The sequence below is a fragment of the Atractosteus spatula genome, chromosome 9 (assembly GCF_055471065.1).
Source record: "Atractosteus spatula isolate fAtrSpa1 chromosome 9, fAtrSpa1.hap1, whole genome shotgun sequence".
Taxonomy (NCBI): domain Eukaryota; kingdom Metazoa; phylum Chordata; class Actinopteri; order Semionotiformes; family Lepisosteidae; genus Atractosteus; species Atractosteus spatula.
In genome coordinates, this window is record NC_142714.1 from 38,243,257 (window position 1) to 38,304,204 (window position 60,948).

General features: G+C 36.6%; 1 protein-coding gene across 1 annotated transcript; it reads left to right on the forward strand.

Moving 5' to 3' along the window:
- Positions 1-23,530: 23,530 nt before the first annotated feature.
- Positions 23,531-53,114, forward strand: htr2cl2 (5-hydroxytryptamine (serotonin) receptor 2C, G protein-coupled-like 2). The gene is made up of 3 exons (XM_088925422.1): positions 23,531-23,925; positions 46,461-46,661; positions 50,894-53,114. The coding sequence occupies exons 1-3, from the start codon at positions 23,568-23,570 to the stop codon at positions 51,736-51,738; spliced, it is 1,404 nt and encodes a 467-aa protein (XP_088781548.1). The 5' UTR covers positions 23,531-23,567; the 3' UTR covers positions 51,739-53,114.
- The last annotated feature ends 7,834 nt before the right edge of the window (positions 53,115-60,948 follow it).

Here is a 60,948-nt window from a genome sequence, read left to right on the forward strand (position 1 = left end):
TATATAAAAAATATTTTACAACATACAAATAGTTGTTCATGTTTTCAAAATGTGTTAATAATTTTATTGTACTTACTCTGGGGCAGAGGAGAACAATTAACCCAAACTCCAGTCTTTGCAACTTGAGACCTTAACTTTATTCATAAAAGAAATGTGAGGGGTCAGACTCATATTAAAACATGAGAGAACACTCAATGCAAAAGACCCTTCCAGCCTTGATGTATATCAGTGTACAACCACATGAGCTGCTGTTTGGTACACAAGGTTTCCCATATTACCAGTGGAGATAATATATTACAATTTTATTACATGCTATTCTTGTTGTCTCAGGTTAGAATATCACTTACAGTATCTAGTCATCTTAAGAAAAAATTAATAGACCACTTCAAGTACATTTCTGGGAAATTGGCAGAAGAAGTTAACATTGTGAAAAGTCCAAAAGACTTCTGGGGCAGGTTAAGCTATTGTATTATTATATAATAATGCTTTATGTTCTTTCAACTTCACATGGCAAACTTAGGTAATGATTTATTCAATTTTGCAGTCAGTTTTGTGGAATCCATTTAAACATTATCTTGACGGGCATATTAAGTGAATGAGAATGCAAATCTTAAGCAACAACAAAGAACCACCCAGAACACAGAAAATGAGGATCACTTTGGTCTAAGATTTTTTTTTTTAACAAAATAGGACACAATTGAATAAAAGAGGATAGAATTTAAGCTCTGTGGCTGCCTCTGAGATTGCCTTGCAGCTGTCTGAGTTTAAAAAGAAAATCTGTTTTTGACGGAATATTGTGGTTTCTCAGAATTTAAGGTGGAATTCTCAGTGTCAACCAGTGGGTTGACAGATATCAACCACACAATGCATCATACAGCAAAAAGTATATAAAAGAATAATTTTGTGATCCTATGCAACAATGGCAAAAGATACAGATTACTTAAATATAGGCTGAATTGAAAGATGATATTTAATTTTACTAGGTTATTTTAACATACCTTTATGAACCTGCATTTCCTTTCTACTTACACCCTTACTAATTAGCTTTTTGCTCAGTTCAAAGTATGCTTGATTCTGCTCTTAGTTATCCGTTGAACTTGTATTTCCTTGTTAAGTAAATCACTGGCTACTTTTCAAGAATCAGATTAAAAATGTAATCCTCCTTATATGAAATATGCTTATAAAAGCATTTTGATGAGGGATTAAATAAATATTACCTTCAGTTAGCTTTTTTGTGTGACATTCCTTTGAATAAATCCTAGTTTATTTATTATTTGCAAAGATTGTTTTTCAAAGGACAAACAGTTGTTCATTCTCCATCAATGTACTGTAAAGCTCATGTTTTGTGGTATTTTTTTCATATAATGCAGTTTGAAAGCTCAGAAATGCCTCCCAAACATTCAAAATGTAACAAAGGTACGTGATGAGTTACTTGTACTAGGCGTTGGATCTATATAAAATGTTTTCCTATTTGTAATAATACTGTATAATGACATTTATTTTCTTTCTTATAACAGAAGCAATGAAATCATTTGCAGAGATGATTTCCTAATCTTTTCTGGTTTATGCACAAAACTTTGCTGTATCATCTCAAGACTGAAATACAGCTACTGTATGTGAGTGTTCCCTCACACCAAAGTTTATCGATGTAAGAGGAGCTCATAATAACACTGCTGTATCAGTCTAGCTAATAAGTGAATCAGTTACAATAATATTACATATTTTATCATATAATTGTGATGGGCATCCATCCATTTTCTAACCGATTTATCCAATTCAAGGTCATGGGGGAGCCAGAGCTCTTGGCAAGCAAAAGGTACAGGGCAGGTTGTATCCTGGATGGGATGCCAGTCCATCTCGGGGCAAACACAGATACAGACGCACACACTGCCACTAGAGACAGTTTTCCTGAAGCTTATTATCCTACCAGTACTGCAGATCTTTGGACTGTGGGAGCAAACTGGAGTACCCGGAGGAAACCCACGCAAACAGAGGGAGAACATACAATCTCCACACAGATAGCACCCGAGGTCTGGAATTGTACCCAAGACCCCAGCACTGTGAGGAGGCAGTGCTAACCACTGTGACACCTTGACACTCTGTAATGGGCATTTGTTTAGTTAATCCAGTAAAGCTACAATTATCTCTATACTAAAGTGTATCGAATTAACTCAAAAGGAGATGAACTTCAATCAACTAAATTTTACTATTCTATCCCTTTGAACATCTTCTGACTGCCACAGAAAGTATTTTAATTTTTAAAGTTTCAGTTCTGAGCCATGTGAGTGAACGATGAGGTACCACTGGTCTTATAAGCATGCACAGCAGTATTGCTAAGGACATTTTACTGAGTCACGTCACTCAGTAAATTATGCACAATGTTCCAATACTTATCTCCGTAATGCAATGTAATCATAATGCAAATGGACACTTCTCCTTGAACTCAGGGATCTTCATATAATTAGAGACTCACCTCCAGCTACTTAAGAATCATATTACCAGGACTGTCATGCTAAGACTTTGGCACATCTCTGACTCCAATCTGCTAGCAATAAATTTGACAAGTCTGATTATGTCTCCTGTAGCACTATAGTAAATTTGATTACCTAAATCACTTGTAGTGATGGTAAATAATATGACTGACAATCAGAAACTGTCAAAGAGACTCATGTATACATGTTTTTTGCAGCAACAGTTGTCATTTCAGATTAAATTTAATAATCCAAAATAACTTAATGCACCTGTTCCACAAAAAGTACCAGGGGCATGTGAGTGTTCTCATTGGCTATTCCTTTTTTTAGGAATCTAGGTTTCTATCTAGGAATTTAGGTTCTGACTCCCGTGGAGTGCGTTATTAAAGAGCCTATGCGGACGGTAGAATCCAGAAAAGACAACTGAGGAAGGTACAACGGGGTTAGGATGGGTTGACAGACAGGAGGCGGTGACTGTAGTAATCAGGTGCTCGGGGGAAATGCGGAAGCAACCAAGTCCAAGGAAGTTCAAAAAGGGAAGTCGAGACTCCGTAATCCAAAGGCCAGGAGATCCATCCAAGACAAAAACTTAAAAACAGGGACCAGGTCAGACCTGGCACAGGAACAGGAACTAAAAGCATAACGGGACCAGGCGCTCTGAATCCCGCCCCAGACGGTCAGGACACCGGGGAATAAGGCCTGCCCTCGGCTACCCGTGAGCCCGGGGAAAAGGCAAGCCTTGTGGCGTCCATCTTCCAATACTAAGCCCAGAAGTGCAGAGATGCTAGGATTTTAACCAAAAGCCAGACGAGATGCACCAAGAAATAATAATAGCTAATCATAACAGAAAGGGGATCGCCCCTAACAGAAACATAACAGAAATAGGATCGCCCTCTAGAGGAGGGATGTGGAACGTAACAGACAGTGTGTCACATTTATAATAATAATTGCTTACACTTATATAGCGCTTTTCTGGACACTCCACTCAAAGCGCTTTACAGGTAATGGGGACTCCCCTCCACCACCACCGATGTACGGCATCCACCTGGATGATGCGACAGCAGCCATAGTGCACCAGAACGCTCACCACAGAGTAATGGAGAGCAGAGGAGAGCAGAGTAATGAAGCCAATTCATAGATGGGGATTATTTAGGAGGCCACGATTGGCAAGGGACAATGGGAAGTTTGGCCAGGATGCCAGGGTTACACCCCTACTCTTTACGAGAAATGCCCTGGGATTTTTAATGACCACAGAGAGTCAAGACCTCAGTTTTACATCTCATCCGAAGGACGGCGCCTGTTTACAGTATAGTGTCCCCGTCACTATACTGGGGTATTAGGACCCATGTGGAACACAGGGTGAGCACTCCCTGCTGGTCCCACTGACAGCAGGGACCACTTCCACTTCCAGCAGCAATCTTAGATTTTCCCAGGAGGTCTCCCATCCAGGTACTGACCAGGCTCACACCTGCTTAGCTTCAGTGGGTTGCTAGTTGTGAGTTGTAGGGTGATATGGCTGCTGGCAAATTTCTTACTGAAAACCTAAAACTTCTTGATCAGGGTTTTTGCTCACATATTTTGTGAGTTTGATAAATGCTGTAGCTGATTACATTTGTCAGAGCTGAGTGTATTTTTGTACGTTTGTATAGATTTAATAGGAAGTGTAAGTATGCATCATTAAAAAACACACCGTAGTTTCTCACCGTAGAGAAAAAATAACTAGTAACTAGTAAAATTTTAAGGCACAGTGGCTTACAATTGTTGCTGCTTAAAGTCAAGGAAAACTAAAGATTTGTAGCTGCAGAGTACAAAAGAGCAATGCCTATAGTATACAATTAATTGAAATGTAACTTAAATGGTTGTAAAATTACAGAATCCGTTCTTTTAAGTATGCACAAGGAATTAAGTGAGGCAAATGTTGCATATTAATGAAAAATTTGCATTAATAGCTCTGAGCTATATTTTCAATTATTGTACCTGCAATATATAATAATTTAGTTTTCAGTTCATGTTTTTTGTTGTTGACATTTAATTAATTATCAAAACAATTACCTTCAGCTGAAGTAGGGGAGTCAAAATATTCTATTATAATCTTTACAGTTTCTTCTTTCTTGATACTGTTGATATACTCTGTTGTGCTACATGTTGAAAAAAAAAAAGGGCGGAGCAGTAGCTCTGTGGCTGAGGATCTGCGCCTGTGGCTGGAAGGTTGCCGGTTTGTATCCCGCGGCCGGCAGAGAAATCCTACTCTGTTTGGCCCTTAACCCCAGCTGCTCCAGGAGGACCATATAAATGGCTGACCCTGCGCTCTTACCCCAAGCTTCTCTCTCCTTGTCTCTGTGCCTGTGTGTCTTATGGAGAGCAAGCCGGGGTATGTGAAAAGACAAATTCCTAATCCAAGAAATTGTATATGGCCAATAAAGTGATCTTATCTTATCTTGAGTCTTTTATTCTGCGGGAATGTAAAAGTTAACCGAGTAGTAACTCTAGTTGGCCAAATTTGTACTGCATATATTAAGAGAACTAGAAGGAGAATACAGTATGTCTCACCCTTGGAAATTGTTCCCTAGAAATAATGACATCCAATGATAAAACGCATTATGAATGTTTATTTCAAACGTCAGGCAGGTTTGGACTTAATCTGATTGGCTGAGGTCCAACCACCTGACCTGGCCTGACCCAAGACGTAGCTGCAGAGGTTGAGATGGGGTGAAAGAGGGATTCAGAAAGATACATTTCCTCTGCACTGCCCAGGCATACAGTAGTTCACCATCTCCCGGGTCCTGTCGCATGCACTCGTGCTCCACCTCCCCGATGGCGCAGTCTCCGGCGTTCGCTTTCACTGTGCCTCTGGGTTTCACTCCACCCTCCAACTCATGCATGTGTTAGATTCCTTAGTTCATGTTTCAGGGCGGGTCAGGTGGAGAGCCGAATTCCACCCGCAGATCCCTGGCACCCATTCAGGGTCCATTCCCCAACCCGGCCGCGTAACACGGTTGGGGCACACTTAGTTCAGTCTGCCCCAGTTAGCAGTCACATCGGTGAGCTCTGTCCAGCCCTCTGGTGGTGGGTGGGTGGGGATGAATGTGAGGAGGAGAACTGCTTGCTGTGATTTTGTAGCCTTTTCAAGATGAGACACCAGAGAAGATGCAAGCAGAAGAAACGAAGGGGATGCCAATTTGCACAGGTTAATATTTCATTAGTTTCCATGTACAGTACAGTGTTTCCATTATGTTATGTGAAAAACAAGCATATCTCATTAGCTTGTTGTGCAGTATAATTGTAGATCAGTTGGAATAATTTTGTATTTAAAGGCCACATAGGGACTACTTTCAGTTTAAAATATGCAATATCCTATCTTGCTGTGTTCATTCATTTTATACAAATTGTTTCAAAACACCTGTATAAATCCACAGTAACAGTGAGCCAAATAAACACGATCCATGCAGCCTTCTCAGCCTTCAATCTGGCCTTCTGCTAGACTTCAAATTGTTCCAACACAGATTAATGAGGACTAACTCTATTAAAACCAGCATGTATTTTACAGTAAAAACATGAGACCAATTTGAGATTTTACAAGATCTTTAAGCATTTAAGAAAGTATATAAAATCCTTTACTAAATATTTAGGGATTTTGTGAACCCAGTTGCAAGTACTTACAGTAGAATATGTATACAAAATGCATTAGACATGTAAAAAATGATATTTTGAAGCAAAATGATTTTCTGATCTAAATACGATACAGACTTAAACCCCACTGCATAGCTGTGGGTGTCTCATTTCTCCAGTAAATAAATTAAATTGAAAATTAGAGTCTGACCATAACAGCTGCTTTTGGCACTAAGGCATACTATACACAATTTTAGGGTCCTATATTTAAGAAATGCTTAATTTCATAGGAATTATAGCCAGAGATATATCAGCCAGCTTTCAGACTATTAAAAAGCCAGTTCTGAATAGTAAAATGAATTATGTTGGATGATGTTCCTATACCTTTGTACATATACTATGTATTATAGTCCTTAATTGCTGTTAGAAGTTACACTTGTACATTTCCCTGGCCTGATAATAGCAACAACCAGCTGAGAGGTGATACTGATGGATATCTCTAAGCTGTGAGAATATCACAGTGTGAAAATAATACCAACCATAGAGAAAATTTACTGTAGTGTAAATGGAACTAGAATTGCTTTGATTTTAGATTAACTACCAATTTGCTTTTTAAATGTAGCCAGAATTAATCTGTTATATACTCCCTGCTGAAGATGGTATGATTGTTTTTGTTAATGGAAGATTATTCTCATGAGTGTAAAATATACCTTATTATTATTCCAGGCCAGAAAGTAATGTGCAAACGGATAGCCTAGAGCAAAAAGGAATCCCTAGGGTCGATTTTTGTAGCCTCCCAAGTAATAATAAATTATCACACTTTGCTATGAACAGCACTTCCCAATCAATATAGTGAAAATATATTATTATATTCTATGACATATTGTTAAATTGTCTTCTAGATTAGATTGCTTGAAATCTTGCAGTTCAAATTTCAGGAGATACTTAAAAAAACATGATGTACTATATTATGTCAATCAATACTAAAGAGAAATTTCCATTATTATATTTTTAATTTCCAAAACCACAAGCCTTCAGGGTGAATTAATTCATTGCTGTATAATGCAGAAGTTTAGAAGGTCTTCAATCCTACAGTAAATGACATTGTGATTCTTTAAGGGCCAGGTATTTCAACTAAAGTCTGTGGTTTTAAGTATTGCACTAGGTTTTGAATATCTTAGATGTTAAAAAATATATAAATACACATGATATATTAGAGCATTGTACCTTGAATTGTAACATACTATTTTCAAATTTTGAAGCTTTTCTATATGCACCTTGCTCATGAGTCTTGTGATTAAATATCACATGCTACAGTACACTGTATATAGAAAATATAGAAAAGTTGACTATTTACATTTTATGTGGTTCATTAGATAAATGTGGGTCTCTTCCTCGATTTTACACCCATTTCCGTGTATCATGTGAAATCCTAGAGAGAGGTTATTTTAAGGTTTGTCATAGTTTACAAAATTAACAAAATTAAGGTGTGAAAATATAGGGGCCTGGAAGTTTAGACTAGCAGGCGGGACTACAGCTTGCACAGGAAACACCAAGGTTTGAGAAAGCCACACTTCAATCTACAAATACTGTATACTGTGTATGGTGAGCTTGTGGAGGTGGTTCCTTGTAAATATCTGAGTACATGCATTAAAAGAAACTAAGCTTCTCAAACAACACAGAGTAAGTTTTATAAAAAAAGAGCAGAGATTATTTCTCCTCAGAAAGCTGAGGGGTTATGATGGAACCTACTATACACAAGCCTGGTAGAGTGAGCTCTTTTTAAGATCTTTTAACATGCATTGTATTGTTATGTATTGTTATGCACACATCTTGTAAAACCCACATGTTGTATGTGAACAAAAGAAAATTTCCACTGTACTGTATTGTATTTGGACAATCAAGTAGATAAAATAAAATAATGTTTTTAGAGTTGGAGGGAAAAAGAGCACTTGGAGAAAATCCACGTGGATACAGGGAGAACATTCAAATTTCACGAACTTATAAGGTATTTCTAGAGGTGTTACATTAAGAAATTGATCAACTTCCAAAAACAGTTAAACCATTGGTCATTACAGTACTACAGTGTTTTTGTTAAGCTCTACCTTAGTTAAAAATTATATATTGAAAAAAAAGATTACTCCAGTGATGCTGACTGCTGATTTTAATTAATTGATTTCATTGCAGAAATGAAGAAATTAACTTTTATCTTGAGTTTTTTTTTTATGTGAGCAAAGCTGACAAAACTTGTTGTGTGATGAGGAAATTCTGCATTGCTGCAAGTTCTGCTTTGTCAGCTAATTCTGACAGGAATGGTCATATACTGTACATTCCATGTTACACAGAAGACATTTCATTTCCAATTACAAACAATTTCCATGCTGAAGTTTAGATGTGGTGGTGAAAAATTTGAATTTTATTATATGTAAATTATTCAGATACATCATTTTCCTTTGACCTCAGAAATCTAATTTGCTCTTTAGGCTTGTTAGTGTTTTTCATTGTCTGCCATTTGAAAGGCCTTGGAAAACAAATTAATATAGAAACAAATTAGCATGTATGTGCCTCACATCATACTTGTAAAGTATTTAAATGCTGGATTTATTCTTCAAACTCCTATGCAATTTCACCCCTCTTCCATTACTGCTTAGTTGTGATAAAAATGTGCATTTATTAAATATGTCAGGGCAATCCTACTGTCAGGCAACAATTTTATTTTTGACAAAATTCTTATTCTAATTACGTGCAAGTCCTTGTGATAGTCACCTATATATTGAGCAGCTCAGTCACAATGACATTCGATTGAGCAGACAAATGGAGCATCTTAATATAAATGTCATGAAGAGTCTTTGGAGTTTGTGATGACTCTATGTTTTGTGTATGTCTCTTTGCTGTCTTTATAGTGAGAGAGGAACGTTGTACAAGAAGCATTTTTAAAGCTATTTTAGTTTTTCACAATTCTGATTTTCTCTGATTGGTTCTGCATGGCGGGGATGCAAAATTTTACATCAGCAGGGATGTTCAGTGTAACATAATGATTGCAAAGCTGCTCTTTAATTCCTACTTAAAACCAATTTTGTGGCTGAGCAAAGTACTAAGGATTAAAAATCAACAGGTGATGCACAAGTTCTTGGAGATCACTGTTGAGTGATTACAATAGTAACCTTTGCCTGAGCCAGTCATAAACAGGGTCCAAGGTGTTTAAAGAGATGTGATCTAACAGGAATCTGCAGGGATTTCAAGAAACAAGTCATTGTTTAAAGGGAAGGTGATTGGTCAAATATATTATAAATTATAAAGAATTTTAACCTGCAGGATAAAAATAGGAGTAGCTTTTTACATCTGGTTAAAACTACAATATTTCTAGTAATTGAGCTGGGAAATTGTGAATGATTTCTAGACCTCTCATAACTTAGCATTCTTATGAAATGCTAAAAATCTATTTATAAGGTCATCGCAATAGGACACTGATGTAAAATGTCTAAACATCTTTAACACCATTTATTTGGGTCTGCTGACAGTTCTGTTTTTAAGCTTCTGAATAACTTCTTTGTGCGGTGTGTACACTGTATCATTATAATTTCTCCAACACTGCATGAAGTAAAATGAGGAAGTCACAGACGTATAATTTTGGTTGTCCGAAATTCACGATTTTCCAAAATGAGAGAACAAAACATCAGGAGGTTCACCTTCCCTGTATAGTTCTTTCAGGTACAGACATCACAATACACTGAAGACAGGAGATTCCTGTGCTGCACAGAAGTATCCTAAACTCTGCAGACAGTAATTAGTCTTACACCATTCTGTTTTCCATTCTTTAACACTTTATATTCAGTTTAACATACAGTACTTCACTTCAGATATGACTTCTTCAAGATCATGATGAATCATGTTAATCAAAACAGAATAAAAGATTATGAGAAGTACAGTACAAGCTATTCAGCCCATGAAGGTTCACCATTTCTCTTTAATATACATATGAAAATCTAAGATTAAATACAATCTGAAAATGTCTAGGTACATACAAGAGGATGTGAAACAAGTTAGCTGAGAGAGTATAATTGGACACAACAATTCCTGATACTTTATTTGCTCTTGCTCTACTGTACATATTTTTGAATGTACAGTAGATGGAAGGTCTAGTGTTCTTCATTCTTTTTCCACTTTCAAGTGAATGCAATTAGTGCTGTAATTTCACTTGCATACAGTATATACAGTATATGGACCTTTATATAAAACTAAATACTTGTCTCACAGCTACAAGAGGATAGGGAATGTGTAAAGATGGAAAAAGCTTAACATCCTTCCATTTTCTAAGAATTTAACCCAATACAGGGTCATGAAGGAATTGAATCCAGGGTCCCAGCACTGCAAGGCAGCAGTTCTAACCACTGGTTCACCATGCCACCAATTTAACAGGCATGGTGATTTAACAACATGGTGAAAGAGATTTAACAAGAGATTTAAGGAGTTAAATGTATAATCTTGATTGTCAAGATTACAAATGTTAGTGCATTTAGTGACCCTGAATCAAACACATCATTATTTAACTTAGCTGTAAAACCTGACACTTCCAGATCTGAACCTATTTCCTGTCTGCCTTAAATGGCAATAATCCCATCTAATTACATGTTGCAAATACAAAGTTAATTTAAATTTTAATGGGTTCAAATATCATAAGCATCTTGATGAAAGAAAGGGCATTGAGCCAATTCAAGGTTTTTGAGAAATAAATTGTGGAAGCCTATTATATTATAACTATTATAGATTGATTGATTTTCATTTCTATTGCTTACAATTCTTAAACTGGGTTATCAAGAGGTTTAGAGACATGTCCGAGACCTAAATTATTAGAGCTTAGCTGAAGCCTATAGGTGATGCAGCATACTGCAGCTGCTGAACTCAATAATTACCTAAGCAAGTTATTAAAACTCTAATTTTGTACTTTTAAAAAAAAGTATTTTTATCATCATTATTTTTAGAAAGGGATTGGATCAGAAAAAAGAGTGCACAAAGTGCAAAATTCACCCTGCCACATAAGGCGATTTCTTCATAAATATTTTTACTGTACTTATGCTTCTATGAGCATGAACTTCATATTTGAATGCCAAATGTAATTCTTTTAAAGACTACAGCCTGTACTACAGCATCAGCATTTGAAGTCTAGTTTCTTAATTGCAGTAGCATACAGTAAACAGCACAGCCTTGATGTAACTGTAGTACAATTTGTAATTCTTTTGATATAAGTGCTATTGGCAGTTAATATGGTTTAGACTATAAATGTATTTTTGGGAACAGATGCAACAGTCTGGAAGGCTTCAGATAATTAGTTATGCTTTCTGTTTGCCAGGAGGATGGGGATAATCTGGATTATTTTGTTTGATTCAGATGTTTGTCATGCTGCCATGGCATTTATGACACTGATTGGTACCCAGCTGCTTATCAAGGAATGAATGAACCAGTACATAAGGATTAAAATTCATTAACTAGACCAAGCAACATCCACGTAAAAACACGAAGAAGATTTGACACATTAGTCAATTTCAAATTCAAATTGTCAAATAAATTCATGCTAATAACTTCTAATTTGGTTTGCTTAAATGTAGAAGATCAGGAACACTTGACAATCTTTTAAAATTGCACTGCTCTGTGAAGTTCAATATGCACCTAATGACAAAAAATCAACGGGAAATTGAAACTGATTTGTTTTGTCCATCACTCTCTTAGAAGGGATAAGTTGTGCATAGATCAGGAATATTTGACAGTCTTTTAACATTGCATTGCTGTGTGAAGTTCAATATGCACCTAATGGTAAAAAATCAGTGGGAAACTGAAACTGATTTGTTTTGTCCATCACTCTAGAAAGGATAGGGTGTACAGGCAAGCAGAAAAAGAGAAGCAGGTTTTCCCTTATTATCTTCCCAGAGATTCCCTTATATAGCCGACATACTGTAAACAACTAACAAGAACAGCCAATTTTCTTTTCTCACCACTTCTATTAAAAACCAACTCATAAGGTGACAACAGTCAAGTCTCTTATCATTGGCACAGACCGTGCCACAGTACTCTACCAGACTGTTAAGATGACAATCCAAAATTAATTCCCTGAACAACAATACAAAACCTGTGATACAGTTACTGATTTTGAGATCAATGAGCTTGAAGTCAGATATTGCATGTCATCGGGATAATCATACTTTACAAAACAGAATTCTTCCAAAGAGCTTGTCCTGTATAAGCAACATGGATTATATTGTGCTTCTCATACGTTTCATCATACAGTATGTGCATGTTTCTTAATTGTCCATGTACTAAAATAAAAGTATTCTGTGTAGTACAAGAGGCCACCAGCATAAATGTTTGTTAACAAGACACAGGTTGTAAATGAAAACAGATGTAATGTAAAAAAATGTCACTGGATCTTTGATAATCTTTGCTAAATAAATGTAGCTTTGATGCAGAGAAGTCTGACCTTGCCAGGTACTGTATCTTTCAACGGGAGAATATTATAAGTTCAGGGAGAATTTATAAGTGGGAGACATTGGTTACTCTGTTTAGATTTTTATTTTTATTTTATTGTATTGCAAATGTACTATTGTGTGATTTCATTCATAGCCTTTGGTGAAGACATATTTCTTTGTTATTTGAAACCTTGAAACTCACATTTTTATGTTTGCAGCTTTTTTCAGTTGCACAAGATGTATTTAATTAACAGCTGGTAGGTGACATGAATATTAGACAGAAGAGGATGTACTTATACAGTATGTAAATAAATTAAGCTAACTCAGGTTTCACACTAATGAAATAGTGAAGGGGTAAGAGCAACATGTTTTCACTACAGTACAGTATATGTGTTTTCTCATAAATCCCATAATATTATTAGAGACATACAGTACAGTACATCCCCAGATGGTTTCACATTCTTTTCCTTTATAGCACACAAACATGCAAAACATTACCTGAAAGCTGATCTAATTTTCTTTATTAAATTTGTCCTCAAGACAAATTGTATAACCATTACTCTTGATTTATCATGGGCATTTACATTTGAGGCATATCAATGTTAGGAAGCAGTGAATCTGTGTCAAGAGAAAAAGCCTTTTGTGTATGAGGGATGTGTAGCTCATGTACTGTAATTGTTAAGTTCTCTTTGCAACAGGAGAAGCTTGTTTATCAGGTTTCTTCTACAAAAAACTACACTTTCTTCCTTTTAATGTATTTTTTGTAGGGAGCTTTTCACTAATGGACTATAGTGCAGTGAAATGTACTAATTTCACTAAAACTATACGTGCAGCTCAGTGCTACATGTTCTTAGTATTATACAGTGGGCTCAAAAATTATTGGCATCCTTGATAAAGATGAAGATAAAAAGCCATAGAAAATAAACAGGATGAGCTATATTTATGCCCCCAAATTATTCTAAAAATTGCAATTAAGTCAAAACTAATTAAATGAGTAATACTATTTTTTTTAAATATAGATGTCAAAATTATTGGATCTCCTATGTTTTTTGTCAAACATAATGAAATCAGCATTGAACTTCTGCTTATTTAAATACAACTCAGTCTTAAGAAACATTTTTTGGACTTTGTTTCACAGGGCTGTAAAAAAGAGGTAACACGTGTGTTTTTCTCATTTTGGGGGGCATGAATTATAACAAATTATCTATGCTGTTTATTTTTTTGCAGCTTATTTTCTTCATTTTTATCAAGGACACCAATAATTCATGAGCCCACAGTATCTAAAAGAAACACTTGCTGGATCATCACACTTCAAAGTTTAACATTTCACTGCACCAAAGGAGGAAAAATCTACAAAAAATATAATTTAACTGTCAACCTTGTCATTTTTTTAGATATCTCTGCACAATTGTTGTCAAAAGTTGTCTGTAAAGTCAGAACTAGGTTTTTAAAATCCCAGATACCACTACAAATATTCCAAATTTTGTTGTATGAGGTGCACGTACCCTTTTTAAAGTTCACATATTAAAACTTTGACTCCACATTAAAATAAAATTAACATTGTGATTAGAAGGTTTTTTCAGAAAGCTATGTTCAATTATTTCTAACATGGCTAAACATGTAGGCGAAATAATACCTAGAAACAAATGCTGAATCTATATTTTTGCCATGTATTAGTATTTGGTCTGAAATACAAATTTTATTATTGCACAGCCAAAATTATTAATTTCACTTCATTGTCCCAATACTAAGCTTTGATTAAAATTGATAATTTTCCCAAATACAGATTCAGAATTCCCCAGCCAATACAGATGCATTCTTATTTCTATATTAATTGGTCACAATTTAGAGACATATTAATTAACAGCCAGCACTGCTTTGTAAGCTACCAAGCAAACTTGACAAATGAACGCAAAATTTTGACAAAGACAGTAATTCTCAGTGATTATTTGCTCTCTTGGGAAGGTTTGCTGTCTCATCGATCTAAAATATTGATTCCGCAGTACAATCCTAGACACAGATCAGTGATGGTATCATTTTCATTGGATCAAATAATGACTCACTCTCCTGTGATTCTTGAGCATGTCTTTCATTTTAAGTGTGTTCCTGAGGGTTCCAATACAGTTGTTATAAAGACAAATTTTTCCTTCAAAGCCTAAAAGGTAAATATAACATTTGCTCTGTTTTTTTAAAATAATTCTAAATGTGCAGCTGTTGGATTACTGTTATTTTTATTATTAAAGACAGTAGCTCAAAAAGTATTAGAATAGTGAAAACAGTTGATAGTGCTGGTTCCGACACTCTCAGCTCTTACATTGTTAAAGACCGAAGGTGATATGGGATGTATTAAAATTGATTTGAACAGTGAATAAGAAGTCACTGTATTTTAAAATTCACAAAATTGTGAAAAAGACACTATTTTGTTTAACTGTATTTCGATAAATGAAGCCCTTCAGTCTGACCAAGGCTTAAAGACCTGCAGTGCATTTGAAAAAATTTTAATCCTGTTTTGGGACCAAAATGTCCTGTCAGTTTGTCCACTTAGTCACATAGCTCATATTTTGTCATGAGTGTCTTCTGACACAGTGAAAATATGACCCACTTCTGCCAGCAGCAGTTCATTGTGAAGCATCCAAAATCTAAACATAACTGTTGGTTATGGGGAACTTTTCATTTTAGTTTCTAAAGACGATGGAACTCTGTCTCTGAATTTTAGATTTTACTGAAAATTAGATTCTCAGTACTGATTTACTGTATTAGCAGTATATTTAATTGTTAATATTCTGTTTAATATTATTTGTGATGTGTCAGTTTTTGGGATAGATGCTGTTAGCCACTGCCTAGATTATTCTGATTTAAGATTAAATGGAATACGGATTTATTCTGCATAATCCAATACAAAATATGCACAAATATTTGATGATCATACTGTATTTACATAATTTGACATAACCATCTCCTACTACCACTAATAATCTAATCTGATTTATGAAAGGACCTTGGTCAGATTTTTTTGGTTTCTCACTTGATGCTAACTCCTGTTTAGAAATGTTAGACAAAAAGAACATATCTTTTCAAAACTAAATTTCTTTTTCCCCAGACAATTATAAATGTCAAGTTTAAAGTTTTTTCAGACTTTCAGACTTTCTTCGAGAAGAAAAGAAGCAGTTTCACATTCGGGAAGAGATTTGAACATTTCTAATGTGGTGGTGAGAGACTGGTTTCAATCTCAGTAGCCATCTGGGGTTTTCTGGGTGACCAGAATGTTAGGCCTCTGAAAGGCCTTGTTTGTAAATACTGTACATAAAGTAACTTGTGTGTTGTATGTTTTGTTGTGTGTAATGTAGTTTGTGTTTTGCATTGTAATAAATATTTAACAAAGCTGTGCCAGAGAATAAAGAATTCACGTGCCTCCAATTTTATCAACCTCTCAGGTACTGTATATAAGAAATCACTTATAAATTGGGGGTTATGAATAATTATTTTACTTATTGACTAAACCGCTTGGTCAAATCCTGATTTTCACCAGTTTCGTAACCCCCAAATTGTAACAATATTTTAATATTTGGGGAAAAATATTAAGCTAGTGGCTAAGAAGCATAAGGTTTGAAGAACATAGACAAGTTCCGCCTTATGTAAAGTCTAAAGCCAGAGAATTTTATCACTGTAAAATTAAACGTTTCCTAAATTAACAATAATCCTAAGAGTGTAAAGAGCGTTCTTGTGTGACATGTGACATTCATTATGCGTCAGAAGTCCCACTACCCCGTAGTACAAATGAAAAATTATTCATCGGTATGGAAATTTAGAGAGATAAATTTTGTGAATGCAAACTGGAATTTAGCCTTGGCTCCATAACATATATAAAACATTTATAAAAACCGCTATGGGATCTTTAGTGACCTAGAAGTAAGAACCCCAGGTTATTGTCTCATCAGAAGGAAAGTACTGTACCTCCTACAACAGGTCACATACACCTCCTACACCATGCATACAAACCATATGGCACTGGTTTGGAAATTCTGATCCAGAAGAAAAGTGCTTCCTACAGGTCCCCTGTCACCTCTTCCAACAGTAACCTCCCTTTCCTCACAGGTCTCCCATCACAGTGTAGACCAAGTTCAGCCTTCCTTTTCTTGTGAGATTAGACATGATCAGATGGCAATGCTGCTGATCGTCACCTACTGGTCCACCAGCTCCACTTACAACAACAACCTTGTTGTCCTGAGGTGTTTCCTTATCTTGAAACAATTATGATTCACAGAAATACTGGAGTTTTTGCTCTGAATAAAGATGTTCTTTTTCAGTTGGCTAAGATAAATATGCAACTTTAAAACAGTAACTTTAAAGCTAGAAAGTGAGCCTTGGCATTTTTCACTTTGTACTCCTTGTACTGGGGGCAATGTAGCATCGTGGGTAAGTCTGTGGACTAACAGGAAAATTAAAAATATTCCCTGAATTTATAATAATCGTAAGAGTGTAAAGAGTTTTCCTGGGTGATTTGTGGCAGAAGGTATGCGTCACTACATGGCAAATCAAATGAAAAATTATTCATGAAAAATTGAATCAAGAGGGAAATTTAGGGAATTTACAGTGACTGCGTGAAGCCAAACTGAAATTTAGCCAGGTGTGCAGTCCCTGCAAACAGGTGAGGTACCTTACCCCAGTTGCTCCAGTCCACCTTACTGTTTAATTGTGGCCAATCCATCCTTTATCACTTCAGTGGATGCACTGGTGTCCCTTCTGGGAAAGGGTGGAGAATCATGTGCTGTATCATCCACTTAATATCAAAGAAAACAGGATATGCTCTGTCCCAGTGAATCAATGTGGCACTTACAGTATATGGAAATTACTTAGCTAACTACTCCTTTTATTAGCACAGTTTCTTTTAATTCTTTTAATTTCTACAACAAATCCAGTTCACGTCTCATGTTTAGACAAATGCTATGGTAATCTTGTCCGTGTTCAAGAGGTTTGTGTCACTTGTTAATCACAGCAGTTGGCAGAGGCTAAAGATATAATCTATGAAAGTGTTTGCTGTGGGATGTTTCTCTATGCATTACAGCAGCAGGATTGTTTCACCCTTTTTATCAGACCATCAGCATGCTTAGCAGGCTTTCATTCATAGCCAGTGTCAACAACAGTGACTGCAAAAAGGATTTGATGCATGTCCATGGTGAACTGAGAAATTCAGAGTTGTTTTCTTTGGTTGAGTGAATTAAGCTTGTGGTCTACTTTTTGAAAAAAGGGAAATAACATCTTCTCTCAAGTAATTGCTATATATCCCTCCAAAACTTAACTGAACATATTCCTTTGTTGTGGGTGGAAAGGTGGTACAGTAGTAAGTACTGTTGCCTTGCTGCAGTGGGGCTCTGGGTTCAATTCTGGACCCGGGAGCTATTTTCATGGAATATTCCCATGTTTGCGTGGCATACTGGTATACTGGTATACATGGCATACTGGTACAGATGCAGCCATTCAAAATGCGCGGGCGATACCGCATTATTTTCCGGTACGCTGTACGCAGTCTACCGCAAGCTACCGGTAAATACCGCGAGTTACCGGTAAATACCGCTAGCAAAATAATAGTATCCGGAATTTCCGCAAGGTGGAGCTAATAAAGCTCAACCTCTCATGTTTGAGCTGTAGCCATCAAAGTCTTTAACGAAGATATTAATAATAGTATTAATAATAAATGACCTTGGACAAGCTGTAAACTCAAAGTATTGCCCTGGTCCACATTCTTTTTTTCATTGACCGTCTTTGTAAAAGTAACGCCACAGCATTTCGCAATCACGCATTTTTTTCCAATCATGCAAAGTACAGTGATTCACCATGCCTTTCACATGCTCATAAAAGAGATTGATTTAGGGACATAAACATATTACCGTATGCAAACTGTACTGTATACAGTATGTATATGTATATTTAATGTCTTAACTGTGCCCGTTTAAGTATTGAATATTCATATCTAATTTTACCACTGAAGGGAAATCTTAGTAGCTGAGCATAAAAACAATAGGAGCATACTGCAACGCGTGTGAAGGCCATAAACGATATTAATTTTGGAACATAAACATACAGTATATGGCTGGTCTCGGTACTTTAAAGAAAACATACACGAAACATGGTTTCATTATGACCAGAATCTTGAGATATTTTTAACTTGATTTACAGTATTTGAGAGGTATGTCTTAACACCGATACTACAGTGCTTAAGTACTACTCACGTATATGTTTCTAGGTTTATATTATGCATTTCATACGGTCAAATTACTTTTGAGCAACTAATAAGAAGCGCGAAACGGTATGCGTTTTACTTTCGTTTCGTGCTGGGACCCGTGGATTGATTAGAGATATCAAGTACATACAAGTCATTTTTTAAATGTTGTAGTTCGTCTTGAAAAAATGTTACGAGTACATCATCTATCAACAATTACACAGGTTCTGTTTCCATATTGCGGATTTTGGTTACGTAATATTATTTTCTAGATTTCACGTTGTGAATATATGATTTGGGCAAACAGAGCTGCAAAGAAGTACATTATGGGTTGTTGTTTTTTTTTGCAGTTTTATCTAGAACAAGCGATGCTTAAACCTTTGTCTGATTCTTGTGAAACTATCCACACGACAGTTACAGTACCTAGGAGTTGACTTCAGTGATGTCACTGATGGGATGTTTCTAAAAATCCATCCTCTGTAAAACGTCTTCTCTAGTTGTCCTGCATATGTATTCGCTAATGAAGCTGTGTGTTCTGAGCCTGGATCTCTACATTTCTGTATGAACCACCTTAGAGGGCTAAAGACAGCTTGTGTTTAAATTGAGTGTAAGGCAATTTATGCTTCTAAAGTCATGGTCAGCATTTTTGTACTGTGCTGTAAACTTGTTCTGTGCCTAGTCACATTATTTTATAGCGTTTTCATAGCGTTATCAAATCTGGTGGCGCTGTGTTAGTTTCCTGACTCCCATGTCACATGGTCTGTGATTGTAACCTGTAATACCGGTTTAATTCGTCACAGCCAGCACTCCGGTTGTAAAGTAGAAGCAGGCGAGATTTCCAGCGAAAAACACCTCCCCCTTCTTCAGGTGTGAGGGTCTTCTGCTCAGAATGAAACGCTAAAATGTAATGTAGGCTCTGAATGGGTTCTGACTTGCTTTAACAAAATATGTTTACAAATCCTTTCACCTGGCATTTTCGTAGTTAGAAATTATGGAACGCTCTGTTAAAAGCAAGGGAGTTTTTATGTCCGTTGCAGTTCTTTTGCAACATGAATATAATTATATCGTTATTAATTTCTTGAGATACGCGATTCCATATTATATTCCCTTTTAATCAAATTCTAAAAGTATGCTTGTTGACTCCGGTATCATGTTAGTTAAAGACTTCAAAGCTTAAAATGTTTAGGGAGAAATGGAATACTGGTGTGTATTTTTTTCTTTAAAGTACCAAGACCAGCTACAGTATATACTGTATGTTTATGTTCCAAAATTAATATCGTTTATGGCCTTCACACGCGTTACAGTATGCTCCTATTCTTTTTATGCTCAGCTACTAAGATTTCCCTTCAGTGGTAAAATTCAATATCTACAACGGGCACAGCAAAGACGTTTTTACTGTAAGTCTTTCTACGACAGACCAACGGACCACGAGTGCCCCTGTCGGTCAACCAATCACGTACTGCGGTGCCACGCGTCATCTTGCGTCATACTGAGCGACGTCACCTGCGGTACGTGTCTGTGACGCGCACTTTGAATGGCTGCATCTGTAGGTGAATTGGCTTCTGGGAAAACTGACCCTGGTGTGAGTGGGTGCATGTCTGTTTCTGTGTTTGCCCCTCGATGGACTGACATCCTGTCCCACACAAACTTAAATTGGAAAATGGATGGATATATACAATATATAAGAAATCTTGATCCCAACTTCATATGTGCAAAATAGAAGTCTTTAAGACTAAAAGTGCCCTATTTCTAAATGCCTCTGAATAATCAAAGACTAATTAAATGTGTTTGATCAATCATCTCATGTTATTTTTTTATGAGATGAGTTAATTTTACCTCTAAGCTATTACCTGTTTAATCAACTGAACTAATTATTATGATGTCATTTATCTTCTCTTTTACAGCCTGGCCATGATTCTTGTCTTGTCGTTTATGTGTTGATATCAGATATGGGTCAGATCTTTTCTGTGGTGTTTACAAAAAAAACAGAGCATGATTACTAAGAGGATATGGAAGGGGAGAGGAAGAAGGAAATTTGAAGACTGTTGGGAAGGGATTTAATCATATTATACAGTATGTGTTTTGTCCTACACTATATACTAGGTGCAAAAACAATCAGAAATGACTTATTTTCTAGGGTTCAAGAAGGCAGTCTTTTTTCTTGGCTTTAAGGCCTCTATGAATCATTTTAAAAATGGGACATTGAAAGCAAACATTTTCACATCAAACTATGAAGGTTATAACTCTCTATGGAGCATAGCATTTTCTCTTTGGGTCTATGAAAGGTAACAAATATATAGTGTGGCATCAAAAATTTTATTTTAAATAAAAAATTGATTTTCATTTTCTTTGTGGTTTAGTGCTCTGCTTGAGACACTTACATACAGTTTGGCAATATTCTGACTCAATTGAAAATATTATATTCATTTTAAGACCAGAAAATGTGCAAGATATTTATGCATGATAGATGTACGTGATAGATGTGCATGATGTTTCCTTCACATATACCGTATGCTGAAAAACATGTTGGGATATTTAAATGAAATCTGGGTTGCCAAGAAAATATTTTAGAAAATTTATTGATTTAAAAAAATATAGATTTTTAGCATGGTAGTACACAAAGTTGAGGTTGGATATTCACAGTTTCCTAAAGGTACTGTACCATTAGATGAATCTAATGAATGATTTTGTAGACATGTTAGAGCATCTCACCTTTTTTTCTTCACCCACAATTCTCAAGGGCTTACAAATCTACATTACAGTACATTTTATCAGTCTTTCCCAACCAGGGCTCCAAGATCTTTTGGAGTCCTTGCACTAGACCTCAGAAGACAGGCTCAGAGAAACCAACATGTAAATCATAAAGCAGCAAGTGGAAAATTAATAGCAAAGCACATCTCATTTACTGCTTTTCTCTTTTAAAGGGATTAGTTATAGGAGAAATTAAAGTGTAAGTTACAGATGAGTTTACATGAAGAGATAAGATTTTAAAAAACATAGGGAGCATATCCATGCTACATATACTGTAAAAATGAATTTACTTCTCATTGATGAAGTATGAAGTACAATTGTTTTAAGGGTATCATGACATCACCACGTAGTGATTTATCAGTATATGGTCCATAATGTTAAGCAAGTCACAATGTCAAATTACTGATTCTCAAATATTATTATTTGCTCTTTGCTAATCAATTAACTGGGCAGTTATCACGACAAATTTAAGATTTCCAGATTTTGTCCACTTGTTAAACCTTTAAGCAAGTACTTCATCTGAAACATGATATACAAAATATCTAAATAAATATTTCCAGCTTGGCAAATAATAATGTGGGAACAAATAAAATAATACCCTATAATTTCCAGTGACTGAAGTGTAGGATCTGGTTTATAGCTGATAAGCCTGCTTTCTTTTTTAGTTTTCATTAAGTCTTATTTTTTAGGTCTGATTGACAGGCACCTGACTCACTTTCCTAAACCCATTTTTGAGGTTATCAGATCTCCTCCCTGATTCATCACATCAGTTCTATTATAACACCACTAAAATGTTTTGGTCAAAAAGATATGTGAACCACAATTCTTGTATATCTCTGCGATTTACATAGATGCAAAATCGATTACGTTGTTAATGTCTTTCTTTTTTTCTGTAAAGGCAGATGGATGTGGCTGAGTTTCCCTGGAGGCGTGAAACAAATAAGCAAAGGATGAAACAGAGTGGATGCAAAACCAAAATGCAGGGCTCATGTTTAATGAAGTGGTCACTGCACAAAGAGGTAAGTGTTCTTTCCTGTACTAAATGCACTGCTTGCCAATGATAGCAGAATAAACAGGGGAGAAGAATTAAGATATACAGTGCTCTCCAGTTCATAACCCCAATACAATAGGAACAAGACACATCAAATAGCAGAATGAATTACAGATTGGATCATGTGTCAGGCTATAACATCTATAAAGGTTATACCATAATCATAATAGCATTACACAGAGCATAGACATATTTGTAATAAATAATGTACTGTATGATTGGACCTGTTTGTATTGATTATCAATATAAAGAAAGTCATTTACACAGTTTGTTGGTGTGATTCTGCTTCGTGTTCAGGTGAAGGCCTTGGAAAAAAAACATTTTTGAATACAGTGAAAGAAAATGTGTTAAATTGTTTTTTTTAATCTGTACTGCATGACCTTTATGGATCAAGAGTGATCCTTCCACTGTTTTGTAGAGGTGGAATTAACATTGTTATACAGTAAATTGTGACATTTAGTGGTGAAGGGGAGGTAATAATTATGATATTGAAAAATTATTGGATGCTTCCATTTACGTATAAAAAATAAACCATCTTGTTTTTGGCTTAAGTTCTTGATTTTACAATATTTTCTTTGAGGTAACAGGATGGAATGCACAGCAATAGCAAATATTTTTAGTGAATGCCATCCAGTTCATCCATAGTCACTCAAAGAATTATGGGCCATAAAAAGGAAATCACTAATTACTAATTAAAGAGCCTTAGATGTTCAGTTTGGGGTGCACATAAGCTCTTTTCCATGTTCATAAAGATTTATGGAGGTTTTATGGAGGTTACCTTTTTATTTCAGGTGTTGATGAACTACAAGACAGAAACTGGAAACTCAAACCTCTAGTTACACGTGGAGAGTGGGGAATTTATTTATTCTCTTTTTTTCCCATTCCTCTCGAAGAAGTGCACAACTCTTTCCACACATGGAAAATTTGCCTCCCCATGAAGACCTGAAATCAGAACTCTTCTGTCTCCTCGGTTAGACCCTTGCAATGGTCAAGAAGATACTTGGATGATGAGCAGTACTAGTAGTACTGGGATATTTAGTAGTCTAAGTACAGAAACTCTGGATGCAGCATTACACAGCAGCCTCATGGCTTTGCATCTGAACAGCTCTCATATTTCCAACCACAGCTCAGATGGCATGGAGCCTCTCAACAGTTCTGAGCAAATGGAGAAGAACTGGCCTGCCTTGCTGTTTTTAATCATTATCATTCTCACCATTGGGGGAAACATTCTCGTGATCCTGGCTGTGTCTCTGGAGAAAAAGCTGCAGAACGCCACCAACTTTTTCTTGAGATCCCTAGCTGTGGCCGATATGCTCGTGGGAATCCTGGTCATGCCAGTCTCCCTCATTAACATTCTGTATGGTAGGTCATGTTCTCTTTTTTTATTATCACCTTTAAAAGGTCACTGCTAATAGATCATTACAGATGGCCTTTGCATCATTTGCATAATGAAGTTCCAAATGCATATACTCACATGACTGCGTCATCAACAGATGGTAAATGGGTATACGAGCTCAATAGACCCATTTAGCCCTATGCCATAAAGCCAACATACAAATCAATGTCAAAGATTGTACAGCGCCTTGCAAGAGTATTTATTCCTTCCAATGTTTTCCAATCCAACTTACTATTACTCTATGGAAGAGCTCTATGGGGTCCACAAAAGCCCTTTTTACATCCATTGCATGGACTACCATTAATTTCAACATCCTTAAATTCAAGAATGGCCAATTAATAAAAACATAAGAAACGTTATAAACAAGAGGAAGGTATGCAATCTATCTAGCCCTTTCAGTAGTTAGTAGTCAATTGATCCGAAGATCCCATTTCATGAAAGAAGCCAGAATATTGGCTTCAACAACATGGCTGAATATCTTGTTCCATACTGCCACAGCTCTTTAGGTAAAGAAGTGCCTCCTGTTCTCAGTTTTTATACAGCAAGCACTGCCAACTTGTTCCCAATTGTGCCCTCTGTTTTGTGTTTCACTGTTCATTCATGACAATCTAGATTTGTTAAGTATGATCACTTTTGCAGAGTCCATGCTGACTGGCCCCATCAACAGCATTACTGTACTGTTTGGACTCCTACTGTATGTTTCCCTTTAAGTACATGTTAAGCTGACTGGCCTATAATCAGCTGATTCAGTATTGGTATTATATTCGTAAGGTCTCCTGGATTTTCATCAGCTTTTAATCATTTAGAAAAAATGTCTGTTAGAGGCTTATAAGTTATTGATCACTGTAACGATACTGGTGCATATGTTATAAGTATGTGACTGTAAATGCAGTAGGTTTTGCTATATCACAGCTTTCTATGCTTACATGTAAATAATCTATAGCAATATGGATATTTGCAACATTTTCATTAGTAAAGATATCTGTAAAGTAGTTATTCCTTTTTAATTATACACAATTTAAGTATGTACTGTATGCTTCTCATGCCTATGTGGACTTTCTTTAGACATAGCCACTCTGATATTCAGTAACATAGTTCTGAGTGCTAGTCTAGATCAAGAAACCACAATACCTCAGGCTCAACCTGTTCTACAGTAAATTCTGGAAACCAGCAGTTTCCAATCCTCAGTATTGTGTATCTCTTGTTTGTTCATTTTCTGAAAACACTCATACAAAAACAAATGCTAAAAAAGTTTAATAATTTCCAAAATAACCCACCATTATCTGGTTTATTAGAAAATATATTGGTTTATCCAAGGCGATACTACTTGATGTATTTATGTATCATATATCCTGTATGTATATACTGTACAGTGCCATGAAAAAGTATTTGCCCCCTTACTGATTTCCTCTATTATTGCATATTTTTTACACTGAATGTTTTCAGGTCTTCAACCGAAATTAAAACATAAAATAAAGGGAACCTGAGTGAACTAATAACACATTTTTTTTTGCTTATTTAATTTATTAAATGAACAAAGTTATCCAACACCAACTGGCAGTGTTGAAAAAGTAATTGCCCCCTAGTTAAATCAACCCAATTAAAAGGCTCATTTAGAGTCAGCTGATTGAACACAGCCATGCTTGATTACAGCCAGTCCTGCTCAATATAAACCTCACTTATTTTGACCCTTACCATCAGAGTCAAGTTGCCAGCACGAAGACTCAACAAACACATTATTCCACGACCAAAGGAAAGATCAGAAAAAAAAGTTGTTGATATTTAGCAGTCTGGAAAGGATTACAGAGCAATTTGTAAGGCTCTGGGACTCCACCAAACCACAGTGAGAGCCATAATCTCAGCTCAGCTCAGCATAAAATCATCCAGGAAGTCACAAAGGATCCTCAAAAACCTCAAGAACTGCAGGCTTCTCTTGCTTCAGCTAAAGTCAGTGTTCATGACTCCACAATCAGAAAGACACTGGGCAAAAATGGGCTTCATGGGAAACTACTGCTAACCAAGAAGAACAGAAATGCTCGTCTCTCATTTGCCAAATAGCAGCTGGATGATCCCCAAGCCTTTTGGGAGAATGTTCTATGGACAGATAAGTCAAAAGTGGGACATTTTGGTCCCATTATATTTGGCATAAAGCAAACACAGCATTCCAAAGTATAAACATTATATCAACAGTCAAACATGGTGGTGGTAGTGGGGATGCTTTGCTGCCTCAGGACTCGGACAACTTGCCATAATTAAAGGAACCATGAATTCTGCTCTGTATCAGAAAGTTCTTAAGGAGAATGTCCAGTCATCCGTCCGTGAGCTGAAGCTGAAGTTGGGTTATGCAGCAAGACAAAGATCCGAAACGCAAAAGCAAGCCCACATCAGAATGGCTGAAAAGAAGCAAAATTAAAGTTTTGGAGTGGCCTAGTCAAAGTCCAGACCTAAACCCAATAGAGATGCTATGGCAGGATCCGAAAGCAGTTCATGCTCGAAAACCTACCAATGTTTCTCAATTAAAGCAGTTCTGAGAAGAAGAGTGGGCTAAAATTCCTCTACAGCAATGTGAAAGAATTATAGGAAGCATTTGGTGGCAGTCATTGCAGCTAAATGTGGCACAACCAATTACTTTTTCACACAGGGAATATGGGTGTTGGATAACTTTGTTTAATAAATAAATTAAATAATAATAAAGTGTTATTTGTTCACTCAGGTTCCTTTTATCTAATACTAGATTTTGTCTAAAGTTCTGAAAACATCCAGTGTGATAAATATGCAATAATAGAGGAAATCAGGAAGGGGGAAATACTTTTTCACGGCATTCTATATCCTTATTCTTCTACTTTTAGAAGAATGGTGGTGTGGTGGTCAATACTTTTGCCTCACTCATGGATTGATGGATTGGTCATGGATTGACCCCGGCCTTGGAGCTTCTTCTGTGTGGTTTGCATGTTGTTCATGTGGATTTTCCTTTTCTGTTCCAGTTTCCTCCCATTTTCCAGAAACAATGGGAGTATATTTGAGCAGGTTTATTGGTGCCTTTATCTTGCTTCTATGAGGTGTGTCTCCATGTCCTAAAATGGACCAACATCCCGTCAAGGGCATAGTCTCATTTTCACCCTTTGTTTCCAGGTTAGGCTGTTGGGTGCCATGACCCCTACTAGAAATAATTTTCCAGCCCTTGTGGTATGAAGGATTTTGAAAAATTGAATTTCTCTGGACCTGTTTTAAGTCCAAGCTCAGATATTTTCTGTGAAATGTTCATTATTTTCTGATCCAAAACAAGGACATTTAATACAGCTTTCATTTGTCTGTTTAACAGGGATAACCATCTGTCCAGAACCCTTTTAGTAGGATTACTAATGGTCTGTTTGTGAAAAATTAATCTACACCATTAAATCCCTCACTATTGATTAAATGGTTATGGCAAGCCCTCAGGGAAGATCAGAGTTCTTTTAAAATTCCTTTTACTTTAATTCACACATTTTAAGCATTTATTGATTGTGCAGATACTGACACTGATGGATAAACCGGCTTGAAATATAATATAAAAGTGACAGTGATGATACAAACTGGTGAAGTGGATCGGGTGACTCAGATACAAATACATATATTAGTTTTTTTGCGTATTACCTCCAGCCAGCCTTTGAAAGTAACTATTAGCTCAAACCTGTCACAGAAAGTAGTACGAAACTAAACCATGACTCTCTTTCTCCCATTACTTTTAACACTTGACTCATGCCTTTAAAGAAACATTTTTACAGTATGTCCTTCATGTTTGTGTTTTAAATCAACATCCATGCCATCTAGGTATCGACTTGGCAAACTTATTCATCGGCTAGTTTTTTTAGTTTGTATTCTGCATTTTCTGTAACATTCTGGAACAGTGTTTCTGATTCATTCTGTAAAAATATTAATATGATTAGTTTAGAGGGCTTCACTGGTTAAAACCTGTTTCCACCCTCTTGGCAGAAAATACAATCAACAATACTGAATCAGAAAAAAATAATTTAGGACATGATGCCATTTGTCCAGAAAGTTTATTTGTCTTTTTGTTATTGCACAACATGCATCATTTAATACATTTGTCATAAGTCATTCATAGATAATCTGACTGTATTAAATAATTCACATTGGTCATACACAAGATTAAACCTAATTGAATATTGTGTTGGCAGGACAAGAAGAATATGTCACTCATACATACTGTATGAGTATAAAATTTTGTGTTTATTCATACACTGTGTAGAACAAAGTAACTTTAGTAAGACAGCACACTGAGTTTTTCTTCATAGGAACGGGTCAGAGCTTACCATTAATATTGTTTTGCCTACTGTGGGTTATAAATCATTTTGAGAAATGTTACCCATCACAAAAACTCTCCAGATCAAAGCATTTTTGAACCTGAAACTTTATAAACATAATTCCCCAACCAAAAGGTTGGATACAGTATGGTCTTGACATTCACGATGGCTCAGTGCAGAGAACAATCGTGAATACCAAATTCATATATATCCAAGTCAAACTGTATATCGTTGCATAATGTACTACAATATATACGTAGAATGTACAATTAAAAGACTTGCTGTAGGTTACTCCCTTGTATGATAATTAAAGTACTAATCCATTGGCTTTGTGGCAGTTCGCGGGGGAGTGCCCAGTGTGGACGCAGAGCCCTGGTAGAAGGGTGATGCCTTTTTTTGTTATTTTTGGTCCCTGCTAGCCTCACACCAGTGCTTCCGTCCCCTTTCCTGGGGCGTTGACTTTTTACCGGTGCTCGCCGCACTTACAACAGTAATTACAAACATATGGTAATCCGTTAAAATAAATGACATGAATCTCTCTTCCAGCCTGCACTTTTTCCGTCTTTGTCTCCATGATTAGCATGCCCCAACTGTAATGAAATAGGGAACAAAACTGTAAGTGTCCTGTGGAAGTCATCTCCAGCATGTCATTCCCCATGCTTCAGAAACAGAACCAGGAGAGTTTGTTACAATATTAAAAACAAGACAACATTCAGATGTGGATGCTGGGTAGTGGGTAATTGGGCAGGTGACATGGAAAGGTTCACTCACTAGTTAGATTGCTCCTCTTTCATCAAGAACCAAGTCATCTAGAGTAAATCAGAATAAGCAAATTCGCAAATATTAAATTTGCAAATGTCAAGACCCTACTGTATGTGGGAAAGTTGAGTTTCTACATTAACGAAGCCTGACAGCAATTTCTGTGCTGTCATTGTTGATGTTCACACAATCTTGCTGCCTAAAAGCTATTTTAAAAATTAATTCCAAACATGGTGCTGTATCATCAGCATGTGATTACCATTCACATCTGCCATGCTGTCATTACTGTGTATAACAAGATGGCTGTCTAACTACTAACACTAACATCTGCTTCAGACTTATACCTTACATGTTGTAGTGAAACTTTTTTTTACCCTACAGTGGGTTATCACCTGCTTGGTGAAATATGCCCCACAACACTAACTATACTTCTTCAAAAATATCTTGGCCAATGAACTTCAACTTTAGGTGTAATTCTAGTATCCCCTTAGTTCCCTTACAGTTAACTAACACTGTTAAAGTCAGGAGGGACTTGCTTAAAACTGCTTGGAGCTTACTAGTGCAGTTGTATTACTTTATACCCTCCTCTGTGATCGTATTTATTCATGGTATCTGTTTGCCCACATTTACCTGACAAATAAATTGTATTCAGATGGTCAAAGGAATATTAGCTTGTGTGTTCTAATGTACACGTGCACAGAAGAGATACATAAAATTGCCCATTGGTATAGGTAATTAAAAGATAAGTATATTTAAAGGGCAAGTGAAAATGCCTTTACACACACACACAACCTAATCGCATAACTGATGTGTAAACAGCACTAAAAAAAACATTTTTGAGATAAATATTTTAGAATGAATGTGATGATAATAACCTCATAATGCATTTATGAATGACAGATGCGGTACTGAGTTAGCATTTTCTTAGTGTCTGTGTGAATGTGCTTTCTTTGTACAGTTGCAGAAGTCCCAGGCTGACTAAACCATCCATCCATTTTCTATCTACTTCTTCCAATTCAGGGTTGTGGGGAAGCTGCAGCCTATTTCGGCAAACAAGGGGAGCAAGGCTGGGTACACACTGGATGGCATTCCAGTCCGTCGCAGGACATATACAGTACAGACACACTCACACCAAGGCCAGTTTTCCCAGAAGTAAATTTACCTACCAGTATGTTTTTGGACCCTGGGAAGAAACCGGAGCACCCAGAGGAAACCCATTCATGTGGAGAATACACAAACACTACACAGATAGCACCCCAAGTCAGGGGTTCTGGTGCTCTGGCGCTGTGATACAGCAATGTTAACCACTGTACAGTACCACCTAGTTTGACTAATGTTTGTCACAAATTGGTTTGTTGTGAATGACAACATTTTACCCAGTGAACAATCTGAAATGTTGTATACCGACTTACTGTCTTGACTTTTGCATAAATAGGAAAAGACTCAATTTCCCTTTAATTTACCTAAAGACACATTTTGTTTGATACTGAAATGGATAGAAAAACAAAAATGTTATACTGTAGGTTTCTAACAAAGAACCATTATAAGCTTTCTGTTAGGATCTTGTTGCCAGCAGAAGTGCCACATTAGGTCGTATTTTCTTCGGGTGGGGAATCTGTCAGAACAGAACTATCAGTTTCCTACACACATTAGACTGCAATGATTCCATTCACTGATCTGTAGAGCCCCTAATTATTTTCCATGGCCTTATATCATTTCATATTTTGAGGCAGAAGCAGGATCTAAAGGCCTGTTTCTTAAATAATTAACCTTTTTGTTAACTCAGTGTATATGACTGTAGTTTTGCAAATATTATACAGTAAAGAGCAATTTTAACATTTTATTCTGTTCCTTTTATCCATGCTTTGGTTGTTACTCATTTTACATACTGTAAGAAGATAAGAATGGCTACAAACAAGAGGAAGCCATTTGGCCCATCTAGTATATTTTGGCAGTTATTAGCTAATTGATCTTAGGGTCCCATTTAGCTGTTTCTTGGCACACAGCCCTTATCTATGCTCTATTTTCTATTAACTAATCAATTCTCAAGCCAGAGTATTAATTTAAAAAACATGGCAGAGTACGTTTCAGAATGCTTGTATCAGGTCTTCTCATAGTCCTCTCTGTTCAAGACTAAAAATGTTTCAGCCTTTCAGTGTAGGACACTACTTTATGTCCCAGCATGCATCATATTGTTTTTCTCTAGACTAATTCCAGCGAATATCTTTTTTGAAAAGTGGTGCACAAAATTGTGCACAGTACTCTAAATGAGGCCTCACTAATATTGACTTTTATTCTATCTTAATTATAGATTTAATTTCCTAACATCTTTTTTCCTTTTTGGATCCCCACATTGTCTATATGTTGTAAAAAATAGCCTGTCAGCCTGTTACTTGCTGGGTTAGTGTTACGTCCCCATGCATGTCCGTGTGTTTTGTTTTTTTTTCCACTTCCTGTATTCAGGTACTCCCCCGACCCCCCCCGCATTGGTCCATCATGACACCATCGCTACATGTGTGACATCATCACCAATTTACTCCTGGCCAATCAGAACCCAAAAAACAGTTTATATACCTGTAGAAGTCATCAGCTTTTTGCTCAACTGCGGTTAGCTTCGGCTCGTGTTCGCATTTGCTCGCTAGTGTTCGTTATTAGTTTCGGCTTCGTTTGTTGGTTTTGATTACCTGTGTTTTGTTATTACCTCGGCCACACTTGTAACTTTCCATTTTACCTTGCTTGTGCTCATTTGCTAACCCATATCTTGCTCATTTATCTTTTCGTGTATTACCCGTTTCCCATAACCAAGCAACTGGTTCACTCGTGTTTTGTTAGTGTTAACTGTGAACTTGTACACCAGGGTCAAAGGTATAAGTAAGGTCTTCGGGTCACATTGTGCACACATAGGTTTTTTTTTTTTCTAGACACACTAGGTTAGGGGCGAGTGCTACCTTTGTGTTTTTCTGGTTTTGAATAGTCAGTGTAGGTGAGTAACAGTGTTTGAAGATGGCGAAGACCTTTTGTTTCGTGGTTTTGTTTTGGTAAGTTAGGTCAGATCTCACTGTCACTGTATTAGCTAGTGTCATTTTGTTCTGTTATTTTCTTTTCTTTGGCACTGCTCAAATTCCTTTTTCCCTGTGTTCTTTGTGTCCTGTTAATACAGTACTTACCAGTCACTTATTCACTTTTTTGGTAAATAAATCACTTTTGCACTGAAATTTTGTTGTCACGCTTCCTAAGTCCCTCACTAGAAACCCACCTGCATCCAAACCCATCCTGAATGTTACACCCCTTTACTCCTAGACACCTGCGGTCATAACAGTCTGGCTCCCCTGCAACACTATATTGGATAAAGCACTTAGATGATGGATGGATGAAGACCTTTTTCATAAACCGCCTCTTCTAGCTCAGTGTGTCCTATTTTGTATTTATATTATTTGTAGTTACTGCCTGTATAGCAAACTCTTGCACCTGTCTACATAAATGTAGACATTAATGTGATATGTTAGGTGTTTACTTAGCCTTATCTACTGTAAATCTTTTTTAATTCCATTTGGTGCTTCTACAGTCATTGATAATAATCTTGGGTTGGTGGAATCTGCAAACATGACTAGTTTAGTGTCTATACTAGAATCTACACTTTTTCATTGATATAAATTAGGTAGAGCCATGTTCCTACTACAGATCCCTGTGATATTCTACTAATTACATCATCCCAGTTTGAGCACTCAGCCCTTATCTATGTTCTGTTTTCTATGTACTAATCAATTCTCAATCCAAACGCACATGAATGCCTACTGCCTGTTATTTGAGAATTAATCTTTAATGAATAACTTTATTAAAAGCCTTCTGAAACCTAACCTTACAATACAGTATGAATTGTGAATGCCCATTCATGTTGTCACTTGTTCAAAGTATTCTAACAAGTTGATTGAGCAAGACCTACATTTGTTGAAAATGTCCTGGTGACTAGTACTTATTTCCATAAAAGTGATCCTCTAGTTAAAGCTATTGATTATTGCCTTAAGTTTACATGTAATAGAAGTCAGATGTATTTTCCTATAAATATCTGGGTCAATTGTGTCACCATTCCTGTGGATACACACACACTGGCAGTTTTTCAGTCCCTGGGAGTTACTTACTGTATGACTCACAGCTGTAGTTGCTGCCAAAGGTGGTCCTACCAAGTATTAACTCCGGGGACTGAATACTAATGCATTCAATTATTTTTTATTTTTAAATAATTTAGTAAGTCTGGACATTATTTTTCACTATGGCATTATAAAGTACTTTGTGTTGATGAGTGGCAAAACTTTTCAGTTAAATACATCATGGTTCCATGCTACAGTATAACACAATAAAATGTGAAAAAGTCCAAGGGGGGGAATACTTTTTATAGGCACTGTAGGGCGTTATTCAGTGTAAATGGGGTCAGATGTACTATAACACCTGTGAGCTGTGTTGCAGGATACAGTCATTGATTCTTATGACCAAACACCTTAAATTATCTAGGAACATGTGCCTTTGTAATATATATCTCATCATAATTGAACACCAGATACCATGCACCATAATCAGTGATTACAGTAGATTACTACAGTTATAAGGCTTAAGGTTTAAGATTAAGTAGAGGAGTTTTTAGAAACAAGTATTTTTAGAAATAAAGATGATTTACTGTAAAGGCAAAACAGATCAAAACCTTCGCAACATTAGATTTCTCTTGAGAAATCAGTTGAGAAATCAGACCCAGTCTCTCCAAAGAATAAGAGAAAGTGGAAAACAAAAGCAATGCCCTCAAGTAAGATATCCGTAAACATCTTAAATTGGAATTGACATTAGTGCTTATATGGAAACTGAATTAGATATAACTTGGTCATTCTTTGTTTTAATAGGTGCAGCTCTCTCCTGCCTCTGCTGCAATTTGATCAAGGTTGGTCAAAGTCTGAGAGACACACAGCTCCTCTCCCTAGACAGCAGCAAAATCCACCAGGACCTTTTTGCTGTTGGAAAATTATACAGTACATATTATAGATTTGTAGGGAGTAACACCACTGCTGTAACATACACAGTGCCACTGAGCTCCGTTACACTTATATAAGCAGTGGGATCAGCAGAGGATGCCTGTGTGCTGTTTATGTTGCTTTTCCTAGGAATGCTAACATATATTTTTTCTAAAAATGAGGCCTTCAGGGTTACTGTTTTAAAAATTATTTTCAGCTGACGTCTGCATTCCTCTTCATTTAGCTGATTTGAATGCTGTAGAAAAAGAGCTAGAAACCCAATTATCAAAACAAGCAAGGTGTGAAAGTGATCTCCGAGGCTGTGTAACAAAATAAGGGTTGTTTATTTGACTAGATTCATCCATCCATTTTCCATTATCCATTATCCAATACAGGCGCATGGGGTATTTGACTAGATATGGTACTAAATCTAGACAAATAGTTAAAATAAAGAAAAACGGCTTTCTTCTGCAGTACAATAAAATGCTCTGGCAAGGCACTGTCCATCAGTCACAGTGAGGTTGCTCTGTTATAAAATGTTACAGACCTGAGCAGGTCTTCCAACATATCTCCAAGTACAGCTAGGGCAATTCTGTATTTTGGATCTTTCAGTTTTTTTTGTGTGAATACATTTTGCAATTTGGTTTTCATTTGCATCTGTTTTCTTTGTACAGTATTCCGTCAAAACACCATCATTTATCTGAAAAGCATTGAGAACATTGTAATGCAGGAGTCAGCATACAGTAGTTAATTTAAAGGCCTGAACAATTGATTTACACAATATTAAGTAACCTGTTCTTAACAACGTTTCAGCTTCCATCATCATCAAGGCACATATTCCCAAGCATTATAAATCCCTTAGTCCTCCTAATGCAGCGTTGCTCCACAAAATGCAGTACAAGGCACTTCAGTAATGTTGTAGCTCCATTGTGCTTACCTAACCTAACAGGGGTACCGTCAGAGGATAGCATCACAATTTTCTGTAAATCCTGCCTGCACTTAAGTGCAGAATTGCATCCACAATTACTGAGTGCTGCATGCAGCTAACTGAATAATGCTAGCAATAACTTATTTGAAAATTATGTCATTTTGATCCCAACATTAGATGTTAGGAATTCAAATTTTTTGCATGGCAATGCCATTTCTTTCGGCAATTATGAAGTTAGGGACACAAGCATTTCTCACGCTTTCCTGAACTAAACCACTGACTTGAATGACTGAACAAAGTCAAAGGCGTAATACTGACTTCTCCAGCATTAAACGTATAACATATCTAATGAAATGACTATGATTCTGGTACACTGACAGCATTGACTCATTTTTCTAGCAAGAAGGACATTGTCAATCAGTGCCTTAAAACAGTTACAAACAAGAGGAGGCCATTCTGTCCACGAAGAATGTATGGTAGTTAGTAATTAAGAGGTCCAAAGCTCTCAGACAACTATTTTTTTAAAACAGACTTTAAGCTCCAAAAACATGGCTGGGTAGCTTGTTCCATCCTTCCACAACCCTTGGCTATAGAAATGCTACCTGGTTTTGGTTTTAAATATGGGTTTCCACTTGTGCCTTCTGGTTTGTGTTTCACTGCTGGTTCTAAAGAAACCATTTCGGTTTGTTTTGCAAATGTCTTTGGGGACTTTGGGGTCTTTGGGGACCAGGGCAACCTCACCAACAGCTTTACAAAAACATTTTTTTAAATCTGTTTTGGAGTCACGTAGCTTCCAATTCAATCTTATATTAGTAACAAGCTTATGTAATGAATTATTGTAATACATTGCTATTCACCACAAAATGTTTTTAGGAAAAGCTCATTTTCATCTTTGACATTATCCCTATCAGGGCCGAATAACTCACATGTTCTCACATGTTTTTTTTAACAGAATTCAGCAAATGGTGTCTTCATCACATGTACAGACTGTGAGAATAGTTGTTGCATTCATGAGTGAATATATTTATGAGTTACTGCATACATAAATTATTTAGACAAATTTTGTTGTCACATTTTATCAGCACTTGTTTCATTGGTTTACTACTGTTTTGATTAAAGACATTTTGAAGTGTTGCTGTAAATATGCTGAACATGTTAGGAATCTGTTAGGAATTAATGTCTAAGTGTTTTTTTTTAATGTTTAGGTCACAAATGCTGTTTAAGACCATAGGTACTATATGTTTTTTTTTACTATTCCTTCCTTTACACAAGGTAGGATAAAGCTAAATTAATTAAAAGCAAACTAAAATACTTCCTAATTGATTGAAACATTTTGTGAGAGGGTTAGCAAAGTCAGAAAGTCAAGCTTACTGCTATTTAAGAACATAAACTTGGGATAAGTGGTATTTCCATTGCAATGAAGGAGTTTGCTCAGCCAACTTCTTCCTGCAAAGTTCAGTGTCCAATTCCCTCAGTTTGTATAAATGTGTAAAAGTTATTAATATTGCATTAGATTCCTTCGGTTTTGTCATCAAGCATACCTTGTTGGAGAGCAAATCATTTTTTTCCCACTACATTCATTATGTGTTGAATATCTCAGATTGAGGGGCAAATGCTTGCTCTTCTGTTGAAGGTGTTTTAAATAAAATATGCAAATTGGATGTGGGTGACAGATTATTTGAATATGGCATTGGGACAGATTGTCTGTGAAGCATTTTTCCCTAAGGTTCTCTAAGGTTGAGTGGTTTTAAACAGGCAGCCTACTTACTGTACATGGTTTATAATTCTGCTTCTCTAGATGTGCCTAGGACCTTATGCATTTGGATATTTTTAACTCCCTAATGTTTCTTGTTCTAGTGCTAAAAGCATAAGAAGAAATTTGATATGTGGCAAAAGGTACCTTTTGGGTGTGATAGTGAAGTATTTGATGTTATCTCATTTGGTCAAAGTAGTTGCAGTGCTGGTCCATTAAAAACAAACGTGATCTGTCACTGCAAACCAGGTTCCTAAAAAGTTTAAACCTTTTGTGAAGTTGCCAACCTTACTGGCAAGCGCTGAAACCATTCTGATAATAATTCCTTGCACTTATATAGCATCTTTCATCCAAAAGAATCTCACAGAGCTTTACATCAGAGGGGACAGGAGTGCAGCACCCATCTAGATGATGTGTAGTAGCCATTACTCTACACTACAGACCATATCAGATGAAAAACTACTTTATCAATTGAGTTAAGGAGTAACTTTAGGGAGGCCAAACTGGAATTTAACCAGACTGAACACTCAGACTAACATCCCTACTCTTTTGAAAAGAGCCATTGGGTTTTTAATGACCAAGTAGGCTGGAACTTGGTTTATCTTCTCACCAGAAGGACGGTTCATCCTACAGTATAGCACAGTGTCCCCGGTCATCATTACATACCATTAATATAGAACTTCTGAAGCAGAGAGACCGCCACCTCCTGCTCAACCAAAAACATGCAGCAGCAACCTGGTTCTCCTTGGACGTCTCCTATCCATACTGCCTGGGTCCAGTTTTGCTCACTTGTTGAAATCTGATGACGTTGGTCTACAATAAGCAATAATACTGTTATCCAAAAGACAGTTTTAAGCAAGCCTGTGGAAAAAAAAGTATTAGACTATAGTGCAGTTTGAAATTTGATAAAATAATAAGGCTAAAAACATCTCATATTGTTTGGTCTCTTTTGAGTGTCTGTCCCTCAAAATATTTCACATTTTTCAGATGTAAAATAGAAGATTTTGTAATAAATAGGTCCCTTGGCATCAGAAATTTTATATTCATCCTTATACAGAAAGTCATCCTTACTACCATTAAAACACTAATTAAATAGTAATTGCAGCTTGATTCTTGTTTTAAATTGCATATAGTTAGCTATTATGGATCAAACAATACTCTTTTTGGTTTCTTAGACAATACCTTACTCCCACTGCCATAATAATAATGGAGAATCACTTGCATTTTTGTAGCATTTTTCATCCCAAAGAAGTCATTCAAAAATAGCTGGGGACCAAATTTTATTACATTACCCAACTGGGTGCACATGCAACCCCACTTTGGGGCAAATAAGGTAGTGAGAAATTGTTTCAACAGTTGCATTAAGGTGGAAATGTAGTGACTGGTGGTGGCACAGTGGTTACCATATGTCTCAGTGCTGGGTTCAACTGAACCCTGGGTTTAATTCCAGACCTGGAGCTCTCTCTGCATCAAGTTTGTACAGTATGTCCGCATGGGTTTTCTCCAGGTGCTCTGGTTTCCTCCGATAGTACAAAACCATACTGGCTGGTTAATTGGCTTCTGGGTAAAACGGGACTTGGTGTGAGAGCGTGCATGTCTGTTTTTGTGTCTGTGTGTGTCCTGTGATGGACTGGTGTCCTGCCCAGGGTGTATCCTGACGTGCACCCGTTGCTTGCCAGGAGAGCCTCTGGGTCCCCTGCATCCCTTAATGGGATGAAGCAGTAAGAAAATGGGTAGATGGTTGTAGTACCTTAATGTGCAAAGTTTCCAGAGTCAGGACACCTGGGTTAATAATCACCTTGTTACAAAGAGTGAAAGGGGATGTTCAATGACAAATTCTTCAGGACATTCTTCCATAGTGGTCTTTCATCCATTACCATACTTGTGCAATTGATTGCAAACTCTTGTCCAGAGCGTCACTGTCTGTTGCACTGAAAGTAATTTTTATAACACAAAATAAAGTTAAAAACAACTGTGAGGATTATTTATGCTCCTTAATAATGGGCATAAAGAACAGCATGATGCAAGTGTTTCTGTTGCAACTGAAGGCAAAAACAATGTCATGCACGATATATTCATCCACTTCTGTGTTCTGAAGGATAAAACCCTCACTGCTCCTTATGAATGTACTGTAGCATGATCAACAGAAGTGTTAACATGTGGAATACTTTGGATGCATGTGTCTGTACTTTACAAAGTGAAAACAACCAGTTATTTATCTTTAAAACCAGTTATTGCCAGTTATTGAAATAACTGTTTTTAAGCATAAATCTATATCAAACTATTGTGGATTACATCATATGATTGGAATAAATAAAAATCTGTAAAAAACAACTGACTTCTCAGTCTCTTAGTCCTGGACATTCCTAGGCATCTCTAAATCACCTGAGAAATACTTAAAAAGAAAATTATTGTAGAGCAGATAAGCCCTAAGGTATCTGCTAGAATTATTAGAAATACAGCATGTTTAGATCTAACGATATTAAGTACTACAGTATTCTCTTTTACATGTGATCGATTTATTTCCTCTCTTTTTACACGTGAAGCCACATCACCAACACTGTGGCCAGATACAATCCCCTAAGATGTTGGCCAATAAACAGTAGGCCACATAGGTGAAATCAGTATACTGTTCTAAATAGGCTGAGGACAGGAAAGTTATTCATGGAAGGTTGAGCTCTTTATTTAATATGTCACTATTCATTTGGACTTTAATCCTACATTTGTCTCTCTGGTTATAATGGTATTCATTGGGTTGATATTTCAGGGTTTAATACTTTCCACCAGCTTGCCATATGACAGAAGAAGCTATAACACAGAGCATTTGTTAAAACCTGCTGGGATTTATTTGATAAAAAATAGCTTATGAGAAACTTTTCACATGATTTGATTGAAGTGCAGTAATTGCCACACTGTGTGGCCCTTGAAAATCAAACTCTGCTGGCATGGTTATAATACTCATCAAAGGAACTTTAGGGATGTCTGTTCTCTGAATTGTGATGGGTGGCAATAGAAAAGCCATGATACTGAAAGCATACTGTGTGGTAAAAGAATGATTTCACTTTTTCTCAGAGTTGGTTTTAATAAAGGACCCTGAGGTATAGCAGAGGGTGTGGGAATAACTACAGATTTACAAGATTGTTGCTGAGACCATATTTTGTTTCATTTTGACAAATTCCTTTGCTGATTCCACTTTTTGGACTTGTCCTTATATAGTGTTGTGTTGGCAAGTTGAGGTACAGTATTATAAGATAATGGTTCTGTAACGGAAGCTGGTCCAGGCTCCCACGAAGTGTAGTTCAAGACCCTGTGCAGACGGTATAATCTGGAAGTAAGTGGAGATGGACAAAAGGGAGGAGACGACGAGGATCAGGAGGGGTTGACAGATAGGGGGGTGTGACGACGGTGAACTGGTGCTTGGGGGGCATGGCCAAGGCAAATAAGTCCATAGAGTCCAGGGGGGAAATCCGGTGTGAAGTCCAAGGTCCAAATCGAGTGATCCATCCAAGACGAAAACAAGATATGGTTAAAAACCAGAACAGGATCTGAGACAAGGACAGGGAATAAAAACAGGTTGACGAAGCCAGGCAATCCGAGCCCCAGACTCAGATGGTCAGGACGCCGTGATGAAGCCTATACCGTTGGGTATCTCCTAGACCTGCTGGTAGGCAGTCTTCCAGGCGTCCATCTCCCAATGCAGAGTCCGGAATAGTGAGAGCTCCAGGCTTAAATAAGGAGAGGCAGAACAGGGGGGCAGATGAAATTAATCAGGTAAAATACGAAAGAGCCAGAGCGCCATTTAGAGGAGAGATTACGATCGTGACAGGTTCCTCAAGAACTTCAAAATATTGTTTTTGTTCTGTTGAAATAAAGATATAGAATGTTCATAGTGCAAGGAAGAGTAAACATTTTTAATTATTATTTTGTCATTTAAATACTATCAGCAACTTCAACATTGTGCAATTTCATAATTCTCTTTGGTTATATGCATTACATGTTATTGGTTTATCAACACATTTTATAGGCTGTGGCATAAGTACATTTTATAGTACAGTATACTGTATCTTATAGATTTTTACTGCTGAAATACTGCTTTGACTTTCTGCCCTTTCAAAACTAGGGTACTGAAGAAACAACCCTTTTTTGCTCAATAGTTTGATGGCCTATCCCAATTTCTAAACCTCATAAACAGTTATGTAAGGGACTGATTTTATTAACTAACCCCACCGATATCTGTAGAATGTTATATAAATTTTATATCTTTGTCAAGAGCATACTTTGTAGCTTGTCATTTAGTACTGCCACTCCATTTCTCAAACTGTGAGTTTAGATTCCTTTGTCTTTTTGACTTGATCAAAAAGGCTCCATAAAAAACACAAAGGGATTATTGCAGTGTAGAATTGAGGTACTGTAACTCAAGAATTTCTTATACACTCCAGAACCAAAGCTGTCACACTGTAGGAACATTCTCAATCCTGAATAAAATAACATGGAGAGCCATATTATTTTTATTTCCTTGCTTTCCAATCTGTAATCATTGTTATTTGTTTTTTAGTATCAGATACAAGACTTAACTTGGAATGTAGCAACTTACACAATAGAAATGATGGACAATGTTATGGAATTACTAAAGTAAAGTGAAATCATGAGCATGGTTCACATATATGATAGTATTCTTATCCAGTCTCCAATCAAGCAGTGTTTCAGGATCCTACTAACAGGTAGTTTAGCAAAATATGGTAATGACTACTGTGATCCCCTTTGCTAAAGTAAGTGTATTGACTTATTGCACACAATTTAAAAGACCACAGGACATGTATTTTACATTTCAATGTAACAGCCTATTTTTATCTGCCTTTAAAAAAGAAATTAACTTAAATAATATGATATACTCAATCCATTATTTGAACTGTTCTCAGAAGCACGGTAAGTATAAAAATTGGAGGTTAAGGAACAGTTTGTATAAAACAGTCATTATTGGCACTGTAGTTATGAAAGATTTCAGAAATATTTTTGCAAACACAGTACCATTTGATACCCAATTTTCACAGCTCAGGAATCAAAGCAGCTTTTCAATAATATAATAAATATCCTTATACTATTTTTCATCTCCTTCATACAAGTTATACAGAAGCAACATTTGCAAATAACGCTCAAAAAGGGACATAACCTTTTGAAGTTGCCCCTCAAATGTAGTTGCAGAAATAGTTCATTTAATGAATAATCTTTGTGAACATTTGAAGAATTCTTTTGCATTTTCATTACAATTTATAGGTGCTTGAGCACATCAGAATTATTGTTTAATTGTATGGATATCTGTATGAGGGTGCTACTGTGGTGCAGTGGTTAGCATAACTGCCTCACAGTGCTGGAGCTTTGGATTCAGTTCCTGGGGTGCTATTTGTGTGGAATTTGTACATTTTCCTCATGTTGGCATGGGCTTTAATTGCTCTGGTTTCCTCCCACAATCCAAAGATTACATACTGGTTGGATAAGTATTGGAAAATTGTCCTTGGTGTAAGTGTGTGCCTTGCAGTCTATGTCTGTGTGTGACCTGCGATGGACTGATGTCCCATCCAGAGTGTATCCAGCCCTGCGTTCATTGCTTGCTGGAATTGGCTCCAGCTCCCCCACGAACCAGCATTGAATTAAGCGATTAGAAAATGGATGGACAGTATGAATGACTGATCTTCAAATAAAAAGATATTCCATAACACTGGGTTTTCCATGTAGAAAGATTTTGTTTTGTTGAAATACCGCAGAAATATACATTATTAAAAAATGACATTGCTGGCTTCAAGCTGGACATAAAGTATCATCTGCTAGATTTACAGGTAAATATCAAAGTACAACTCGATCTTGCATTGAAATCCAACAACATATTGGCAATACCTTAGCAGTAAAAGATTTTCCCAGTACTTTGGCTTTGGTAGGATCAATCAATCCAGTCACTATCTGATTCCAAAAGAGAAAATAAGAGACAGTTAATAAATGGAAAATCTGTAATTGTATTGTGAAAAATTATTCTAAACGTTCTTTTCTCCACAAGTCTTAAAAATAATCTTATATCCATTCAAAGCCACGTATTTGTGTGCCTCTTTCACAGTTTCATGGCAGTACTATGTAATGACAGAGGAATCTGCATTCAACAGTAGGTAAATTCGGTTTTATTCCCATGCAGTACTTACAGTAAGCACACACCAAGGGAATTTATTGTTACATAAAATACTTGTGATTTTCATTGCTGTTGACTGTCTTTAGGTCGCTACCTGACTCAATAAGTATTCACATAAGAATATTTTCCCCACAGAATAATGAAACTATTTTTGGGAGAAAAAAATACTTGAGAAAACTATGGAAAGCTGTTTAGCACAAAACAAATGAAAGTTTAATCAGATTCAACAACTTCATAAATGTGAAGAAGGTGCAAAGGAACTATTGTATTGTAGCAGTGTTACTTTGAACTTTTGAGCAGTCAGACATATAATTTATGAGAAAGGAAAGGAAAGTTTTATTTTTTGTGTACTGTATGTAATTTCCTTGTTATTTGGAGTATGTATGGGTAGTAGCACTTCAGCAGATAAACAGAACCAACCCCCCACCCATCATACAAAAGGGAATAAAGTTGTGTATTTTCCTCTAAAACAAGGCAGTAGTTTGAATTCAGTCCTTAATCTTTGTAATAAAACAGTTACATATTGTAGCTACATAGCATAACAAATTATATTTTAAGTAGAAATTCAATAACTCCAGCAAAAAATATATGAATGTGCAGGAAATTAATTTCACTCCTACAGTATGTGTTCTACAAAACAACAGGTGGGTAGTCATGAACATCTTTTGAAAAATGTGTTTTAACAAAGAGTTTCTGTGATATTTCAATGACATGAACTGCTCAGGTGGAAAACTCATTTAGTTCCTAAGTAACATGGACTCAAGGCCTCCCAGTGTTAGTCTAATGGTTTTTAATCAGAGCTACCACTCTGAAGTGCTTTAGTCTTACAGTTCCTATCCACCAGCCTTTCTGCAGGGTTTATGGTATTATTGGCAAGTTTCTGTTATTTATTTAAGAAGAGTTTAGTAAAATTACTTTATTTCATTTTTTATATTCTGACATACAGTATATTTATTTCAAATATGTGAGTTAGAAAGGCTAATGCATGAACTGGAAGTTCTGAGATTATGATTAAATGTTCTTAAATCAAAGTGTTAACATTGTTGTTAATAAGAAACGGTGACTAATACATTCTTTATAAATTAAGATTCCACTTAAACAAGGTAGCACTGAAGTGTGCTAAATTGAATCTTTTCTAACTCTTTAGATCCATCAGTACAGAATACTGCTCTATAGTTCCTCCACAGCTTCTGCACTCTAGCAGAGATTGTATACTGTATATATATATTTCACTGAAGGCAGATTTCCATCACATTTTAAGGTCTCTGCAATGCTGGGGGGTTGAATCATTCCAATTTGGACTGACAGCAGTTTCTTGTGAATACACCCTTGCATTGAACATCTCACTTCATCAAGCCTAAAGACCAATAGTTTAATAAAAGATAACATATGAAGTAGTGTATATATACATTTTCTAAACATTTATACTAACTTCATCTGATGGACTTTACTCAGCCACTTTGCACAGTATTTGTTTAAAAAAAACCTTTTCTTTTATGGCATACCAGCCAATGGGGTTTAATAGGATTGACATCCATGGTCAAAAGTTCTCACAGGCAAGTCAGTTTCTAGAATGTTGCATCAACTATCATTAATAGAGGGCAGGGCAAGCCAGAGTTAATTTCAAAGAAAGGATGGGGATGGAAAATGTATCTGACTCTGCTACACCATATGAATATTTAATATTTGGACTTTACTGGGTGAATTAAACACAAGCTAAGAGAAAACAGACAAAATGAAGATACATCTTCATCAAATAAACTGGAAAGAGGAAAGCACATTATAGTATTTTTTCTGAGCCCTTCTATTTGTGTTATTTTTCATACTGTATACTGTTTTCTACATCTGTTCAAAACACTGGCATCAAAAGAACTGGTATAAATCGAACACTTGCCCCATTAATCCCATAATAAACTGATTTAGCTCATTAAGAACCTCAGGTCATTAATGAGAGCTGGTAAAACATTCCAGAACCATTATTGACCATCCCTGTCATAGACTCTGGTCACTCACTGTAAATGTGAGAGATTGGTTGTATTCACATGCAAGTGCAGTAGATGCATCATAGCTCCTGTATATTATACAGTATTTTGGTAGTGCAAACTAGACAATATGGCTAAGTGTTTTTCTTGCATTTATAACTGGTTCAATTAGTCCCTTTCTTCATTTTCTCATTTTAGGTCTTGAATGTACCGTACTTCAACCTCTTTGGGTTCCTCTTTGTCTGTATTATATTTTGAAACTAAATTGTACTAAAAGGTTGGTAGAAAGAATGCCTTCATTGATTTCTTCATTAAAAGCAGAAAGCATTTGGAAAATGTTCTATTGCAAATAATTGAAATGCATATATGTGAAGTGTGCACTGTACAATACACCGGAATTAAAGAAATGAGTATATATAAAGGCAATGGTTATAAGGATAAAGGTGTCTAGCTGCTGACCGGAAGGTCCCGGGTTCAATCCCAGGTAGGGGCAAGCGATGTAGCTTGCTCTAATTCCTTCCAGACGGCTCCTAGGTCCACTCAGCCTGCTTTCCAAATGAGTACCTGGGGTTAATCCTTCCAGGGGTAATAGGCCGGCCAGAACACGATGCTGACCACATCACCTCCACCTCCAGTGTCGGATGGTCAAGAAAAATGGTGGCCCTTGCCCCCCATTCCCCATGGGCCTTTATGGCCTGAAAAGGAGACCCCCCTACCTATAAGGATAATGCTTTCTGTATACTGTGCATGTATTAAAAAATAAAGTATAGTATGTGGAGTACTCACCCTAGTCATATTGGGATCCAACAGTAGTCTTGACTGGTAATTCAGATACATGGAGGATTTTATTCTTAGAAAAAGAGTAGCAGCAATAGATTATGAGATTACCCAGACAAAATTCTTAATCCAAATGTAATATTCGTAGGCCTCCTTTGATTTCAGTTAAGAAGGCATAATCACAGGGATCATGTTGCAAGAACTGAGAAAGTGAACAGTTTAGGATATAGAAGATAACAGCTTCACATTCTATTCCACACAAAAGGGCAGCACAGCTCTGAACTTTTTTTTTCTTCACTTTCCTCTTATTTCAGTTGTTCTTGAAATGAATCACTGGAGTTCTGCAAGGCCATAATGTCCTTTTACCTGCAGACACTGAATGTTCCATTTTCAATCTGTTTTTAATTGCCTTACTAATTCTATAACCTGTCAAAAGCTGCATAAAACTATATAAATGAAATACATTAGGAGTATCTGATAAAAAGTTGAAGATGCTAATGTCTAGGTTTTGGCTGTCATGTACACTGTCTCTCAGAGTGACCTGTAAATGTATCTGTATGATGTATTTCACAAGCTAATGCTCAATCTGGCGTGGAAGTGTCGCACAGACGTGGTAACATGATGGCAGCTCTGCTGGGGTTATTGGAAATCAGTCTTAGCAACTTTCACTCAGAAGAAATACTGATGATAGTTCTAGGAACCTTTAAAAAGTTATAATGCTTTTCTGGTGTGACTGTTCTTCCCTATTAATAAGAAGCAATGATGAAAATGAGACTGACTCTTTGCTAGATCCCAGGCTAATTCTAGTTGCATTTTGTTCTTGCAGGTAACGTCTGGCCTTTGCCCAACAAGTTGTGTCCCATTTGGATCTACCTGGATGTGCTTTTTTCAACTGCCTCTATCATGCACTTGTGTGCCATATCTCTTGACCGCTATGTGGCCATTCGGAATCCCATTGAGCACAGCCGTTTCAATTCTCGCACGAAGGCCATGATGAAGATTGCTGCGGTCTGGACCATATCCATTGGTAAATAATGCATGGTGCCATCCCAGCTAGCGAATAATTGTAGAAATAAACAGAAATGCTTTATTTTAATGTTGCTTCGTAATGGCCTCATAATCCCTTTATAACTGCTGCACAAGATGTTCTAATCACACACATAATGCAAGGGCATGCACAAATGACATAACATCATAATGTGTGCATAAAGAAGTCATGACTTTTTTTAGCTTAGCATTGTGCCAAGTGCTATAAATGTTGCTACAACGAATGGAATTTGCATTATGCATATGATTGTAATGTCCTGTGTAGTACTTATGAAGAGATTATGACGCCAATATACTGCAACATTCAAATAAAGCGTTACCAAATAGGGCCAGATTCAATTCAATTCAATTCAACTTTATTTGTCATTCTCAGGTGCGGTATATACTGTAAATAGAACAGCAGACCAGACAATAGACAGAAATACAATAACAATGACAGTACTGTATAAACAACAGTATGGTTCCCGTGCAAAATTGTCAAAAACTGTGCAAATACACAAACAGAAAAAAGTATACAAACAGGACAAAAACAGCTGCAAAGGTAATACGGCGAACAGTGCAAAAATAATATGGCAATTAATAAATAGTACAATAGTACAATTTTAAGTACAGTTTTGGCTTACACTCAGTTGTCGTGCATGTAGTGGTGTAGGAGTACAGTCATTGTGGGTAGAGGAAGAAGTGAGGAGAGATCATAGTATGATGGGATGGAGTGGGGGCATCACCAGCTTGACAGCTCTTTGGATGCAATGAAAACTGAAACTGCTTCTTGTATTTGCATACAAGACACTTGTAGGACAGCATTTTTGAGTCTCAAAACAGGTTCGAGTAACGAATGTGTCTAATTTTTAGATTATAATTATACATCTTGAAGTTAGACGTTAAACCTGACCATCTCACTAATCCCGTCTCAAATTAATCTTTCAAAATTTGATCCGGCTCCCCCCACCATCACTACCACTATCATTGTGTATGCTACAAATGCTGCAAATCATTGATGGCCAGAAACGTCTTTCAAAAACTTTGGAAGGACATTAGGATATTAAAAATATTGAATATTTTAGACAAAAACATTTTCCTCTCTTTTCAGGTACTTTTATCTTTCTTTCATGCCATTGATTCAAAGATTCTATTCTGTTTTATGTTTAGTAGCATTAATTAGTTCTTTAAGTTCTTAGAAAATTCAGCAATAAACAAGGATGGTAATATACTGTATGAGTCATCCCTTTGTTCTGAATCGCTGTACGTAAAGCTAACAAGCACATTCTCATTGCACAGGAAAAAAAATATATCATTTTAATTCCCATATCTCTCTGTGTGTTATACTCAGAATAAGGTAACTGAATTAAAATATTCAACAGGATGCAGCTGTTAAACGTGAAACGGACTCATCTTCTATACAGTGGCAGTCCACATATCCTCCTATTTATAATATAATAACAAGCTTAATCTTGGACATAACAATATGATGCTGTTTCTGCAAGCTAGGTCAGTTTGTTTTAATAAAAAGTATCATGTACCTTTAACAAAACTATTTTTTTCATGATTATTGACCAAATGGGCAGAACATGGCTTTTATGTTCAATCTACACTTTTTGCAAAAGGATACTTCTATGGACACAGTGGGAGACTTAATCAATAGTGTCTTTCTCTTTCAAGCAACATAAACCACAGAGGTGTATGCTAGAATTCACATTTTATAATCTCAGAGATGTGTGCGTTTATGCTGCTCCTGGGAATCCGTATTAATGTAGAATATCATCAGAGAAAGTAGTTTTGTAGATTATCAAAGCCACGTTGGGTACAGTATGTTTAGTTTGTTTGATTTGACTTTGTCTTTCTGAAAAATTAATTCAGGTTGCCACAAGTAACTGAATGTCCTGGGTTTAGGTAAACAGTATTTTCTCACTTGCAAGTACATATAATTCTTATTTTTTAGACGTACTTTAAATATAATGATATCTAAATAGAACAGAAACAGAATATTCAGTTGTTACAGTAAGTCTTAGAGGTATTTACTAGTCTTGTTCAGTCGCTAAAATAGACTTAATTTTTAAATTTAAAGTCTTATACAGTATGGGCAGGTACAGTAAATTAACCTTTTCCTTACGTTTTCTCAAACTGTTTTCATAGTGTATTAAATAAGGATGTAATAAGTATAATATTATCCATCCATTTTCTAACTGCTTCATCCAATTCAGGGCCACTGGGGAGCCAGAGCCTATCTCAGCAAGCAACACGCATAAGGCAAAATACATCCTGGATGGGATATCAGTCTATCACAGGACACACACAGGAACAAACCCACACACACTCACACCAGGGCCAGTTTAAGTCAATTACCCTACCAGTATGTCTTTAGACTGTGGGAGGAAACCGGAGTACCCGGAGGAAACCCACACAAACACTGGGAGAACATACAAACTCCACTCAGATAGCACCCCAGGTATGGAATTGAATCCAGGGCTCCAGTACTGCATGGCAGCAATGCTAACCACTGTGCCACCACCAGGTTAAATATTATTTCACATACAAATTAAACAGTACTATATAATAATATTATATATTCAAATTCTATTCATTGAGAAAACATGTATTTAATAATATATTATATTAATAATATTGATCTTCATAATACACAAAAAAATCATACTTGTGCTATTGTGATTCCAAAGTTGTCGCCAGATGCTCTGAAAGCGCTGTGTTGATTTGCAGACCTTTTCTGTGCTGGACAGGTGCTCAGTAAGGCAGAAGCTGGTGTGAATGTGGATGAGAGAAGAGAGCACTCCTGGGGTCATTTCCATTTCCATTCTTTCACTCACTATCCCTTCGCCTCTACTAATGACTACCTGGTACACTGTAAATGTTCGCAACCTGGCAGCCCTTTGCTCATTGTTGCGTTAATCTTTCTCTCCCAAAGTGCATGAATAAATGCTCTGCACAATGGAAACCTGTTCAATTCATTTCCCTCCAGTGCTCAGAATGATTTATGACAGCATAGAAAGGAAGAGCTTTAATAGTAAATGACAGTAGGACCATGATTTAGACCACTTCTGATGAAGCCTTAAAAATAGTGAAGGCTTTTTCTGCAGTCAATGTGCTGACAACACGTTACCTTGGAGGCTGCAATCGAGGACAGCTGATAGTCTTTGCTTTTGCATCCTAAAAGGACTGTCACCTTCTCTAATGAAAACATTCCTCTTTGATAAAGCCCCATAAAAATGACACGTTTTTTTCAGAAATGCCATTGTCTAGATTCTGTAATTGTGGCTCATGAGTAAAAAAGGAATATACATAAAAACAGTGCCTAAAATAGGCAAGATATAGTTTTCCACATTGGATAACTCCTACCACATCTTCTGTTTACAGGTGATAACTCTAGAGGTTATCTTGCTAGAAGTGGGGCAATCCTCAGTTTTTGTTAGGGCTTGTGGTCTTAAAACAGTATTGTAGTGACTGAGTAATCAAAATGTTTCTACAACCCTCCTCATCTGTTCATTCAGTATTGTCTTACCACCTTCCAAATCAAACTTTTTTTTTCATTTCAGTTTGAGTCTGGTCCATTTTTGTCTGGAGTGTTGCCACAACTATATAACTTTACCAGCTTGCTTATTTTGATATACCAGGTCTGTGTAGCACAAAATAAATTAGCAGTAAAGAGAAGGAGAGTACATAAGCACATTATGGATCAACATGCTGTAAGGCCTTGCCCTTAACTTTTAGGTTTCATGTAGATGTTGGATTTAAAAGGTAAATATGGCTCAAGGACAAGATTATTACCAGTAATTTTCCTAAGACCATTCACATGTTTTAAATGAAAGTACAACCTATGTAAATAAATAGCAATATGTATACTGCCAAATTGTTTTAGAATTTTATTTTAATGAGGAAGAAAATTACTTGCAGGTGTCTTAGTAAAAGAAAAACTAGGGCTTTTGTAATGAGGATCTTGAAGAGGAGATCTTTCTCTGTAACGATGAGGCTGTAATCTCCTCCATCAGTTCACCATCCTCTGTGTGGAAGTGACATAAATTACTATACTATATAATTGCTGATGAGATTCAAAATTTAAACTATACTTGATTGTATTCTTAGACATGTAAAAATATGATAAAGATTGCAAAAGCAATGGAGATCTCTGAGCTTGTTAATCTAGTTCCCAGTTTTCCCTATTATTGTTCTTAAGACTCACCTTCCTCTTTCTTTTTACAGGAGTGTCGATGCCTATCCCTGTCATAGGCCTTCACAATGAAGACAAAGTATTTGTGAATGGGAGCTGTGTCCTAAATGAAGATAACTTTATCCTCATTGGCTCTTTTGTAGCTTTCTTCATCCCCCTGATTATCATGGTAGTCACTTACTGCCTGACGGTGCAGGTGCTGCAGAGGCAGGCCAATGTCTTCCTGTATGAAGGTCGTCCCAAGCAGCCGAGACGCAGCAGCCTAAACTGCCTGAAGAAGGACACTTCACAAACCCCCTCTGACAACATCGCCATAATCCAAAGCTCAGAGGGGGCCTCTCAGCTCAATTCCCCTGTCAACAGAGACCCAGGTCATGGGCGTAAGGGGATGATGCAGGCCATCAAGAATGAACGGAGGGCTTCCAAGATCCTAGGGGTGGTGTTCTTCTTGTTTCTTCTGATGTGGTGCCCGTTCTTCATCACCAATGTCATGAATGTCCTCTGTAAAAATGCCTGCAACACACACCTGCTGGAGGAGTTACTCAATGTGTTTGCATGGGTAGGGTATGTGTCCTCTGGCATTAATCCTCTGGTCTACACACTCTTCAACAAAACCTACCGACAGGCCTTCTCAAACTACATCTGCTGCCAATATCAAAACAATAAAAAGGCATTTATGAATGTTTATCAGGCTCCAGTCGCCACGCCAACCATGTATAGTAAAGATGTTAACCTGAATAGCAATTGCAGGAATGGCAACGAACTCAACAGCATGGATCTGGACGATACTGACGAGGCCCTAGAGATGCAGCCTGGCACATCTGAAGTGTCAATTAACAGCTGCAATGTGACCAGCGATCACGTCAGCTGTGTATAATGGTCAAACTCTGAATGTATTAAAAAATGCATCTTTTATTTTCAGTGGAGAATATGCATGGGAAGCATTTGAGCCCCAGCTTGTACCTGATATTCCAGTAGATCAGTGTTCTGTATCCAATAATGCATAGATGCCACACACTGTAAATAATGTATCCATGGGAAAAAGGACTTTTATACAGGTTTTTTTTTTCAGTTTTAAAGCATTCCTTACTTTAAAATTTAACATGCAAAGATAAAAAGAATTGTTTATTTTATTTGTTCTGTGTAAATATATAATATAAAATTAGTTTGGCAAACTATAAAGGGAATTTAAAGAAAAGCAATTCAGGGACAGTATATTGTTCTAAAATCACGTAGACTTTGAAATCTGTTCTCTTTGATAGAAATCCTTCTAACTCCAAGGCAATGTTTTATTTTTGCAGTCATGCAAAGATACTCAAGAAACTATTTTTAAGCTCAGCGTGCACACAGAACTAACGCATTTTCTACTTTCTCTTTAAGATCATACTTAATGCAGTATCATAGCGCCACATCATGGTGGATTGGAGAATTATTTGCCTGTATTCTCAACTAAAAGCAGTAAATAGCAAGGCTTTTACAACAGGTTCTTCTGTTACAGCCATTTTTGACAGGTAGAAGAGAAAAGGGCGAAAAATACAGCTTGAAATTAGACCTGGAAATATCCCGTTGAAATTAGGAGAATGCTACTTAATTTAATTGTTCTTATAAATGCATTTTTCATCACAGACAAAAGCCTCTCACACCAAATATTTAAAAGCAATAGTAATGTGCAAACCAGGTTGTAAATGTTATCATTTAAAAAAAATGTTTCTGGATAATATGTTATAGTACCATAACAAAATAAGTTGCTTGTTTGGGGAAAATAAAAAAAAAAATAAGGCCTTAAAATAAGGCTAATTATGATTATGACATTATGTCTTTTCAGAAGCTAAAACATGACAATTTTGTTGATCCAAAATTCTTTATTTTTATTCTGCAGTGTCCATTCATAGAACTTCTATTTGTTAAAAAAGTGAACTTGAAAATAGTTTTGTTTAAAATAGTAGAATGTAATTTACTTCCAGTTATCTATTTACTTATTTTAAGAAATTGAAAACTGGACACAAAGACATAATTCCCTTTTAAAAAGCTGGAAAAATTTCATCTGTTAATGCAAATCCATTTGTGGACATGACTATGATGTCAGCGTTAGTTAATGTAGCTATGTGTTTAGAATAAAAAGATGTTGTGTTCTTATTCCCAGAATTTATTATTTTTGTGAACAATTGAAATGCAAAAGTACAATATCTTGTTTACATTCATTGACACTTTGTTTTGTGATGCTGCTATTTATTTATTAAAGGTGGTTTGTTACCATGTGTACTTATATTATTTATTAATTACTATTTCTTGATTAAGCATAAAATCTGATAACATACTGCATGCAATTCAAATGGAAACAGCAAACACAGATATTGTAATTATTTGAGTGCTTGAAGCATAAGAATCCAATTTTCAACATCATACAGTACGTCTGTAAATATATATTTGGTATTCAGGTACAAACTATTAAATTTCAAAAAGCAAGTATGTGATTGGATTGCCTGGTATACAGTAGGTCACTGCATTAATAACATTAAGAATTGCATCTTTGTTTTATCATGGAATAAAAAACAGCAGTTTTCAATTTTAATATTCTCTAACCCAAAGCAATTCTATTCACTTTAATTCTAATTTTTCAAATAAGGGAAAGGCCATTTGCATTAATTTACACATTATGTTCCTTCTGGAGAAGCAGTAGCTACTAGGAAGATGGCAGCACAGTTCACCTGAAATGCTCTGTATTTGTTTTTAACAGTATTAGTGGTGAAGTCCTTTACAACTACACTTGTGGAGCCAATTAGATCAATCAGAATTCCAACCTGGAATCTGGACACTGGACAGCTCAGATTGAAAATATCTACTCCTGAAACAAAGTTTTACATAGTATTACTCATTTTTTTAAATAAAAAGAGGTAAGAAAAGGATTGAGTTCATGCGTTTGTCTCCTGGAGTATTAAATTCTCACATTCTGACACTAATGCAATGAAATCCAAAGAACAGTTCCAGTTCACGTGTGATCAAGTGTGGAATTTGGAAATGGATTGGAAATAGCAAAGCTTTTGAATTTCAAATGAATTGGAATTGGCATTTTTTTATTGAATAGAGCTATCAAATCTATTTCAGTTCCATTAAACAATACCCGTATGTGCACAGAACTATTATTCTGAATTGCTTTACAAAACCATATAACTGTGCTCTGGATCGATATTACACTGTGTAATTCACACAATCGGAACAACAGGTGTCAATGACTTGAGGATCTGATTGTAGTATAGAATTCTACAAGGAAGAGGACAAGTTACTAGTACCCAATTCTACTGATAAATTGCTTCTATTACTCCCTGTTCTCAATGAATTGGCAGGAGCTAACCCGCCATGTAGCTCTGATTCTAAGATTCAGCTATTTGAGTCTGTATAGTAAACATCTGAAAAGACCAGAAGACACGTGCATGCTTCACCTTAGTTCTTCAGGTTCACATATTTTCACCAAAACTGCATGGTCTGAAAGAAGAGAATGTCTGAATTCTCAAACCTTACAGTGGACAATGGGATTCAGATTGAAAATAACCTACAGATGGAGAAAGGATCGGGAGCACACTGCTACAAATAGATTCTCTTTAATGTGTTGTCTTGCAGAATATTCTTCTAATTCTATTGACGTCATGTTGTGTGAGAAGTCCTTGAAGCGGTGTGTCTGCAGTGTAAGGACAAGGTGATATATTGTACATGTGATGAAAGACGCGCTGACTGCAGCATCCTGTAAGAAAAAGGACAGATCCTTGTAGGGATCACAGTACTCGATACAAGGAGCTTTGAAGGTTGGTGTGGCGTCACTGGTCCCACATGTAATTGCCCTTGGATGTAGCTGGCAAGCTTAGAAAACAACTGAAAATATCTGACCTGGTTGAGTGCACATACTGTTAAGATAAGATCACTTTATTAGCCATATACAATTTCTTGCATTAGAAATTCATCTTTTCACATGAGACAGACAAAGAGATAAGCTTGGGGTCAGCCATTGTACAGCATCCCTGGAGTAGTTGGGGTTAAGGGCCTTGCTCAAGGGCCCAACAGAGTAGGATTCCTCTGCCAGCCTCAGGATTTGAACCAGCAACCTTCCAATGACAGGAGCAGATCCTTAGGCACAGTGCCACCACTCCACCCTTAGTGCTTGCTAGTTCATGAAATCTTGTTTCAGCACTCACTCATGACTCATATTGCTCCAGAAATCCCTGTTTTGGTGGATACCTTTGCATATGTGTTTCAGGAATGTTATTTTTACTGGGAGATTGGGCGGGGGGAAGCATGATTCAGCCCAAGACATGTTAGGTGTTACAGTATCACTAGATTGAGTGGCAGCTTTGTGGAGATCAAGGAGCTTTGTGGAGATTCCTTGGGGGTCGAGTGGACTTTGGGTCTCCAGTCTTTGGCATGGTTGGTTTTGAGGTTGATGAAGCAGGATCTGTGGGATACTAAAAGAGTTCTTGCTATTCACTTGAAAAAAATGAAAACAAATAGGGTTGGGTAGATTAGGAGGGGCTTTATTGAGGTTTTGTTTTGTAATGATGATTGTATGGACTGTTCTTTTCCATTTTCTGTAGGAACAGGTTTTGTGTGTTTCTTCTTTGTAAATTAGTAAACCTTTTTTTAAATGCAGCCAGGAGTGTTAGGATTTAGAACAAAGTTTGCCTTGTTTGAGAGTTTTTTTAGTTAGAATGGAGAATCATCATTCCATGACTGACATTGGACCTAAAAGGACCTGAATAACAAGCTAACAAAACAATTAGTTTTTACCATGAACTACATTAATTACTTTAAATCCCACAGTGTCATGGGAGACCTCAGTCTCTCTCATTTTGATACAATTAAAGGTAGTTCACTAGGAATGACAACGCCCAAGATCAAAGCATAATGAACTATTATGGAGCTGATATTTGGCTTAACCCGCTTGGCTGATGGCCGACCTCCTGGCCATAGGACGAGGAGGCCAGGACCCCCATGCAAGATAACCAAGGGGTCGCTGCAGAGGTGGAGTTGGGGTGGAGGTGGGATGCAAAAGTCGCACGTGAGGGAGAGAGATATCTCGTTGGTATTTATAGCGTTTGGTGGAGGAAGGATGAAGGTAGTGATTGCTAATTACTGACGACTGGGAACGATTGAGCGTGGTTGTTGTCATCCCTCCCGAACTTTGGTTATATAAACTCCATAAAAAAGGGGAAACCATTTAGCTACAGTATAAGTACACATCATAGAATATCTGTCTCTAGTTCAAAAGTTACTTCCAACTTCATAAGATGTGTTAAATTATAAATTTTACAGTATTTGAAAATCAATATCTCATCTTTCTTTTAATTTATCATGCTATTGTTTACATTAATGAATTTTATGATGCAGGTATTAAGTGTAACAAAAACGTACACATAGTGACTTAACAGAGGTTCACTAAAATGACCCAATCTCCAGAAAAATATTGTACATTTTCTAATAAATTGAGAGCACCTACTCCTCAAAGGACACCTGTATTTCACTGGGTAGCTGTTACTTAATAATACATTTTACATAGAGTATTGTGCCAGTAAATTTTGTAGATTTCACTGAATGTTAGATATTATTAGATGTTTAAAATTCTTAATCTTGCCAGATAAAATATATAGTGCATGATTCACTATTGTAAATGTATTAAGTTCTAACTTTCATCTGTTAATTGGGTTTTTGGCAGATTAGTTGTGCAAGGTGTAATGTGTATAAAACAAATTAATATGCACCCTAATATCCATGGACTTTGCCAGACTTCAAGAAGTGGAAGACCACAGATCATACTACAGAAATCTTATCGACATTGTTAAATTCATTGGTAATGATCACATTTCCCTGGCATTTGCAGAGATCATTTTGTGACATCCTTAACACCTCAGGTCGTGGTTGTGAACATGTGACGACTTGAATGTTGCCAGCCCAGGACATCCACTGTACCTCACCATAGAAGTGTGGTCAAGAACACAAAAGAGGTCCATTGTCGGCATCATGGGCCACTTGAGTGAGGCTTACTCATCAGTACTGGGAAGGAAGCCCTCTAAGGATATCAGATTGCTGCTCTTGGCGAAATTGCCTCCAAACTAGAACTTACAAAAGAATCCAGCAGAAAGGGGATCAAGGACATTGTATTGTAGTAGGCACCATCATTCAAGTGGTACTTTTAAAAATCTCCTTTCTACTTGGCCAGTGAAGATCACTTAGCACTGTTCTTAAGAATATAAGTGTTTACCTCAGTGTCCTAGCTAATTTTCACTCTTGGTTTGCAAAATCTGACCTACAGAACCTACAAAAATGCCCCCCTTAAATCAATTGGCAAAGCAATTTCTTACTTATCTGTTTGATCTGCTGCATAGTGGAACTGGCACAGAATACAGTTGTACAGTATGACACCTACAACTCAGTGGTGGATGAAGGGGGTCCCCCCTTATGTGAAACTTTGGAATTCTTTGGGATGAAATGTACAATGTGCAAAATACCCAGTACAAATATGATTAATTATTACAAGAATGTGTCATGCTGGTCTTTAAAAAGTGGGGAATCTAATCAAAGTTCATACTTAAAAAAAAGACAGATACTGATAGAAGTAGTCAGACATGTCATTATCTACTGTACAGGAAGTCTACATAAAGCACAAAAGTTATACATGGGAGGAAACCATCTATCCCTACAGTACTGTATGTCTACATTAGGTGTATCCTGGATTAGTACATGGAAACAAACCCAAAGGAGATAAAACTGACTTGTCTCTTCTTGTTCAGAAATCTAAAAAGTTTCACCTGATCATATACATAACAAAATCTAAAAATTAAAATGTAATTTAATGATAAATGAGAATTGAAAACATGGGAAATCTGCAATATTACAAGGACTTTAAAAGTGTGAACATAGCATTCCAGAACCAAAAAGATTCAACCTTTCAAAGATTTAAGTTTTTTTTTTAATGTAACCCACTAAGCCCATACTATTATGGCTCAACACCTTTATAATTATCTTTTTAAATGTTCTTTTTAGGGCATAGGACAGTTTATTCAGTCAATACATAAATTGTAAGAGTTTTCACTATTTACTTAGTTACTGTGAATGAATGTCTCCTATACTTCACAAATAAAATTCTAAATACTCAGGAACTGCACTAAAAAGCTGTAGAATGTGCAATCTTTAAATGCTCCTTGCAGCAATAGTCTTCTTGTGCAGCCTCACACTGCCACCTTGTGGCAAAAAAACGTACCTACTGTAAATATCGGAACAGTAAATGGATGTTTCTAAAGTCCCAGTTCCCAAAAACAGATCTATTTAACATTAGAAATATGGTATGCTAATCCAACTATCCATTTTCAAACTCCTTCATCCAATTTAGGATGACACCAGTCCATCGCAGTGCACTCATAGACACACTCACACCAGGACCAATTTTTCAGAAGTCAATTAATCTACCAGTATGTCTTTGGGCATACTGAGAAAAAATAGGAGCAGTCAATGAAAACCCACATGAACCTGGGAAGAACATATAAACTCCATATAAATAGAAGAAACACTGTTAAATTACTTTTATCTCATAATGCTTGACTCTCATAATGCACTTTATATGTTTCATTATTTTGTATGTTTTGAAGGTAGAAACTTCCTAAGTAAATGTGTCTCTTAACGGCCATGGTTCCTTAAGTATGTGGTCCAAGTTTGGTCCAAGGAGAAGCACTGAGCTTCTTTAAAAGCTGTCATTATGCCGTTACTGACCCAGTGAAAACAACCCAAAGTATCTTGTAGCTGAGGGGAATAACAGGTTGTTGTTTGATGAGCACTGACATTTTTTTCTTATTGTGCTCATGGTGTACAGTAACAGAGGTGTTTTAGTCAGAACAGACATTTCACAGCTCTACGGTGCTGTTTATATTAGACCTTAAGGGACTGTCTGTTTGGAGTTTGCATCTTCTCTTTATTTTTGTTTGGGATTTTTCCTGGTGTTTTTGTTTACTTCTAGGTCCCAAAGGCAGGTTATTTAAATTTTTGTCATGTAATAATGTGAGGGTTTAAATTCACTGCGACAACAGTAAAGTCTCTGCTGTAGTACAATAACTTACTGTATTATTTTTTTTTAACTGTAAAGTTATTGTAATAACTTACAATAACTTTTAAGTTGTGCACTGTAACACTGTAACATACTTTAAGAGCAGTACATTGTGAGAGCTCATTGACAACTTAGGAATCAATCAAACAATAATTTACAGTGTCATGCACAGATTGTAAATATACAATATACAATTTGTCGATATAACACGTCATGCATAACAAACAACAAACGTAATAGGTTTGAGAAATGATCTGCTGTAATACAAAAGTGCTAACTCAGGGATTACATGAAGAATGTTTCATCATTGTATTTGTTTGTATTTACCATTGTGAACTAAACATCAAACGTGCTTGGAAAAATAGTTCAGTTCTCAAGAATTATAATGTCATTGATGTCGTTTCATAGTCAAACAGCTTTTGGCCAAACATTCTTTGACAACTTTAAAGTTCCTGCTGCGAAGAGGAAGCTGGGCTGGGTTGCTCTGTGGTCCAACTTGGCAGATTCTCGCTCTGTTCAGGGAGTATCCCAGTCCAGAGAAGAGGGAGGAAGAGGGGAGAGCTTTGTCTAGTGTTGCTGGCAGCTGTATAAGGAAGTATTGGGGTCTGGCTGTTAGACAGCTGAGAGAACATGGCTCGTCCTGGATAGAGCTTGGTACTGAATATGCTTGGATATTCAGATTGTTGACATAAATGTCCTGAGACAAACTGTCCTATTTCAGGCACATATAACAGAGCTAGTTTTTAAGGTACACTATGACATCACAAGTTGGTGACAGGTTGGAATGCTATCAGGTATAGTTCTGGTACCCACCCAGTGGGTCCCTCATTGGTGGATCTTCCTTTGGGTGATGAACAGTGACCTTGGACCTGTGGTCTTTGGAAGAAACAGACTACCAACTCACTGGCGCCCATCCTCTTATCAGAGGAGCCTCTTAACTCTTTTTTCAGAGAAGCTCAAGTTGCCTTGTCAATCATATGGCTCGCCACTATTAGATAGATAGACAGATACTTTATTGATCCCGTGAGGGAAATTGCAGTGCAACAGCAGCTTAACACAGACAACACAGCCACAGTGTAACGAATGATACAATAATAATACTAATACAATACATACACTACAATCAGTACAGTGAGGGGTGCACTAAAAGAGTTACTCGCCGTCCAGGACACACAAAGAACAAACTAGAACAGAAGAGTATGCAGAAAAATCATATTGCACATATGAATACAAATATAGATGTAAATATAGATATAAATATAAATATAAATGTATTGCACGGGTCCCTGGCATATATTGCACAAAAAACAGTTGTAAACAGGAAAAGAAAAAGAACAGATGTAGCAGTTTACTGTTCAGTCCAGAAACAGGTCACTGTCAATGTTGCCTCTGCCCAGACGCAAGGTGGATTTGTTGTACAGTCTTATGGCTGAAGGCAAGAATGACCTCCTGTAGCGCTCCCTGTCGCACCATGGATGAATCATTCTATTGCTGAACGTGCTCTTCATTTCTACAAGCCTGTCATAGAGGGGGTGGGAGACGTTGTCCATGATGGCCTCTAGTTTGGACACCATTCTCCTCTCAGCCACTACCTCCAAGGGGTCCAGGTCAGACCCAATGACAGAGCTTGCTCTCCTGATGAGGTTGTTCAGCCTTTTAGAATCCACTGCTCTAATCATTACTCTCAATTGTCTCTTTCTTTTTTTTATCAACAACGACTGTCTATTCCTAACATTAACTTTTCTTCAGTTCTGTGTTTTACATAGATACAATACAATAATTTTCTTTTTCCAGTTGATAATAATCTGAGAGCATATTCTGAATAAATAGCTAATAGTTATAGGATCTTGATTATTTGTCTGTTTGCACAATTCCATAGTCCTGCGCCCCTTTAGTTAAAGAAGTTCCTCCTGTTCTCAGTTGTTCATACACTCCCAAATATATTATATTTCTGTCCTCTGATCTGTGCTTCCTTGTTCATTCTAAAGATGTCCACTGCGTTAC

Coding starts and splice junctions, on each gene's coding strand:
- htr2cl2 (XM_088925422.1), top strand. CDS start 23,568: ATGATGAGCAGTACTAGTAGTACTGGGATATTTAGTAGTCTAAGTACA. Junction 23,926..46,460: donor CCTCATTAACATTCTGTATG/GTAGGTCATGTT, acceptor TTGTTCTTGCAG/GTAACGTCTGGCCTTTGCCC. Junction 46,662..50,893: donor GGTCTGGACCATATCCATTG/GTAAATAATGCA, acceptor TTCTTTTTACAG/GAGTGTCGATGCCTATCCCT.